The sequence below is a fragment of the Vanellus vanellus genome (assembly GCF_965231255.1).
Source record: "Vanellus vanellus genome assembly, chromosome: 6".
NCBI classification, from domain to species: Eukaryota; Metazoa; Chordata; class Aves; order Charadriiformes; family Charadriidae; genus Vanellus; species Vanellus vanellus.
The window spans coordinates 65,709,891-65,765,893 of record NC_138911.1 but is presented as its reverse complement, the minus strand read 5'-3'; the positions used below and the strand labels follow the sequence as shown (position 1 = coordinate 65,765,893).

The 56,003-nt window shown below is 40.3% G+C and overlaps 1 protein-coding gene across 2 annotated transcripts; it reads right to left on the bottom strand.

Annotated features, from left to right (window-relative positions):
- Positions 1–1,464: 1,464 nt before the first annotated feature.
- On the bottom strand, positions 1,465–34,087 carry BTBD7 (BTB domain containing 7). Of its 2 annotated transcripts, XM_082485719.1 has the most exons (11): positions 33,906–34,087; positions 26,998–28,077; positions 15,892–16,100; positions 14,419–14,494; positions 11,986–12,146; positions 11,560–11,703; positions 11,213–11,326; positions 9,542–9,731; positions 5,639–5,817; positions 4,477–4,905; positions 1,465–2,766 (listed from the first exon to the last, which is right to left on the bottom strand). In XM_082485719.1, the coding sequence occupies exons 1-11, from the start codon at positions 33,985–33,987 to the stop codon at positions 1,951–1,953; spliced, it is 3,480 nt and encodes a 1,159-aa protein (XP_082341845.1). In that variant the 5' UTR covers positions 33,988–34,087; the 3' UTR covers positions 1,465–1,950. The 2 variants fall into 2 exon arrangements, with proteins under 2 accessions (XP_082341845.1, XP_082341846.1); XM_082485720.1 differs by lacking the exon at positions 11,213–11,326.
- Positions 34,088–56,003: the final 21,916 nt, after the last annotated feature.

Genomic DNA, 56,003 nt, shown 5'->3' with positions numbered 1-56,003 from the left:
AGTTTAGCTAAGTTTCTCCTCCAATCCTCCACCACACCTTCCACAGCTGCACCTCGAAAGGAACGTCTGCAGAGCTTTCACAGAAGCAGGAGGCCTGCGGATGTGTATGCAGGAGACACGAGGATTTTTCGGTTCAAACACCCATATCTTCATTTATGTAGAAGCTATTAGGTAGTTTGGAAATGCAGTATTCAATGTATTTCAATACCATTGCGGTGGTGTTACCAGGCTGTGCACACTTTAAGGAAAGTTAGGTTAGGTACGAATCTGCCACCAGCTAAAACTAAAAGTAAAGTTGCCACGAGAATTCTGTTTAAATAGCGTTAAGCATTTTGAACTGGAGGAAACAACCCAACCTAACCTTGACGTAGTACTTAGGTCACACTTGGGATTAAAGTTTTCTACTACAGGGCAATTCTTCATTCTAGGAACTGCATTTAAACAAAAAAAAAAGACCTAAACAGGCCTTTACCAGTAGTCACTACACTGCAGTGACATCAGGATCCCTGTCCCAAATGCGATGAATCTGTGGTAAAAACCACATGGGAAGTATTAAGGATGCACTTCCTAACTATAACCATTACAGTCAGCGCATTGCTTAACTCCACCCCGCTGGCAGGGAGCCAGCCCGGATCACTACAATTCCCGCTTCGTAGCATGGTAACGGACAAATCTCATTTCTGGGCTTTATAAAAAAGGAAAGTTGGGAAACAGAAGGGCGATTTAAGAGTGCTAAAGCTTCGCGTGTTTCACGATGCTAGCGCAGTTACGCTTCACTTTGACTTTGTTCACAGAACAGCTGCAATTATAGAAGTCAGCAACACTTCAGATCAGGTAAGGAACACTGAACGACGTCACTAAGAGTGAAGCCCTTTTGTAATCACAGGCAGGAGAAAGCAAGGCGATGAGCGGTCACCTCAGCACCTCTGTTGGAGAGGGAACCCTCTCAAGCGGAGGGTCACCATTCAGGCAACAGCAAAGATACTCTGCCTTGTCTTCCTGACACTCCAGGATTTAGCAGGAATCCTCAGCTCCAGTCTTCACTTACCCCCACGTACGGGTAGCTGGAAGAACAAGTTATTACTTTTTTTACAGTATTTCTAGATTTATTTCTGCATGGGCAAATGAACAACTCTAGTCTGTCTAGTAAGTGCTTCTGGGTGATCATGGACTTCTCCATAGTCACAGCTGAACCAGAAAGCACACAGAATCAGACTGTCAGATCCCAGTGAAATTCACTGGAATCTGAACTCCTAAATATCCCCCTGGACTCTTAAAACCCCAAATACAACTCTTGAATTGGGTTTGCTATATAAGGGTAAGACCAGCTGCCAGAACTTCTCAAACAAAACATTAGACTGGATTCTTGCCGTAGTCATAAAAATCAGGAAGATTTCAGATCTAAACAAACAAAAAAAATTTAACTGAAAATGTAGTATTTTGATGTGCTGTTCTTTGGAATTCCTATAATTAAAAAATAAACGCATTGTTACTATCTCATAAGAAAATACATTTCATAATGTGCAACCCAATGCACATAGGGAATTGGCAGGTGAAAGGGAAAATGCAAAAGTATGAAAATACAGTCCTTTAAATGTGACAATAAAGTTTAACATATTAGTACAAAACTAATACACTAAAATAGATGTACAGGTGCAAAAGGCTACCAGGTTGTAGAAAAAAGGTACCAGCTTTTTTTTTTTTTTCTTTTTTAAAAGGCTTAATTAAATTTGCTCCAAAAAAATTTCCCACAAAATAAAACCAGAAGCAGCATTAAAACCAAACTGATAACATGCCATCTCTAATAAAGCAATGTATGTACAAAAGAAGTGAGCAAAGTTGAATTTATCTGCTGGCATGAATGGATTTGCCCAACTGAAGTCAGGCCAGAAGTTGCAGAGAATGGGATGTTTCCAACTCTTAGGCACAGAGAAATAGTGGAGGTTGCTTTCATAGGGCAGATTTTTTATAGAGGAAGTCTGGTTTGTTTGGAGACCTCCTTCCTCTGCTTACTGCATCTTCCCTTTCCAAATCCGCGTTTCTCTGTGCTCCGTGTTCCAACGGCTCATCATCTGCCAGTCTCCTGCCAGGTCTCTCTTCTTGCATTTCAGAGGCGTACGCGGAGAGCGAAGGTCTGTTGGAGGTTAGCCCATAGGTTAAATCGGTTTCCATTTTTGTTCTTCCCCTGATGTGAACCGCACCATTACCAGTGTTTTCCTGGGTAGCCAATGCCAAGTCCAGGCGCTGGGGAGGTTGTTCTAAGACATCGAGGTGTATTGGCTCATTCTTTTGTCTGTGTTGATGCCCGTCTTGGGAGAGCAGGTATTCCCGCCTAGAGTCCTCTTGCTTTTTAGGAGATATCTGGGAAGGTAGATAGGCTGACTTTAAGCCACTTGGTGATGCCTTGTTGTGGCTATACAGATCTGGTCCAAAATATATGCCTTGTGAAGGTGAAGGGCTGTGCCTGTTGGGTGCTGGAGTAGAAGGTCTGCATGCAGCATTAGAGAAGTCATAGAAGTCAGGGTACTCCTGCTGATTTTCACGAGCATCTATTTTTTGCTCTATTGCATGTTTCTTTCGAGAAGTGGGCATGTGTCTGTTCTGAATACATGAAATGTGCTGGGGCGGACCGGGCCCTACCTCTGTAACCGTCTGGCTTAATTCTGTGTCGACCGTGAGCTCTGGCAACCTTCTGTCTTTTAAGGACATTGCTGACACACCCATTGCGATATCTGGCATCAGTTCATTTAGCAAGGGCTGAGTACACTGGAAAAGAAAAGAAATTCATCCATGGAAAAAAAAGCAAAAGCTAAACACGCTCGGTATTTCAGACTGTTTCTGTAATTCAAAACGGCATTTTCCTAATCTACCTTCGCCGAGACCAACCTCAGCCTGCAAATTTCCTACACTGTTTAAAGAACACGCGTATCCCCCAACGTTCACCTTCCCGCTAGCCTAAGACAACATCTTTCCTTTGTGAAACTGTTGCGCCACAATAATAGTTCCTTCTTAAACACATCTTGTCTTGAATATGCACTAAATGTACTGTTAAACTCTCAAAGGGTAATCCTGCTTTAAGCCACTTGCAATTATCAAGCTAAACAAGGTACTCAGTGCAGAACTTAAACTGTTTGTTATAGCATAGAGTTCCAGTGCAGGGAAGCCACGAAACATGTCTTTTGTCACTACAGACGCAACCCTTCTGCTTGCATTTCATATTTTAAAGTTAATTGCAGGCAGACATGTCTGCATGAGAGCCTCGGGGCTTGGGGCGGGAGCAGCAGTTACAGGGCTGACTGTATCCACAAAGCGCACGGAAGTTGTTGCACGGCATTTTTCTCCCCTACACCTATAGGCAATCCCACGAGACGAGCATACTACAGTCTTCCAGAGTTAAACTTTCTACTTGTATTTATCGCTTCAAATGAACGCAATTTTAGTAACTGTCAACTACCAGAACTCACAAAATGCAGAAAGAGTACATAACAAAAATGTCACCCACATTAAGACTATGCTTCTTGTATTTTTTATAGAGACACTCTAGCAGAAACATTTCCAATGTTAAAAACAACACTATATGGTTTCCTTAGCGAAGTCACTACTGATTAAGAGAGACATGCTATAACCCCTGCCTTGAACAAACAATGGCAAACAATTCTCATTTGAAGTGAAATATTTTAACCTAAAATATAAAAAGGAGTGCAATGTATTTAGGACAACTGCTAAAGGAAAAAAAAAAAAAATTAAAATCCCTGTTTCCATTCAGAACTCCAGATCAAATCTGCATCTAAAGAGCATGTTTTCAGCATGACACAACTGTGCAACGAAACAGTTTTTTGCACTGAAGAAATAAATGACCAAATTATTTATTTAGCATTTCATGTACTTCACAAAGCTATGTCTTTGCCTAGCGTGCTCTAGTCCATTGCTTTCATTGCACCATATTGGAGTTCAGCAACTATAATGATTGTCTTTAGATGCTAGAACAAACCCTTTTGTATCTGCAATTACCAGATTTTGCCGGCCTATTCATTTTAAAATCTTTTCCACAGCCGTAAGACCTTCGCATTCTCCACAAGTTCCCTTCATACACACCCGTTTACTTCAGGGCTACCTACCTGTGAATAGCCAAAATATCATCACTATTTCCACCCATGAGTTACAGTATGCAGCCCACTACTGAAGTTGACTTATGCCTTGTTCTAACATAGAGAAAACTACATTATTTCAGAAGATTGGCGAGTCCCACTTGACCATCCGAAACACTCCTGGCCCTGGAACATTCATTCTCCCAGGGATTCTGGCATGCCTTTGGGATGCAAAACGCTGACAGCCAGTTTGGCAGAAAATTCTTCCCCTAGCCAGTGAAGATGGTCTTTTTATTTAACAAAGCCAAGTTACTTCATCATAAGAATTCTCTCTAAGCTACTCTGAGCGGCCAGAGATAGGGAGAAGAAGAGAAATCTTAACACTTACTACTTGCTTCTCAGCTGCCATCACTGCCGCTGCTGCAGCCACCGTCTGTCTCCCCAGACCTGTAGTGTTAGTGCAATCAGGAGGTGCTGCTTTAACACTGGGCAAGTAGACAGGCGGCGCAGCTTTGGGAGCCGTTCGGGAGTGGAATAGCGAGTGATTACACGGGTAAGAAAAGGAACGGGAGGGATGTTGACTTGGCACCCTTTGTTTCCAGCCCACTTTGAACTGGTTATGAATAGGAGTTGCTGGTGGGTGGTATGGAGGTGGAGGAGGGGGCAATGGTGGATGGAAGGCCACAAAAGAGTCTAGTTCTGTAAACATGGTTTCTGCAGTGGGAGTGCTGTTAACACGACATCGTCCAGACTGTCTCATTGTCAGGAGTGGGCTTTCGTCTCCAAATCGCTCATCAGGGAAGAATTTGTGAGGATTCTGCAAAGGAAAAACCCAGCATATAACATAGCAAAACAAGAAGACATCTAGAAAAAACCCTCAAACTAACACACATTGGAACTAGAAATCTGCTAGTACTGTAACCGGCTAGTTGTGCCACCTAAAGCCTCACCAACACTTGAGGTGATTACAGCTACCATGGAATAAAGATTATTTAAAAAAAACAAACAAACAAACAAACAAAAAAACAAGACAAGAAGCATCAGATTCACTGTGTGAATAAGTTGACCAACAAACGCATTTGCTCTAACAGCACTGTACAAACAGAAGTGGGATTTCCAGTTTCCTAGTCCTGACATGTACTGTGCAAACCTACTGCATTAATTAGGACTTGTACTCCTCTCCAATCCAAGAATAAATCGTAATCTAGATTTCTAGTTATGGTTTGACTATTCTCATCAACTGCCTCTTTGGCATATTTTTTTTGTCCCCAAAGTCTGTGGCAGTGAGAGCACCCTGAACAGCAACAGCTCTTGAGAAGAATATTTATACATTGCACTTCCACGTTTATAAAATCACATACATCAAATGCAACAGTCTCATTGTAATTTGCACTTGGACACTTCTAAAGTTATACAGGCGTTTCAAAGCATTTGTGCACCTGCATGTGCACACACAAAGTAGTTCTCTTATTGCGGATTACACATTCAAGTCAATTCATAAGCAGAACAGAATCAAAGCATTTGGGGCCTTATACAGCGATTTTTCATACCTGCAAAAGTTCAGCAGCAGCATCAGAAAGTCCAAATTCCCGCAGCACACGAATCTGAATCTCGTAACTGACTGTGGCGCCTTCTCCACAATTGAGAGCATACGCTCTTTGCACCTGCTCGGTGTGACGCAGCTCCTGCAGCCGTTTGATCATCTCTTTTACAACGAGGAGATTGGGAACTGGAGGGGTAATAAAGAACGGAATGGGGATAGTATAGATTACTTTTTGAACTGTGAGACAGTAAGTTTGATTGCAACGGTTAGATTTAACTCTAAAGGAAAAATCTAGCGTCAGGCTGACTTGGCTTTTTATTTTTTTAAGAAGCTTTTTGCCAAGAACAGTTCAACTTCCATGTTCCTTGAAGCATCATTAAGGCACATGGGATAACACACATATACAAATGGTAAAGACATATACCATTTTTCCAGCTTCTGCTAGAGTGAGCCACAAATACAGTCTTCTTTGTAAACCCCTATGATGCAGGAATTTTATGATTTGAGGTAGGGGCAGGATATCTTAAATAGCAACTGAATGTTCCCTCATGAATTCTACAGGCTGAGAACTCATTGATTTTTTTTTTTTTGGCATACACTTCATACTTCTAGTGGAATTCTGTAATCACAAGACCATAATACCAGCATGTAACTACAGAAAGAGCATTCTAAAAAAATTACAGAAACTGTAAGCCAACATAAACCTGTTAAAATTTTATTGTTTTGTGCAACCATATTGAAATAATTTAAAAACAAAAAAAAAACCCACACAAAAACCACCTTTCCAAAGGAATTGTTCAGAAAAGTCCTAGTTTAGCAGCCAGATGTTTAGGTATAACCAGCATTTCACTAACACTGAAAAAGGAGGATTTTAGAGAAGTTTAAAGCAGTTCTCCAAACTAGTAGGAATAAAAATAATCTAAGTTTTTCATTAAAAAGTGCTATCTTCTCAAACCCAGGTTTGTGGGGTTTTTTTACTATTATCCATGTGAAACACATGGAAGAGGGATCAAATATATAAAAAATACAATTCTCTCAAGACAGTTGCAGGATTTCTAGTTCAAACAAACTGGAAAATACCTAAAGAAGCCTGCAGAACACTGTAGCCTCGAAGTAGAACAGGCTTCAGCAGAGGTTGAACTCATTTCATAGTAGTTTTGTAAGAAGAGCAGCAAGACATGCTGCCGATAGCATTTATGCAAATACAGTCCATGGGCAGTGGGTACAGGGAAGACACAAGCGACAGATGGAGAATACCTAAGCTGTAAAGAACCCCCTGTTCCAAGAGCCCGGCCTAAGGGGCACGGAGGCGATGCTGCCTAGCTCTCCTTCTGGCAGTTCCTGTGCTCCATCTATGCTCTGGGATGGATTCCTGTACAAGCTACAGGTTTGGTGCATGCCTGAATCTCCTCAAATTAATTTGGCTTGATCTACCCTTCCTAGCACAAGGCACTGGCAAAACAATCAATTCTTTTGCTTAATTACAGAACTAAGCAAGGCAGGCAGTTACAGGACACAATACCTGTGCTCCAGCTACTGGCCAGGCTGGGAGCTCACATCCACGCTCAAATCAAAGCGCTGGCAATAATTCCTACATATTAAACTGTACAGAATCAAGCTGTCTCATGCGTGCCAACAGAGACAGATTTTTTCAGAACATAAGAACTTTTGCAAAACATTGGAGACTTCTGAGAACCTGTTTTATTTCTCAACTTCTTTGGAAACTAAGATTGAGCAAAGTGTATTTCATCATAAGATACAACTCTGATAACTTTAGATTCAATTCATGGTGGGTATTTTCATGCTTTTCTGTAAAGCGGGAAAGAACTCTGAGAACTCTAATGTACTGCTGAGATGCCACAGCTGTAAGTTTCTAACCAAACAGGTAGCAGCACTCCTATCAAATTACAGAAGTTTTCAGAAGCTCCTTGTAGGCTTTATCAAGTCTCTTCCTGAATCACAAGAAACAAGTAGACCAAAACCATTCCACAAACCGTTCTAAAAAACTTGCCACAGTGTTTAACTGAACAGTGTTTCAAATCTTCCTAACACCTCAACTTAAATTCTCTTGCAGCAATTGAAACCTACTATTTTTGTTCTGGCTCTAACATCTGTAAGAATAATTTATCTACTTCCTTTCAACATAGTTGATTGAAGGGAGACATAATTGATATACAGAGAGCTTATAAAATGGGGAATGGGGAGTGGTGGAGGGAAGAAGATGACCATTTTCTTGGTGGCATGTTATCTTTATTCTTTTCTACAGACTCCCAAACTGATCCATACCTACTGAAACGTGATACTTTGATCTAAAAATGGAGACCAAAAGTTTATGTAAGTTTAACGAAAGACTGCATAAGGTCATGGATTAAAAATGCATTTAAAATTACTAATTACACAGAAACACTATCCACTACAGGACATCTGCAAGTGGCTGAAGAGCTCACAGAGTTTTACAGGGAATTATTTTGTGATTTTTCTGCTATACTTTCCTTATACACTCACTTCTGGTGACTGCTGGAATAAGCATACCAGGCGAGACAGACAAATTCTTGACCTGACCCAGTATGGCCATTTAAAGGGCTAAACACAACGCTCCATCTGAGACCAAACTACTTCACGTGTCTTGTGGTATATTTGTTTTTGTATTTTAGCATGAGGGTTACTCTTTATGGAATTGAACAACACTGACTTTCAGGCTTTTTTCCATAGAGCTTCCCTCACCCATCCTGTACGCACACAGCTGGCTACACCTACAGAAGCACAACGTTTCCCACTTTCTTCACCAAATTTAAATTATCTTGGTCATTTAGCTATCTAATCCTGCCTTCCAAAACATCCACTGACCCTCCCAACTTGTCATCAGCTGCAGGTTCTGCCAGTGTGTTCTCTATGCACACTGAGTATTAATGGGGCAGGGGAAAAGTGGGAAGAGCTAGACGGTTTGGGAATCCCACCAGATACATTCTTCCAGTTTCATACCAAAAGATCAAATGCATAAGTGACAAAGTATACTGCAGTAGTTTTATGACTATATTTCCCTGGCTTGCCTATGGGGTACGTCACACAAGTATCCTGAAGTCAAGAGAGGCCAGATCTACTTCCACCCTACTCCGCCACACAAGGAATGAAGTTGGTTTGACTTCAAAGCTAAAGTGGATTTGGCAAACTGAAATAAAGAGCATCTTTTGAGTGCCTACTTCCAATATTTTTCTGGCAAACTGAGTTAAGCTGACTGCCCTACAAGGCTGGCCTGGAGCCAGGCTCTTCTCAATGGTTCCCAGTGACAGGACAAGGGGCAATGGGCACAAGTTAGAACATAGGAAGTTCCGTTCAAATACACGGAAACACTTCCTTACGGTGAGGGTGACAGCACTGGAACAGGCTGCCCAGGGAGGTGGTGGAGTCCCCTTCTCTGGAGATTTTCAAGACCCGCCTGGATGCAGTCCTGAGTAATGTGCTCTGGGCAATCCTGCTTTAGCAGGGGAGTTGGGCTAGATGATCTCTAGAGGTCCCTTCCAACTCCGAAACTCCGTGATTCCGTGAAGACGACTGGTTGTAGAAAACTGAGAACCACTTTGGGAACAGAGAGCCAGGCTCCAGCAAGTGTTTTACGGTAAGTTTAACCAGTCCAAGGTTTTTCAAATTGCTCAGCTGAAGCAGGTTAAAACACTACCCCCTCCAGTAGCTTACTTCTAACTACTTATTATGGCATCCAAAAGTAGTTAATGTCTTCAGAGTAGACCAAAACAAAAGGGCCTACCACTGGGTGGGAAGAAGCCCAAATAGTGCAGTACCACCCTCGGAGGAAGTCATAATATTCAACGATTCACATTCACTCTCCCCGACCCCAAGCCCCCATCCACTCACAGGAGATCAATCAGCGTTGCAAATGATCTAGCAGCCTTACCTGGGATTTCATTGGCTATAACTGAAGGAGGACTGGACTGGTTAGTGCTAACTTGCTGGTGGGTAATCATATGACAACACTGCGGCACCGCGTTGTTTACCATGTAAAGGGTGTCGGGCACATTGGACATTCGAACCATCCGCAAACGAACGAGATCGGTTTGTTCCACCATCATCTCATCCAGTACTGACTGCAACGACAGCCATTAGAGCCCTCATGAAGGCACTGCACACATATACCCACCGGGACCTGCTGCAAACACAGTCCCGAGGCCACAGGTCTAGCAACATCTAAACCATAACTTTTCCAGGTCCCAAACAGTATTTGGCTTTTCCACAGCATTTTCTATTTCATTTTCCAGTCATGATCAGAGTTGAGTTTCAGAGCTATGACCAGGCAAGTGAGTAAAGTTTGGGAAGGTTGCTTTGTTTATTTTGTACCTGTTAGATTCGAAGTAACCTTCTTGAGGCCAGACCCTCTGGACTCTGTCTCAGACAATTACTGCCTATAGGTCTCAACTCTCTGTGCCATTGAGTAGAAGGCACTAGTCAAAAAATGAAACGTTTCCCTCAGATGTCTTAAAGAATAGAAAGGAGGTTATGTATACCCTTTTAAGCCTCTCATTTAACATTAAATAGATTTAATTAAAAAAATGGGAGGCTAAAAGGGGAGTAAAAAACAAAATACAAAGTCACTCACAATTTTTGCATTTCACAATAATTAAACAATGAATAGTAACCTATCTAAGGTTAAACAGCTAACGATGCTTTAAAAATATTGACAGCATAATATGAAACTAATAGAAACAAGTAGGATTCCCAACAGTGGAAAAAAAATTTAGAATGTACTTTTTACTTTAAGATTACTACAAAAGCACTCCCATACCATATACCTGAAAACTAAGAGAGTCAAAGGCTTTATCACATGTTCTTTAACACGTTTTTGTTAGTTTTAACAATCCAAGATAGAGGGATAAAATTTTAACTGGCTAGTCTTCCTTTGCTGCTTTAGTGCCACCTGATGCTCTCTAATCTTTGTGCCCAAAACACAAAGCAGTTTTACTTCTCCCCTCAAAGAGGATGTCAACAACAACTCACACTTGTAGAAAATGTTTTCTTTCTTAAGCACAGGGCAAAAGCTCTGAATTCACCAGAGCAGTGCTCAGAGTTTGTAGGCGATGCAGATGTGCACAGCTTCACCTAATCCTTTTGTCCTTCAGTCACCTGAACTGTTGGGGCTCATGAGCTCTTGACCTGAGTCAGAGGTGCCTTAAGCAGTGGCATTAGCTAGTGACCTACAGGTGTCCCAATTCTGTCAAACAGCATATGGCATGTTTCCGCCCCACACAGAGCCACTGTCACGAAACGCAACCAGAGATGCTACAAGATCCTCAGTTTGACAGTCCTCATGCAAGATATTAAATAGGGAAGCTACTGCTTGAGCGGGACACGAAGGACTTCAGTCAAATTGGACACAAGATATTTATTCCATTTTGCGGAGGATCAAAAGAATTTTGGATAAGTTCCGATTCAAACAAGAAGATGAAATATCAGAGTCCTCTGCTGAGTGGAATAGTAGTTCTCCACCCAGCTCTGGTGGGAGCTGGGGAGCCTGAAAGACCTGGCACCAAGGTTGCTGACTAGCTGCAAACTGGGACTCTCAGGCTCTCACCTTGCCATCCGCCTGCCAGGAGGGCTGCCGAGGAGCTGGGCCGGCAAACTGGCTGGAAACCAGGGAGGTTTCCCTCAGAACGCTGCTTTGTTTCCGGTGGAATTTCATCAAGATCTGTCTCGCAAACATTTCAATTTCGACAAAAAAAAATTTTGTTGAAATTTTTCTGACCAGTTCTAGAGACTTGAGCCTGATGATCAATCTTGTAAGTCTTGTTAAATTGAAAATGTTAGTATTTCAGGCCAGTACATGCAAAGAGAGACAAAACACACTAAAACCTTTCCCTGTTACAGAACCCCCTGATGACACCAATTTAACAACAGTCAGGTGTTGTTAATGATTATTACCTTAGCCTCCTCCACATAGGGCGAGAACAGTCTTGGCCGCACATATATTCCAGCATTTTTTTGCCGCAGCCAGGCATTTGACTTTCCACCTTCTGATGTTGGTAGCATGTCTGAAGGAGGAGTACTAATCAGGCCTCTCTTCATCTTTAAGAATCAAGAAAGAGTTTTATGTTTTTTTAAATATGCTTATGGGGAAAAACTTGCAAGAAGTGTATTTCTTACACCGAATCCTTACACAACTGATTTTTCTTTAGCCTTCTGATAGATTTAAAGAACAGGAAGTTTAACCAGAAAGAGTTACACACGTATTACTCTAAGCGATAACATTTTAGGAGCTAATCCTTAAAAAGGAAATTAACCTGAACATTGTAGAATCTGAGGTACAAAGAACCCAGAGACAGTATTTGTATGAGACTACAGACTTACTGCATCACTCAGTACTTCACTATTCATGGGTAAGATGTGCTCGATGCGGACAAAAGGTAAAAGTGGAGACAGGATCTCTCTCAGCTCCTCAATGTCAAGGTCTCTCCTCTTCACACCTCTTTTGTTCACACTGTGAGCGGTACCGCTGAGTAAATTAGGCTCTGTAGGAAGGATCAAGAAATACTAAGTTTACATCAAAAAGTTCAAATAGAAAAGCAGGAGTTGGAGGGCTTATAGGAAGTTATAGAAAAGGAAAAAAAAAATCTAATTTTATATCAACAGTGCTTATCAGCATTGTTCCACAAAACTGTTTCATGCCTTAAAATCTTATACGAAGCATCCATAGAGACAGGTTCAGTCTATACGAGCACGGGTCATTTGCACAGCTGTCAGTTTCAAAGTGTAACCAGGCAGAAAATACAAAAATATAGTGTTTGGTGTAAGCATTTATTACAAAGTTCTACCAAGAGCTATGCTATGAAAACATCTGTACCTGCCTGCTAGCAGTTCCTCCAGTGACTCCCTCCTGCAGCTCCTCTCCCTTTCCCCAGCAGTTTTCAGAGACTTATTTTCTACAAATTAAAGCCTGAAGAGTCCGCTGGGATAAATTACTCCAGCCTCCTTGTGTAACCCACCTTCTTTAACGATTGCGTTAAGCCCATTCAAATTGCTCTCATGGTCACAGGATACCTGTTTGTGCCAAAAATGGGTATCTTCCTAGAGATTGCGGGATGACAACATATGACACACTCAGGTCATTCCCCCTCCCCAGTTAACTACCTTCACCTGTATTTTAGGTATTGTGCCCAACCTGAATTTGACTAACTTCATTCATTAAGGAAACCTGTCAAACTTACCCATCCTCCCTCCAGTACAGGCAGCTCAAGTTTTGGCCACAGCGCATTACAATTTGTAATGCTTTCTGATATTTGACACCACTACATATTCAGAGCTGTGAAGTCAGGAGCATACTGAGGAATTTAGACTAAACTATTAGACTAAGTTTAGCCCTAATCTGACAGAACTTGGTATAGCTCTTATTTCTGCTTTGGCCTATCATGTTACCTGATGATCCCAGGTAAGATAAATAAGCCGTTAACTTAATGAACACCACAGACCAGGAAGCTGCACGGTTACTCCAAATGAGCAGCTTCTCCCCCAGCCCAGGGCTGTGACTCTTTAACTGACTCCATTCCATTCCAACTTGCCTTAAGACAAACACTTAGAAAATCTTGTTTTGAAAATAGAAGGTTAATACTTACTCAGGTCACCAAAAGCACATATTTTAACTGACTTTTTGTTGCATTTCATACAACATGTCCATGACAAAGCAGTTGCATCACAAGCAGTAACAGTGGATTACAAAACCATGGTCAGCCCTCCAAAGACAGTAGCCATACCTGCACCACTCCGTTTTCACACAGGCAGGTTCTTCCCTTTCTGTTCCTCTTGTTGTACTATGATTGACACTTTGTGGGCAGGGAGAAACTACAAGCTACTTGCATTTGTTATTTGGAAAAATATATATTTAACCTACTTCCCACATCCAACGCATGTGAGATTGCCCTTGAAGTTACCGCTGTAGCAATAATATGCATCTGAGCTAATAAAAATACATTTACATCTACTTTAGGAAGAACACTGATGACACTTGATGGCTTGTTTCTCACTATCACAGATTTTTGTGGGAGAAAAGTAAGCAAACTGAAGCGAAAGGTTGACACTGTAAACTAAGAATAAGTGCTGCGAGAAGCCTGCATGAGCACAGAAAAGTAAAAGATGGTACAGCTTTTTTTTTTTATTTGATTAATCAGTTACAAGAAAAATAATTCTGAGACAACAGGAAATCAACCAGACTTAAAAAAAATCAGACAAATCGTGCTCATGCAGGTTGAAAGGATCTCCAGAACTCTGGTCCAACTACAACCACCACCCTCTCCCCACACCTCCCCAAGCAGAGCAGAGCAGGTTGCCCACGACTATGTCCAGTCAGGTCTTAAACATCTCTGAGGACGAAGACCCCATAACTACCCTGGGCAACCTGTCAGACCATTTTCATGGTTTCTTGTGTTTAAACAGAATTTCCTGTATTTCATTTAATGCCTCATTGCCTCTCATCCTGTCCTGGGTGCCAAAAGAAGAGTGTGGCTTTATTTTCTTTGCTTCCTGCCATTAGATATTTATAGACTTTGCTAAAATCCCCCATAAGCCTATTCTTCTTGAGGCTAAGCAATCCCAGCTCCCTCAGAATGCCTGCATTTGCTTTATTAGAGAACAAAAGCGCTTTTTTTAAAAAAAAAAGTGGATTTGTTTAGTTTTGTCCATACTACAAAGTAGATTAGATTTTCTTAAGTTACAGATTACCCACAAAAAAGAACGGCCATGCTTTTTGTTTTAATTGGTTTAGTACTGTGGGGTTTAAAAGATCCTTACCTCGATCTGCTATTCTCTTCATCAACTGGTGTTCTCCCCATTTAATCAGATATTTAAGAATATCTTGTTCACTTGCCTGATAGAAATAGAAAGTCAGCAATCTGTACATGCCCAGTTTACAGTCACACATACACAGGTCTTTTACAGCTATAAAGAAACCACTGTACCAAGAGTGAAGCAAGTACTTGTAGTTTATGATCTCCTATACCACTTGCTCCAAATATTTTAAGGTAGTACTACCGGTATATCACCACTGTGACTTCTAGATTCGTGTCACTTACTGAATCCCTAGCAAGAAGAAAACAAACATTTTTCCTTCTGTAGAAAAAATTACCTATCATGAAAACTTACAGGTATTAAAATTTGAAAGAAAGTTAATTAAAAGGGGCAGTTCCAACACTAGACCTTTGGATTGCTTGTTTAACATTACAAATTCAGCACCTGCGCAGGCTGGAAAGCTATGAAAATAATCAAACCAAATAAATTACAATATAGGTAAAGAGAAAGATTGTCAGTAATACTATTAACAAAACCAACTTTACTTTGTTGGTATCTACGTACATATGCTAACCACTCAACATTTTTAGAGGAAAAAATCATGTACTGAAAAATTTAAATTCATCTACCTAATTTCTTAACTAGGGTATGAAATTCAGTCATAATACATACTCTCATGGAAGATCAACAGCACTGTTACTGTAATTCCTGAAGTGTTTAAAGTAAAAAAAAAAAAACCCTTGTTTTAAAAAACACTTTAAATAATTTCTAACACTTTATACTTTAAAAAAAAAAAAAGTAAGATCGGGATGGAAACAATTTAAAAAAACTAACCCAATCATCTTTAAGCTATAAAAGGCTGGTAATCATTACAAAGATATCTCCCCTGAAGAGAAATAGAAGCAAAAATCCACAAGCTTTCTATTAGCCAGTATGGTTTCCTCTCCCTAAAACCACACAACCACTGAAGGAAAGTCACAAAAAAAAAAAAAAAAAAAGAGAGAAATTCTGCAATACTTGTCAGAAAAGGTATTTTTATGTCGCCCCCCCCCAAAATAAATAATCCTTCTGAACAATTACTAGTTTATTAGCTCCCACGGCCCCTAATTAGGATGTATGTCGTTACAGCAAAACTGCTACCACCACATAACTTTTATAAAACACTTAACATGCAAGGCAAATGCTAGGTTCAGAAATGCTTCATATAAAATAATTTGCAGCTGTTTCTAAGCTATTATTAGGCTTCTAAGCAATAGCATATACCACCAGTTTGGCTTGCGTTACAAGCCAGGAACAAAATAGTTTTCTTAATCACTACTTCAATTTCAGTTTTTACATATTATAAAGGAATGCTCAGTGTGCCTACAAACCCACTCTTGCCTACAGTTTAAAATGAGCTACTCCCAAGCACTTTTAGTAATGGTATAATTTATCCCGCTTCAAGCGGGACCAGCTGTATTCTGCATTGCAGGTTACCTGTAAATAGTCCGACTGAATAGCTGTGAGCAGGTGGTCCTTGCTGAGTTCATAGAAGACATCTGAAGTCATGACCTGGGTAAACTCCTCACAGAGGAAATGTAGCGCTTGACGGTGTACCCACTTGGAACCGTATGGCTGAGAGCTCCACTTCAGAATGGCAATTAAGGTGTCTAGTGAGATGCTCTCAGCAATAATATCTTCACAGCCTAGGGACCAAAAGCAAAAATCAGTGATGTTACAGAGGTACTTTGATCCTGAAGGAGTAATACATATGGCTAAATCTGTAATACAGAGGGTTATAGGACTCCCAGTGAGAGTGAAAACAGAAGTGCCCTACAGACCAAGATTGCAAATGGAGTCAAATTCTGACTAAAAGTATGATCATTCTAACTGCATTTTAGGATTCCAGCTATACAGTTGTTTTATCTTTTAAAGGCACATGAAACACCATGTCTGCTGGCATGTCTGGATGAACAACTGGAAAGCTAGTTCAGTCCTACTAGAACCTCCATTGGTTAATATACACTATCTGTTTAATATATTTTAAAGTTGAAGATTTGAATTTGAGTTATTGTTTAGAGCAGATCCACAGAAGCCTATAAATCGTAACAGGGGCGGGACTTTCATCTGTATCGCTTTGCATGCAAGACCCTCCTGAAACAGACCACGAAGAGGAGCGGAAACAAAAGCTGTGACATACTCTTGGTACTCAGCACAGGATGAGGGCAGCAAAGCATCACTTTATGTCTCACAGCGAAGACAGGAAGCAGCGGCTGGTTGCTCTAAGGCCACCACCCCTGGCATCCCTACCAAGCAAGGCACAGAGGATGGCTGGACAGAGATCACCTTCTCCCATACAGGAGCAGAAAGCGAAGCATCCAAGAGGCAGGTGGTCTGACTCGCGGTGAGCCTGCTACAGTTGCTTTGTACCCACTGCTGCGCTTGGATTTACTTTTTTACAGAGTACGTGTCTTTTGAAGAAGAGACAGGGGATATTTAAGTCTCCTGAAGGGAGACAGAACAGATTTGGAAGAAATGAGGGGAGACATACTGGGTAAGGGCTGAAAACATGGGTACTTGGGGTTACTGAGTTAAGACAGACGGTACCACAGCGTTGGTAACTCCAGGTCTCCAATAACACTTTGCTGATTTCATTTGTACATCTGGTTTACATATACACAGAATACTGTTTCTATTTGTACTATGAAGATAGCAATTTAAAGGAAAAAAAAAATATCTTATTCTAGAATTATACATTCCAGTCTCAACCCACTTCAGCCACAAAATTACAGCTATGCTTATGCCCACAAGAAGTCCCTGGACAGTTCAGATCAGCATGCTTACACCGCAATGATTTCATTTTGTATACATCACCATTTTTCTCTCAGTTTCAAGGATATTTAGAAACTAAACTTTGACAGTTGTTTAGAGAACTGTATCTCTACATGTTTATCACAGTAAACTTAATGTTTGTCAAGACAAAGATCAAAGAGGGTCTCCTGATGCTACGTATTTTTGAACTGGTTGCATACATGTAAGACACACTAGCGGCAATTAAAAGAAAAGAAAATTACTTTTCCACAGAGGCCAGCATACAGAATATAAGCATTGACTCCACTTCTGTTGCAACTAATAATTTCAAGGATAAGTTATTAAGGAGTACATAGTAACAAGTGAACATGCTACTTTAAGTAGAAGGATATCTGTCAAAGGAACTACTTACTTAGGAGCAAAGTCACTGAAAAGGGAAACTTAAAGAGTAAGGTAAAGGAGGTGGTACTAAGAAGCAACAGTTTAAACACGAGGCACGTTATAAATTCACCTGTCTTATTAAACACGTTAATACTGTTAAAAGCCAGCATGTGAATTATGAGAACAATATCCTGCCATTACAATTTTCTAAACTTAACTATAAAAAAAAATTACAATGCCTATAATAAATACAGTCAGTGCTTAATGAGAATGTTTACAGCAAATTCCAGGAATATGTCTGAATGTATATGTAATTTTGGAAATAATTTTTATTTATTTTCTAAAGGAATTTATGCCTGTCACCCCCAACAGCGATAAATTCCGTACCAGTTCATGCTTAAGACAAACATTCCTCAAGAAGCACTTGTATGACTTGTTTTTCACGTGCCCGATTCACCTGGGAAAAGGAAGGCCATGTATCAATGCAGCCACTGACAGAAGGGCTAGCAAAAGCATACACATTTCTGAATGATGCATTAAAGGCAGCATTACGCTATTCGTCCCATGTTAGACTCTCCATTTGCTGTTGGCAAAGGGTAAGTGTTGAGCCACGTTTCAACGCACCTGCTTTGTCCTTTAGCATTACTGAAGTAATACAGCACTTCCCAGAGCTACCTACTACCCTTAGGTTGCATATTATTATTACTATTACAAGTAAGAACAGATGCCTTACCATAGATGCTGACCTCTAACCTGCATGGTGAGGACTAGCCGAAATGTGAGCAGTGAACGTACCACAAAAATTGATTGGAGGTAATTGGAACAATCAGCCCAATCATCACTGGTACAGATGAGACCAGAGAATGAGAACAGCTCTGAAACTACAGAGTTTCTCTGTAATTTCACTCTCTACACTCTACACTCTCTACAGCTCTACACTCCTTGGGTTTTGGTACAAGTTAGAGAAACTGACCCCTCTGGATGGTGGAATTCCCCAGATGCCTAAAAGACACTCACTCTGAAGTCTTAAAAAATGTTGGTCAAGAATCTGAAAACCAGTGTTTAAAAAACAAACAAACAAACAAAACCACACAAACCAATCACCAAACAACCCCAAACCTACCTTACAAAAAGCTCAAAATACTCCAGCATATGTCAGAAATACAAGTAAATGAGGTCTGACACTTTCCATCTCAAGATCAATTTTTACTTACAATTTTCCTTATATTTTTACTTACATAGTTAATGGATGACACTGTATTTAACTTTGTCATAAGAGTCCCTCGTATCTTCGCTTTTGGGGCTCAAAAAAGGAAAGTGTTAAGTTAGCAGCAAACCTGGCATGGCAAACGAAAGCTAATCGTGAATAGTTGCAGTATGCTTAAAAGAGGAGTTTGCTTTCGTGAATAAGAAAAACAGCTGTTCAAAACAATTCTTGAAGGTCATCTGTTGTGTTGCACTAAGTCTTGCCCTGCTAAACCCTAACACAACTTTTTGCATGCAATTACTGTTTGCGTGCAAGCTGACTTCAGCAGATGATTACATCCCCCTGAAGTCTGAAGATCACACATAAGGACTGTTCCACTTCAAAGGCAGTATGTAAACCCACTCACTGAAATCCATCACGAGGAAACTTAAACTGTAAGAGTGAAGAGACTTATCTCAAAGTGAATGCCATTCACAGTATTTCATCTGATATCTGTTTTTGAAACAGTAAGGGTACCTGCCCCCTGCAAAGATAGAAAACTACATTTCTGTGAGAACTGCAGTTCCAAAGACCAGAGCAACACTGATTTATAAAAACAGAGCACCAGCTCAGTCTCAGTTATTCTGTCAAGTCCAATTATTGTACAACTACTACTAATATGACATCATCAGGTGAAAAGCTCATTTAGGATGCCTAGCAAATGAAACAGTACCTTTCCCAAGTAATTTTAGCAATGTGTTAGAACTGTGGGATTATTAAAAGTATTTCTTCCGAAATAAGCATGAGGTAACAATTGAAGTGTTTTCTGAACATCTAAATAAATTGGGTCAACCCAATTCTAGCTATGGAAGGAATCCAATTTCTTGTCTTCTTTGGCAGAAGGTTTTTTTGCTTTACCAACCAGCCATTTGGAAAAAAAAAAAGCAGTCATCTAACAGCCACAATATTGCTCTTCACAGTGGAATAGAGCATTTTTCTCCTACGAGTACTGTTTCATAATACTCAGGCAGCAACAGCCTTTCCAAGATCCATTTGCAGTGTCCCAAAATGCTCTACCAATGCTCTTTTGTGACCGTTAGTATCTTTCAGAGATTCAACTTGGAGTCTAAAGAAATGGAAGATGATTATCACATTTTGGACAAATGAGGCTATTCCATGCACTCCTTTTGCCGCATACCAATAGGTTCTGCCTACGAACAAGTCCTTTCTGCTTCCCCAGTTCTCTCTCAAATGCAGTTCCACAGCTCTTCCAAACAAAAATACCTTGAGCCCATGTTTAGCTTGCTAGCTAGTAGCTTGGGATCTTAGCAAGACAGTTGACAGTCCTACTAAAGACAAATTAAATGCCTTCAACAGTTAGCAAAAGTGTTTTAAGCAATTTTTTTACTAAAAATTGTTAGCTTGACAATTCATTCTGTGATAGAGACCTTTCCACTAAACCTATGCAAACCAGTGGAGGCAAGAAAAAAAAAGTAACAAGAATTCATCTTGACACTGAACTGGAATCTAGAAGCTATTCAATGTTTTGTCGCATTAGGAGAGACTGTGCTGGCAATCAGGAACCATACTTTTTGAATTTGCTGACATGTAGAGAACAGTCAGAGGCATGACCTGTAGCTAGTCTGGACTGCAATATGTTTGGAAGTTCCAGCGATGCTTGTCTTACCCATCCATGAGCACCCTGGCTGTTTTCAACCAAGCTTCTGACGGGAAGAGAAAGGAAAAGAAGACAACATCTGTTCAGCCTCTTTCCGATGTCTTACAGACCCAAAGATGCAAAAGCGTCTTTTACTTGCTAAGGATTCTTTAGAAGGCAGCCCACACTCACAGGCTGTGGGAGCAGCCATGGAAGTAGTCAAGCACTGTTAAAGTCTATTGGTAAGTTCAGTACTTCTTTTGAGCTAATTTTAATCCCTTTGCTGATTTTTCTAAGCACAAAAATTTAAAACATTCATGTACTCCCATCCTCAAAAGGCAGAATTCAAAGTATATCTATTATGGCACTGTTATAAGTATATAGTGTTATATTTTTACTTTGTTCAAATACAAAGCTGATGACCTTATAGCACTTCAGATTAACTGTTAAAGCAAAAATAAAATATGATCTGAAGGTTAGGTCAAGCAGCACTTTGTGTTATGCTAATCATCCCTCCACAGTGAAAACTCAGCAAGTTATGTCAAACCCAATACAGCATATTATCCAACATTTGCAATATTAAATTTGGGAGCAGATGAGAACAATGCAACTTGTGTAATTTAAAAATATTTTCATTTATGATATAGCAGTTATAAAGCTGTTAAACATTCTAAGATACTAACAGATGGTTTTTTGAAGTTGTAAGTTTAGCCAGAAATGTAAGGTAATTGTTACATGCTTAAAGGATTCAATATTTGTGGCAAAAACTCTTTAATGTTTTTCTCTCCCAAACAATGAAAATGAATTTATTCTTCCGCTCCTGCCACATGCAAAATGCAAGAATTTAGGAAGCCTGAAATCCTCATCTACATCTTTGGCTTTCTGCAGCCATCAGTTGATAATGGCCCTCAACTGTGCTTCAGCATTCCTTAAGAAGCGCAGGCAGCAGCGGCGGCAGGCAGCGTAACTGAACCAGCTTAAACAGAAAACAATCCTGGGTCATGAACAAAAAGCTGCCAGCTCAACCATAGCAAACCAGAGGGCAGAACTTAACATGGGAACAATGAAGGGCTGAGGAAGTGCTGATGTTCAGAGAGACCACCACCAGCCACCACTGCTCAGTATTTAAGCCTCATACTTCCTAGAACAGAGGTGGCTGAAAGAAAAACCTGAAAAGAATGACCAGGTCTGTTTCTCTGCAAAAAATTTGTTTGCAATGTCATAGTTATGTGCCTAGTTGCACAACTCGGTCAAATTCTTTATCCTTGCATATAACCCTGGAACGTAACTGCTCTAAGGAAGATCCTTTCCACTCCCCGCCTTCTCCAACCTTCATCTTCATAATACAAACCCTAAGCAATAAATTCAGACTTGAGTGCAAGTGAAGCATTGTAAAGAGATAATAGGTCAGATTTATGTTAACTTTTACTTAATAACTCCAAAATAAATTGGGTATGATAAGTGCCAGACTAGTTCCTTTGAGCGTTCCTACTGCACTGCTATATAACTGACGCACTTGCTCTAATCTTCCCACAATACACTTGCGTGTATTTAATACTGCTGCTGAGCACTTCCTGGCATTTCAGTATTTCAGTCCTGCTGAGATCAAGGGTACTTTTGATGTCAGGCGATATCTGCCTCTAGATCAAAGGCTGTGCTACTGAATATGGCTTTAAAATAAAGTTTCTTACTTCTTATTCTTGTCAAGGGTAAAGTCAACACCTAAAAATAAAAGGAAAGAAAAAGGTCTGAAATTAAGCTATTTTTTGTCAATTTTACTTTAGAAAGCTTCTTGGAATCAGCAGACAGAAAAGATTCCCAGGCAAAACTATTTCATAGGGTCCCAGTATACAAAAACCCGCAACTGAAAGACACACTGTACCACCACCTCAGTGTGATTATTCTTGACAGTAGGCAACAGGGCCAAGATGCAGGAGAAGATTCATTTAACATAGCTATCTAATAAAATTAAGATACCTGAGGTCAAACTTCTCTGCAACAGCAGCGGATGTGGTATCACAGTAAGACCGGAAGAGGGCATTATTTTAACAATGCATAATGAACAGCACTGATCTGGTTTTAATAACGGTGCTACAGAAGAGGGAAAGATAAGTGATTTTAAACCTGATCTTTGAGAGTCAATGTATTAAAACGATCTCACCAGTACAACTGACAGAGAGCAGCAAGGTAGCACGAAGTCGCAAAAGCAGGAGTAGAGCGTAGAAATAAGCAGGCAGAGCACAGAAATGCTTCACTAAGGGATATGGTTGACCTCCTGGAGAGGGCTCTAATCCTCACAGCCTCTGTGAAAGCAGTGAAGAGCTTCACTTTTTGATAGTTAACAAATACTGCAGCACCCATAACAGCAGTCTCTGTCCTATTAGGTACAAATGGGTTTCAGTATGAGCCGCTCTATAGATGAGATATGCTTGCTGATTAGTTCATTTATTCAAATTAGTTCATTCAAAGATCCCATTCAGTTTCTCTTGGAAGAGGTGACAATTATCAGCTGAAAGAAATGAAGCTGAAGCCAGGGTAAATTCTAAAGTAGTCTTGCTTTACTCGAGCAGTAAAGATTCATAGTACATACCCATACTACCACTGACTTCATCACAGGGAAACCATTTAATAAAATACAATAGTCCGAAAAAAAGAGTATTACTGTGTTAGGAATGGGAAGATTTCCACGGAAAGAGTCAAAGCTGAATCATCTGCTGAAATTGAAGAAAAATTACAACATCTGGATACTTAGGGAAGTCCCTGGAGATAAATCAAACTAAAATCTGTTGAAAATAAAAACAGTTGATCAGAAGCTTTAAAATACATCAACTTCACTTGACACTCAGTTACAAATACCCAGCCAAAAATGAGTAAAAGTAAGCAAAATGAGTTGGAAAGAGTATCCAGACTTACATATAATGAGCCCAAAATATTTTCCAGGAAACCAAGGATACAAGATTTAGCAAGTTTGCAATTGGCTAGCATGTGTGAACCAAATAAAATCTTGAGGCAGGGGGTGTGGAAATCCAGAGAAGAAACTTAAGACATTAGCTACTGCAAAAGCCAATTGATAGGACTGGTCAGAACTTGGGCAAAACTGGACACCTGCAGCACAACGGAGCAGAAAAGTGCTGTCAGAGGACCAAGCTAAGAGATTTCATGAGAACTGCCTGCTCAGTGGTCTCCAACACCCGTGCAATGCTGTCTCTTCTCGCATCGCTCTGCATAATATCTAGAAGTCAGATGTTTGAGTGACAGCTTCCAGGACAGAAGTCTGCCAGCTACAAAATCAGGGAACAGGAGGGACACTACTGAAACAAAGATGTCTCATGTACTTCAGGTTAAGCATTACGATAAAAGAGGACAAGGTGCTACGGTTAAGTGCTGAAACAAGAACACTGGTCACTACTAAAGCGCATACTTTATTCAGTGATCTGTTAGTCATCTAGTTTTGCCTGATCAAATAAGTTTCCTTTTAATTTTAAGATTATACCAGAACAATTCTTCAGTAGCTGCACAGTACCAAGGACCTAAACAGGAACTCAGCAAATTAAGTATGAAGCTATTAGATACTGACTTCACTGGCATATACAGATTTTCTACGGACTGCTTACTGCTTCCTCCTATAGCTAGGGAACACAGCACTGATTTGTAAAACCCCTATTAGTTCAAGTTAACATCTAGAATTTCAGTATCTGAAGGGGTGCCAAATTTACATTTGCTAGTATTGGATAATATAATAAATTTCAACCCTTGCCTGATTTTACTGCATTTCTGTCTTATGTTTAACAATCTCCCCACCCCCCAGCTCACCACTTTTGTGGTCATTCACAGATTTGCCAGGGAAAGAAGGAAAGACCTCCAAAGGCCACTGCACCTCTCTACCTCCTCCCAATGACCACTCCCAAAACACTACAGCTCTCATTCATCCAGAGGGCCACCAAGACTGAGCCTGCACTGCTGCACTTGCTGGTTCCAGCTAGCCCAGCGTGATGCCAGCCCAGCGCAGCTCCTGCTGCTGCCTTTGTTTTTCCTCCCCTAGAGGTAGTGTTGGTGGAAAACCTCCAGGGAAAAGCTAAGATCTTGTTACCGCTGACTCATAGAATCCATATTCTAGAGCAGCACTGGTCTTGTAGTGCATTACTGAAAAGAGTGCCAGTTTAAGACAGGCTGATCCAAGCACGTTCAACTTACAGCATGCAGAAATAATGCAACTCAGCATCAAATAAAACATCAGCTCTGTTTTTCAGCATTTACTAACATCTAAAAAATAAAAGCCATTGTCCTATCTATAAGTTTGCCTAAATTTCTCTTAGAAGTCCTCCATCTATTATTGCTTATCTGCTTTGATATAACTTACGCTGCTTCATCAGAGCACCTCCAGATCACATTTTTTCCACTTTAGGTTTCCAATCAGAGGGAAAGAATTACACCCTGTTCATTTATGCAACAGTGCATAATTATTCTGTGTTTTACTGAGGGCTTCATTCACAGTTTAATTCCCTAATTAGTATTCCCTGCACACGCTAAATCCTCTTAGCACTTGTATATGTGCATGCACCAAAACTGAGAAACTGTACACTTGTATCACCTTTTTAATTTCAGCTTGTTTTTCTTTCTTGCTCTCAGGTGATCTACTGAGTTCTCCAGTTCTCAAGTACTATTAACTTGCAGATCTTGTACAGGAATGAATTTAACACCATACTTCAACTACAGTAAAACTTTTTGCCACTTCTGCATTCCATTCAATATTAAGCTTCCAGGTGTACTTCAAGGGGAACAACAACAAAAATAAGAACAATGCAAGTAGACCAGAGAAGGTCTGAAGAAGTGCCACAAAGATGATCAGAGGGTTGAAGAACCTGCCTTACGAGGAAAGGCTAAAGGAGGTAGGTCTTTTCTCCCTGGGAAAGAGAAGGCTCGGGGGGACCTCATCACAGTATTCTAGTACCTACAGAGCAGCTACAAAGAGGTCAGAGACTCTCTCTTCACAAGGAGCCACATGGAGAGAAAAAAAAAAGAGCGACAGGTACATGTTGCACTGGGAGACATGTCGATATAAGACATTTTTTACAGTGAGAACAATCATTCACTGGAACATCCTCCCCAGGGACACGGTATAGTCCCCATCACAGGAGGTTTTCAAGATGTGATTGGACAGGCTGCTAGATAATCTCATCTAGGCTGCCTTTCCCATGAAAGGTTGGACTAGATAATCTTTCTAGGCCCCTTCCAACCCAGGCTGTTTCACGATTCGATGACTCTGAGTCTTAGAACACCTTATTTGCATTCCTGTAGCGGCATTTCCCAGAAAACTCACGTCCTTTGTTTTCTGCCAGTTTTACTGCAGTAAGATTATTACAACTTTCAGCATCATCTGAAAAATTTCCTAATATCAACCTCTACAGAAGATACAAAAGCTCTGATTAGTTTCCTATATCTTTATCACTCACAGATAACTATTAGGAGAACGCATTATATGGCTGATCTCTTCCGGCAGTGCTTACACCTGCTTTTTTCTGCTCACTCCTTACGAAGTTTCCTATGTTACTGAAGTCTATTTGATAGTTTATATTACAAAGATTTCTATCCTGTCAAATTTTATTAGACAGCTAGAAGTTACGGATGTACAGATCTACTGTAAAAAGTTATTTTCTTAAAAAATTAAACTATCTTAAACAAATCACATTGATATCTCAGTGAATTCCATTTTCCATTTCTCAGCTCAAAAGTAAAATTCTCATCCCCCACCAGCAAGGCCTGAAGAAATTGCAATATCCCATTATGTATAATATGGCCACTGAACAGCTCAAACACCAACAGATGAAATGGCAAACAAAGCTCCTGCCACCACAAGAGGTATTATTAGTTCACCGGTCAGTGCTCTGACACCTCATCTGGGATTGCAATAACCCTGGCCAGCCTCCGTGCGCAGGAAGTATGGCATCAAGATTTGAGTGATCTTCAAGAATAAAGGACAGAAGTGAAACTTTCTAAACTTTAAGTCTGAAAATACTGACTGTTCCTGCCTTCAGTTCCGTACAACAACATATAGATACTAAAGACCTAAGACTAGTACAACTAAGCTGTTTAAATTTACCTTCCAACAGCAAGATTGCGGGCTTGGTGTAACCCCTTTGATAGAAACTACAGAAATAATCATTCAAGTTTACAGCATTGTTAACATATAGGGACGCTTCATAACAAGTCTAAGTATTTCCTCCCCTCAACAAGGATCTCTTGTATCCTCCCCCTGTCATTTACACCCCCAAAAAATGGACTATAGATAAAGATCAGAAATATCAAGACCAGTTACACATATTTGACATAAATAGCATGCTTCAATGATGACATGCAATACAGTTAAAAGCTCTCACATGGCCTTTCTTCTGTCGCTAGAAAACACAGCTGCATTATCTACAACTTACAGATGGAAAATAAATTCCTTTTCTGAAAAGAATTGTCAGCCACTGATAGCAAGACTCAACAGGCATACTTACACTGCCAAATAGCTAAAGAACTGTTCTAATAAGGTCATATATTCTACAGCAAGGACAGTATTACATACCTTGTGCAAGCATGTTAAACTCCAAGAACAGTGCTATGTGATAAAGCTCCATAGCTTCTTCAGCCCTAGTCATGTTTAGTTTTCCTGCTACAAGAGCCTGAACTTCACTTAAACTGCCCACTGAAGGGCTGGAGTGCAAAACTGAGAGGTCCACCACATCTGTATACATACAGTTCAAAATGACCTTAGCATATTTTTTTGGTATGATAGATTCATCCAATATAATTCTAGTTGGAGTTCGTAGAGTTCGGTCTGTGATTTCTTCACCAGTTCGTATCCTCCTTTGCAGCAAGTGACGAAAAAACGGAGATCGTGATGAAATAATCGCTTTGTGAGCTCTGAGCTCTTCATCTAGACAGTTCTGACTTCCACCAAAAGTTTCAACTAAGTCAGAGTTGGATGAAAAGCTAAGAACCACATCGTAATAGCACATGTAATCGAACAGTGCGCGCATGTCAACATCTAAGGAATTTGGTGTTCCAAATTCCTCACTAAGCTGCACAAGGATATCAACGTTTTGGAATCTTGAATCTTCCATTCCAAACTCGCCCGTATAAAGGTAGTGTAACAAAGCAGAAAACATAGGCATATCTATGCCAGCTGTGTTAATATCCATTATTATTTCTGCCCCATACTCTGGTGAGGAAGAAAGCAGCGTCTTAAAAAATGGACATCTTGCCGCCAATATCGCACGATGCACAGGAAAACAAGTTTCTTGAAATATTAAGTCTACATCGGTACAGTATTTGTACTGATAAAGTTCAGCCATGTCTTTTTGTAGCGTCCTGGCTTCTGGTCTTGCCAAATTAGCTTGTAGATAAAGTTCCTTTAAGGCTGACGTCCCTTCATATTCTTCTACTAATGCGTTAACGTCTCTGACATCCCAGCCTGAGAGGAGTTCGCGCATCTGCTTGGCATGATCGGCAGATCGACTAGACTTCCGACGCTTAATGAATTTCTTTTTGAGGGTGGCAAGGCCAGAGGTTTTCTTTTTCTTGTCTTGAGGTTTCTCATGGCCATGGTCAAGGCTATATAGCTTTGATTCACAGCCATAACCTTGATGAGAGTAGGATGATGTCCCTGAAGGCAAAAAGGAAAATTGAACACATTTATTCTTTAAATTTAAAAGGAAGAACCATAACACCCAAACAGTTCATCAGCGTCTCTGCAAGTTACACAGTTTTTCCTTCTCCTCAGATCAGGTAATTCAACAAGTTGGAAACCTGACTGAAGCCTTTTTCTGGAGATTAAGAACAAAAATACTTTTTTTTTTTTCACTACAAAGTTTATACCTTTTTTTTTTTTTTAAATTTACTCAATTTTAAGAACCAAAGTACTGCCAGTCCATATAGCTTTGTAGCACGACGCATTTGTCTAAGCAGAAAGAGAACACTGTGGTCATAATGTTACAAGTATAATTGTATTAACTGTAGGAGGTGAAAAATACAGCCTTTTAAAAACTTGTATGATCTCAGTGAAACAGTAGCACCTCCTCCTTCAGTGTGTTTTTCAAATTCTGCTGTTCTAGCATTAAGTATCATTTCAACAAGAAAAGCATACTTAGCATCAGATAGTTATCACAGTCACAAGAAAAAAGGAAGAAAAGAGAACACAGTGCCAAAACATTTAGGGAAATTGAGGACAATGAATTAATTTTCAATGCAAATTAAACAAGAAAGTAAAAATCCTGTCATATGATAATCAAGTAATGCTGAAAGTCAAACACATAAAATAGGCTCCTTTCCACAGAACCATAGATACTAATTTGTGAATATACCCCATTTAAAAGAATATGCAGAACGTAACTTTTACTGTATTATTAAAGATGTCCTTTCAACACAGCATTATTCACTTAAACTATACATATCATTATTTTTCCCCTAAAAAAATCATTTATATGGAAATTATGTTATGAACCAAACATGTCATAAAATAAAAAATAGATTCCCCTAACATTATTTGTTACATACCTGACCTGTTCCACTAAACAAACCTTTGCTGACTGTCAGTTTGAGGCGAGCTGCATATACAGTGACACTGATAGCAACTTAGTAAGAAAAAGAGGATCTGCATTTCTGGCATACAAGTATCTAAAGGGTGGGTTGAAGGAGGATGGAGCCAGGCTCTTGTCAATGGTTCCCAGTGACAGGACGAGGGGCAATGGGCACAAGTTAGAACACAGGAAGTTCCGTTCAAATACACGGAAACACTTCTTTACGGTTCAGGTGACAGAGCAGTGGCACAGGCTGCCCAGGGAGGTGGTGGAGTCCCCTTCCCTGGAGATTTTCAAGACCCGCCTGGATGCAGTCCTGAGGAATGTGCTCTGGGCAATCCTGCTTTAGCAGGGGAGTTGGACTAGATGATCTCTAGGGGTCCCTTCCAACTCTGATAATTCTGTGATTCTAGAAGTAACAGAAAACTAAAGAAATGTTTCAGTTAAAAAAGTAGTTAAAAACTACAGTTTAAACAGAAGCAACCAGAACCATGACTCACAGTTAAATTAGAAAATAACCTTTTAATGTGAATTTACAGAATTTTCACTCTAAGCCAGATGGTGAAAAACCTCAGACATAACATGGGGGAAAAAAAAAAAAAAAAACAAAGTGCACAAATCCAACTACTAGTCCCAGGCAAAAGAAGCAGCCCAGAAGAAAACATTTGCAAATGGTATATGGATTTATAACAATCACAGGCTCATCTGAAATAGTATTGGTCCACTTTCTGTTGGGAATAGTTATCACGTTTCCCTGGGTACACTTGTGTAGCTTCACTATTTGTTGCCTTTTTTGGATCTTTAAGTTCAAAGCACATCCAACCACTAGAGTTTTTGGGACATTTTATAAGTCGTTCTATCATTGCTCTCTCACAGTTCCATTTGTTTCAGGTGAATTTGACGTGTTACTATTTTCCTATGCTATTTTGACAGTGATGTTATGGGCTAGTCTCTCAAAACAATGTGCTTTTAGTTACCACGTTACTTCAGGTAAGTATTTCTTGAAATTTGAAAGACACAGGAGCAATTCAAATTTATATTTCAGAGCATGGTAACTGTAGCAATCTCAGATTTCTGTAAATTTTATTATTATTTAAGCCTCAATAATTCTAAGTAACCTTATACACTGGCTTTTATGCCAAGCTAATTAAAACTCCCCCAAATGATGCAACGCAACGGTTTTGCAATTCCTCTATTAGTGAAAACTTTGGGAAGGAACTTTGCCGTCTTTGAGGAAATACGCTTTACCATTTTATCCATGCTACATTAAATTTTCCTTGATCAGGCAACATGTTATTAATCATATTTGAATTTCAGGACATTAAAAAAAAAATCAATTTAAATGAAGAGAACAGCAGTAACTCAAGACAACTTCGACAGAGAGGCTGTGCTGCAAAATCCACCATAAAAATTCCTTCCACATACTATATGAGATATTACAATAGGAGAATAGAGATTCGGTCTCCTGCTGATAGAGACAAGCCTAGAATTTCTGCTCCATTTAAAGAGTATCGATTACATTTCGCAATAAAAATATAACTATACTTTGGTCACTCTATAACGATAGATTTTGCTCCAAGAGAACATGCCAGCTCATTTCTATTTTGGATTCTAATGGCAAATTTGAGTATGCAGAATATTCTCTTACATTTCACTGAAGAAAAACTAGGACAGCAGAAGTCTCAATTTCTTTCTTCCCTGAAGGCTGCCATGAGGTATTACTTGCACACGAATCACCACAAGATACTAAAACACCATTCAAACATCTGTGTAGCCTGAGGTACTTGTAAGATTTAACTTCAGAAGTACTGCAAACAGTACTATTAACCCTTACAATAAAACACTGCTATGAGTGCCATTGCACAACTGCTTTTCGCCAAAGGCAGAAGTAGAGATGTACCAGCATAGGCTCTCCGGGTTCACAACAGCTAGTGGCTCTGTACCTCTCAAAGAAATAATTTTGAAGAGTCCTTTTGACCTGCCTTTATTCTTTCACAAGGCAGCAGCATTGGAAGTAGGAAACGGAAATTTATTCCCCACTTCTACACTGAAAGGCACCAATCTATTAAACGCTGTTAAAAAGCAATAGCTACTTCAGACCCCTAAACCATATCTAGCTTTGAACAGATAAATATTTACAAGAAACAGATGACTACCAAGAGAAACTACTTGGGCACTTGACAATGAATAATGGTATCTGTCTAGTCCTCTGCATGCCTACACATTTTAAAATCTAATTATAGAGCTCTATTTAAAAATAAACATCTTGAGCAGATGTACCACCCTAGAAAATGGCATGAAATCCTCCTGAATGCTGTAGACAAAACAGCCAGAGATGACTAGTTAAGCCTTTGCTTAAACAAAAGTATTTTTTACTGGAAGACCATTGCATTATTTTTACTGATTTCTCTCCTCTTCATAACCAGGAAGCAAATTCAGCATTAAGTCCACTAATACGGGAGCTCATTCTGTGAAACTACTGTGCTTTCCCAGATCAGTTCTCAGCTTTTACTATTCATTCTACAGTTTACGTTGTAACATGGTGTAGCGCTTTAATGACTAAGCAGCAGGTCTAAAACAAACCCACAGGCCTGAACCCAGTTTCCAAGAACAAGGAAGGTAATACATACTATGCAGCTATTATAGCTCTAGTCTCCATATTTCCAGTTCTACTCTGGGGTAGTAAATAGATCTAATACCGTCTACATTAAAAAAAAATAATCTGTAGAAATTGATTTAACATTAAAACATTATTATTCTGGCAAGTGATGAAAACTTCAGCTATGCTATCAATTTTAGGATACCTCTATTTTCTACTGAGACAACTACAGAAACCAATCATCCAAACAAAGAGTCAAGATGAGAAAGAGCCACACTCCACAAAGTGGGAAGAAGAGATGTATGCCTCTGTTGTAGATAACACACTGACTCTACCAGCACACTTATATGTGCCACCACAGTATCAGAAGACTTCAGCAAGAATTTTAACTGGAATGTCATTTGCCTCGCCTAAGATGAGACAGCTGCACACTTTTAGACCTTCCTCAAAAAGGTCTCAACCACAATTTTCGATAGGTAATGGGGATCAGTACATTTATGACATACTACGTAATGGGTTTCTATTTTGAACTTAGTAATGCAGAGCATCAATAAAACCTTCCACATACCAAGTACAAAGTTTCTGGGGAATTTAATGAAGCCTCTGGAACTCCTCCCTCTTCAAATCTGCTTAAAAGGTGTTTCAGCATGCAGATCTGCCTCTTTTCAGGTCTGTAAGAGTTTCTCTTCATTCAATATAGAGACAGGTAAGAAACACCAAGACGTACAATAAAAACATTTTGGCTGTCATTTCAGAAAGCATATATACAATGGGGGCAAACCTGTTCCTACTGTTAGTTATGATAGACTTAAAATACATAAAGCCTTAAGGGGGACTTTACAGCATGGATATCCAAAATATTAGTACTAAAAGCTCTTCCTTGACATAGTACGACAGCACACGCAAAATTTTTCGCCCAGAGCACAGGTCTTTACATGTAACAGTTTGAGGGCTGTCCTCTACTCAGGTCTCCAGAAGTTAGGAGTGTCACAAAAGCAGAGACAGAAGAGAAAAATTACAAAGCAAATCAATTTTTCCTCTGCTAAGGAAAAGCAGAGGAAAGCACCACTGTGCTTTCAGTGGTGATTAAGAGAAGTAACACTGAATATCAATAACTACTTATTCAGTGTTGCAAGCTGAGACATAAAGGAGAAAAGTGTTTATAAAGTATTTATATTATTTACTGCTAAGATTATTCTTCAGGCTGTCAGGGTTGGAATTTTTTTGAGCAATATTTATCTTCTCAAAAAGCGCCTTCATTTAGATTCATCGCATAACTATTTATTATTTATAGTGTGACAGTACTGATCTTACACTGAGGTCTTTTTGTACTAGACTGAAAAGCACATAAAAGTAATACCTGCCCCAGTTATGACTAGGATGAGAAGATAAATTCTTAAGAGCACTTCAACTCATGTTTCCAGTTAAGCAAGGTCCTTGTTTGTAAATAATGCTGTTAGGACAATAAGTACCCCCATTAACAGGAAGAGGGCAGGAGAAAAGCTGTCTTCAAGACTGCTTGTTACAGGGTTATTATCAGATATCCCTTCTACATCTCTGATAAGAGGCACCTCCAGGAAAGCTGGAAAGGGACTTCTTGCAAGGGCATGTAGTGATAGGACGAGGGGGAATGGCTTCAAATTCAAAGAGGGGAGATTTAGATTAGCTATTAGGAAGAATTTTTTCACTACGAAGGTGGTGAGACACTGGAACAAATCACCCAGGGAAGTTGCAGAGGCTCCATACCTGGAGGTGTCCAAGGCCAGGCTGGACAGGGCTTTGAGCAACCTGTTCTAGTGGGAGGTGTCCCTGCCTATGGCAACAGGGTTGGAACTTGATGATCTTTAAGGACCCTTCCAATCTAACCCATTCTATGATTCTAGCAATAAGGAAGTAATTCACTCATATTAGACAAAAGCAAATTATACAACGAATACTTATGGTCAAGGGAATTATATGTTCTAAGTTTCACAGAAAATCTGAGGAAGAGGAGTAAAAAATTATTAACAGATAGCAACTGCTCTTGAACTTGGAAAACTAGCATGCATGGTTTAATTAGCAAAAAACTCCACTTTATTTTATTTAAATAACCTGGCATCTGTTTACTAGCAAACGGCAGATCAACTTATTGCATACATAGGCCAAACAGATACTGGACAGTACCAAATTTCATGCACGATTGAGCTTGAATGGATTCAAACTGGTGACCTAGAAAATAAAAGCTCTGCATAACATTACTGCAAGCAAATCAAATCCAGTGCATACACAACCCAGCAAGTCATTTATGTAAGCGACAAGATAACTGAAAGGAGTTACCTATGAATGTTTGTTGTGCCTGTGAATTTCCCCCTACCCTTGGGGAACACGAGTGAGGGTAGTTAGATGCATTAGCGCCCATTTTCTTCAGTCACTCAGGCATTCCGCCTGCTGGCTCTTCAATGTATAATCCCATAATCCTTTATAAATCTTCAATCCCAGGTCCAGCATTCTGTTCCTCCATTTCTGAAGAACAAAAATACCATTAAGTTACTTCATATTTTTTTTTAGCAGGTATTATGTGATTTAGATGAAATAAACTCAGCCTCTAGCATATTGTATTTTCATAAAGTAAAACCTCAAACATTTCCAAGATAGCTTTTTATTTGAAGGATTAAATCAACATCAAGAATTACATTTTTTTTTCCCAAAAATAATTCATAATTTTCCAAACCATTCACAAGTCAGTATGATAAACTGCAACAAGTAACAGGATGGCTGTCAAACTTTTAGCTAAGAAATCATCAAGTAAGAGTTGGTCTAAACTAGATGTGCTCCTTTAACTACCGAGAAAGACTCTTCATACATACTGACGTTTACACATTGGCTTATTTTACTTTCTCAGTATAATTCAATTTGAGATTTTTATAACAATCTCGTTGGCATTATACCATCATCACTACTTCCAGCTGCATTTTGATTTCATATCATTTACATAGTTCTCATTCAGTCCTACTTTTCAAGTTTAGACTAGTATCTAGAAGTAGGTTTATAATAGTAAAAATAACACATTTAAGCATTCATCTACTGTTTTGTTAGGCATTTAGGAAGTAAATTCTAAGGAACGTGAAGAAGGATTCATTGCTAAAGATATAACGAGCACATTGTAATTTATTCCTATATTAGCATTGTTACAATATTAATACTGTAAAATAAAAGTTACCATAATGAAGAGCTGCCTATTGTAAACAGAACAACTGTGCCCCCGTCCAAAACACAAAAGCGCAGGTAAGAGAGTGATACAAAGGTAAAGTCTACACTAAGAATATTTTAGACTCCATTCAATATTGTGAAGATGTAGGTAAATTCTACTGTGTTGTCACAGGTGTACCTATATTTGTTCTATGTTCCCCAACTTTATTTCCTTTCTCAACACACCTCTGGCATGTTAAATCTGACAAGTGCTTGCCATGCAAGAACATGCGATTCAAGGAAGCTGCAGCACCCTCCTAGTCTCTTCTCCCTGGTTTAATAATCTGTTTATTCCTGGCATGAGGAGTTCTGAGGAGGGAGTTACTGTGACACTGGGGAGGTGAGATATGATTCAAAGTGTGGAGAGGCATACCCAGCCACCCCATCACAAATGCAGTCTGCAAAGCAGAGCCTGGGGAGCAGAATGTGAGAGACAGGCCAGGAAGAAGGCAGCTGCAAATTGCTGTAGACACAGGGGTGAAGGGAACAAATGTCCCAGGATTCAAGGGCTGGCTGCATGAGGAAGAAGAGTTGAGAAGGGTTTGGAAACCTATCTTATAGACGTGGGTATATGAAAAGGTAAGACAGAGGCATGGGGCTGAAGTACTGAGGAAGCATGAGAGAGTGTATGAATTGCAACCATCTGATGTCTTAGAACAAGGTTGCTAAAATCAGGCCTTTTGGCGTTTGCGGTCTATGACATCAGATGTTTTCAAAAAGGAACCACAGCACCTCATGCTAGACACAAGGCAGAATCGCTGCCCTGGAGAGCGCATAGCCCAGGACTGCCTCACAGACCTGCAGCCTGCTGATCGCTAGCCGAATTCTGCCAAGGCAGGGGACACAACCATAGCACCACAGCACCTTGGCTGGTATTATACAAGCCCGATTAAGCCAATCTATAGGCCTGCAAATGCAGAAAGGGGAGCTCCCAGACCTGCCCTCCCTAGCTAGGTGACCATGTCTCCTCAACTGCATATAACCCGATGCTTTTCTTGAACTTGTTTAAACAGGTTCAGCTTGCTACGCATCAGGAGACAGAAAAATAAAATACCTTCCTGCACGAATACTGGGCCTGCTCAGGATGAAGTTAGAACCACAGCACACACAAAATGCACATCATCACACCAGCACAGACCAGTAAGTCCTCTCAGCAAACACAAGCTGTTGGATCAGATCGGTCTTAGCCAATGCATGTACTCATTTTCTTCCTTGTGCAGAAATAAGCTGGCTATCTTAAGACAATCAAATCCATATGGATGCAGACATCCTCTCCATACAAAAGAGGCTCCACTGATTTAAGAAAAAAACTACTTAGAAAATAATCCCATGAAAACAGTAAGACTCCAAGTGATTTGTGTACCCACGCAGAATATGTTGCTTAAACATGCCATCCATTTCCAGATGGAATTAGTTTCATTCCATACAAGCTTTGTGGAGGTAAAAGTCATGTTCCAGTCTGAATCCAAACTCTCTCACAAATAAAGGCCAGCATCCTGCACAGCTATCCCAACAACTTCCCTTTTCTCAGCTATAATTGGACTTGGTTCATTTGGACAGAGTCCTGGAATAATGCCATTGCTATTCCACTCTCCTCTTCCGCACTCAGCAGTAATGATGCTTTGTCTGTTAGGTGTCTACTAATACTTTTCAGTTCTTCCTGACGCAGGAAAGAGCCCAGGAGCTAAAGAGAAGTGGGGGAAGTGCCTTTTTTTTTTTTCCTAGCAAGCACCAGATATTCACTACCAAGTCTCAGGTTTGAAGTTAATACCTACCACCTCCTTCCACTTGGCCACAAGCATATCCCAGAAGACAGAAGGAATATGATCAAGGAATATATGCAACTGTTCGATACCATTATTATTCAGTGCTTGAATTTGCAAAACAACAGGATTTAAATTAACTGAGAAACATAAACACTATAAAAAGTTCCTAAAATATCCAACATATAAAATAATTTTATACAAAGGCTTACCACAAGAGCTCTGTTACACATTAAGCCCAAGTGAATATCGTGCAGAATTAATTCACTCACTAAATTTTAAATATGTAACTTAAGCAATATAGGACAGTGTGAAAACAGTGTCATATTAAAGCTATATGCATAAATATATTCATTTATATAAACTATATACATATATTATATAAATTTATATATGTAAAACCAAACATGCCAGGTTCCAGTGAAGGAAGAATTCAATGCAGAATAGGCACTGTGCTCAGCCATTTACAGATGCCAAAACTTCCAGTACCTCCTTTCAAATTTAACCATGCACTGCTTGGCCATGCTGGCTGACTTCTTGAGTATTTTGTATCTTGAATTCAAACACATTACACTTCCTAACAAAGTGTAGTGCCCCATGGCTCGAAATTGATCATAGCTTTAATCCCACTACTGTCCTTAAAGTCATGTATCAACTGAAAGTACAATCTTTGTATTTTTTATTACATCACTAAATTTTACAATATAATATTGTATAACCCATGTTGTATTTCCCAAACAATTTAAGCTGGCAGCAGCTATGAACCCTGTCCTGGAGGAAGCCATGCCTGTGTTTGTTCTGGCTCAAATATTCTGTGAACCAGGTAAATTGACTCACATTAAAACCAACCTAGAGAAAAGTTTAAACAGTATCAGTTACTCCATTGGTTTGTTATGGCATCACATGGAATACTTGCGCCAGCAGAGGTGGAAAAAAGAAAGAGGACCATGGGAACAAACTCCTAGAGCTAGGACCGCATCTTTTGACAGCAAGGATCAGATGAACCACTTGAACCACTCCAGGATTTAATTTAGGTGCTTTTCTTTTTGTTAGGTTTGTTTTGCTAGTGTCCGCTCCAGTCTCTACACTAAACCTAGCCTACCTGCACAGAAGTCAATCTGCTGCATCTAGTACAAATGTAAGTACATCTCAGTTACCACATAAAATGCCAAATCAAGAATGCTGTTTCCCATGGTAAGAGACAGCTGTAGGAGAGGAACATAAAAATGAGGAAACAACCCCAAGCCATAAACAATTAGATTTCTAGTTGCAAAACGAAAGAAAGATTTCACCTTTCCTTGCAGAAGTTAGGAAACCTTTCAGTATGCAGCCTATTTCGGCTTAGCCGAAGAATTTTTTTAATTTAATTTTACTCTTAGAATACAATCATGGAATTTGGTTTGTTTTAAAAACCTACCATCAGGTGAACAACTTCTTGCCTTTCTGTTAAGAGTTTATATGCATCCACATAAGCGTTAGCAAAAGGAAACTAAATTCAACATCTGCTGAAACAGGATCTCTTGTTGAGTGCAGTGACGCACACATAGATGTGCGTTATGTATGTATACATGTGCACAGAAAAAAGTTAAACTATGTCAAAGCTTATTTAAAAGAAGCCTGCACTGCAGAAATAGTATAAAGTGTGTTATATGAAACCAGGAAGCTTCAGAAGCCAAAATTGCCATCCCAAACACTACAAAAAGCATAGAAGTGACTTTCAGATTGTACTGATACTTAGAGCAGAATAAAGTTTTAAATAAACACAAATCTAGTTAACGTTTCAGTACCTGAAATAAGTTTCTCAGTCTTCTCAATACTTGTCACAGTGAGCCTAAAATCCTAAGAACCTAAGACGACTTGCATCTGAGGTATCTGGGCTGACAGCCAGGAATTCCTGGATTGGGAATTCTGATTTAACAAAACGTCTGTGTACAGAGTGCACTTTGGGTAACAGCGACATTTTGTTTATAGTCATCACTCAATACAAAGGTTTCATAAAATGTTCTGGTCTCCACTGGGATCCAATTAACATAAAGGGCAAGGTGGGGAGTGTTACAACATGTTTTACAACCTAAAACATTTGACTTTTTCCCTTCTAAAATTTCAAGAACTTTTTGTATTTCTTCTGGAGTTGTTGCCATAGGATTATGAAATAGCATAATACTAAGACCAAAGTAGGAAATCATATCAAGTACATGTGTGCTTGTACCAACGTGATTTTTCAGGTTTTACATTTTACTTAACGCATTTTAAATTTACTCCAAGTAAATGACAACACAAGTATCACAAGCACACCTTATTCATATTTGCTTAGATTTTTATCTAGACCAAAACTGCTATGCTATTTTTCCCCGACAGTTCCTTTCAAGTAACAAGGAAGTGGAACTGTAAAGCAAGATGAGATGGCAACATCTAGCAGTAAATTGGTACATTTGGGGGGGGGGGGGGGGGGGGGGAGAACAAAACCAACAACAAAATATCAACTTTTAAAAGGGATAACCCCAGTATGGAAATACTTCAATTAAATTTTAGCAAGGAAAAACCTCTTTTCATAGTGATTAGGTAGATAAATAACTAAAAGAGGAAGAACTTGTGAGAACCGGTACCTGCCATTGTCGGCAAAGTACATCCCACCAGCTTGCTTTAACCTGAACCTTCCTCCAGTCTGGTGACCAATACAGAGCTTTGAGCCATCACAAAGGAATTCAGGGACAATCCCACATTCAGAAGAACAGTTCTACAGCTCCCATCCACTGGGCAGTCTCTAAAGCCACTCCTGGCCATGCTGGTTGTTATGCAGTATCATTACTGGAATTACCAGCCAGAAACACCCGAAGGGACAAGCACTTAAAAATGAAGAGAAAGTTGCTTGTGGTTGGACTTCCAACTGTTCAGATGTGCATTTACCATCTATCTCATTATCTTACTATCCTGCTGGGGGATGGAGGAGCTCCAAGGAAGAGAAGCTGACAGGAACTGAGTATTACCTGTCCTGACCCTCCTCTTATTGCACAGAAGAGGCACTCAAGGGAGGTACTGGCATACTCACAGATTTCGCTAAAGCTGGAAGTCTCCAGTCTCGCAAGCATACACGCTAAAGGACTGAATGCATATGGGGGCAGCGTATCTTTAAAATCATGCAATTGATAAGCAATTCTCTGTTCAAAGGAAGCGACTGAAATTTTGAAGAACCAGCTGATTATATACCCTCACACACATGCAAATCCATGCAAAGCCTATTTTGACTTTTTTTTTTTTAAATCCAGTCAAGCAATTGACCTTTAACTTTATTCAAAACTATCTGGATGATACAATAGTAAGATGTCACTGATACAGCTGAAAGGTTCTGGTTTGGATTAGGCCTGTACAAAAATGAGGAACAGAATGTTTTTCATGATTTGGGTTTATGAATCTGTGTTGTTTCATGATTTACTATATTGGAAAGAAAATCCAATAAGAAAGATACTAGAACTTAAGCCACATCAGCAGTTACCGGCACAAGAGGGCAAGAAAAAGCAGATATAACTAGATTACGAAAGTGACGGCATTGCTTAGCGCTTTGCTGAGAATCATGTGTTCCAGCTATCACAAAGAACCCTTTCTTAAAGTTAAGCATGAATTTTAAAGCACTTTCTTTTTCATGAAGCAGTACACTTCTCCATTAAGAAGTTCTTTTAAAATGGAGGTGGCAAAAACCCCATAGTAGTCCTGACTTTTTATTTCTAGACTTGTTGAGAATCATAGGACTGAGTTTAAGGAGAACAACAACAAAAAAATAACATGTACCAATTTTCAGCATGTCCCCTGAGGAAGCAAAGTGGAATTTAAAAGAACTATGTTCAAATAGAGTATAAAGGTGTGTAGTCTTGAAGAAGTCACTTCAGAAAGTGAAAACACTGAGAAGTGTTATGGCAGTTGAAAAGCCACAGAATGTATAGAAAAAACAACCCTCTTTTCAATGCTGTCTTTACAAATAGTATTCACAGTAGGATTTCTGAAGATCAGCAAAGCAATTCAGAATATGATGTGAATGTGTCACATCCTAGAAGCAATTAAGTAATGTCATCAGCAGGGAGCGGCACACCAAATCACTAACAGCACTGCAGAGACATGGGACATCAATGCATTTATATTGCCCTAAGTACAAAAAAAAAAAAAAAAAATTCCAGCACATAAAAAAACCAAACACACAAAGCACATGCAGACTTAATTAATTATAATAGTACAATCCTGCACAGAATAGGAAGCTCCTCCCAAGCAACTTACATGTTTTTATATACTGGCAAATGAACCTTTAACTCTGTATATCACTGATCCTTCCAGCTGGTTGCAAGCACCCACTAATTTACCAGAAGTCTATTCTGATTGATGATACTCACATGAAAGACTTAACTAATGTTCATGAAGTTGAATTCAAAACACTTTTTAGTAAAATCAGCAAGAACTCACTTATTGCCATCCAGGACTCTCTTGAAGTAAAATGACAGCATGTATTCTTCAATGACTCTCCATTTTTTTGAAGCTCACTTGAAAAGGAATATTATCTGATTCAGACACAAGATATATCATTAAATCTACTTTGTAAGAAAATCAGATAAATCCTATCCACAAAATCTTTATCATTATCACTGGACAGAGTAATTAGGAATGAACATATCCATTTACAGGGAAAATGGGGATATTCATTTTAGCCAATCTAGAATAACTGCAAGATATTCTGACATATTCTGATACATTTTGAGGGGTCTAAATTTTTTCAAAAGGCCTCTTCTGAGCAAACAAAAACATGCTTTTGTAAGACAGACAAATCCTTTTTGGTATAATAAATATATGAACACATCAGTTGGCTAAGATAGAAAAAGGAATCTCCAAGTTACGTGAAAAGTACCTCCAAAAAAGGATCAGACTTTAAAAACAAACAAACAAACAAACAAACAAAAAAAACTCAAAACAAAACCCTAGCCTGCTTTTCTCTTTCCATCAAACTCCTGGCCAACACTCAATTGTCTTGTCAGGCAGCAACTTAACTCAGTTGAATTTCAGCTAAATTCAGCTTCAGATACTGGAATCTAATACCAGTCTGGTAAGAGCACTCATCTTCTTCTCCCTCTCTCCCAACACCGCCTGTCCTTTATTGCTGCAGTATTCTCAGTCATCTGTTCCTTTCTTCATCCACAGAAAAAGCAGGAGTGGAGTAAAAGTAAGAATTCTCCACATGAAATTGTCCCACCTTTATACAGTGCATTTCATGGGCTTCCTATTCAAGTACCTCTTATATGTCAACAGGATCATTGCTTTTAGTGGAGCAGGGCAGGTAGTCTTTCCTCTCTGCAGTTTTCACAACTCATGTGATTTTATTCTATTTTCTTTGAAAGTGCCCCTCAAATATCCCCGTTTCATTGAGACAGTGAATTCCTCCTGTTGCTCAAGCTGTGACCCAATCACAACACAAGATGCTGTTTTCAATTAACAAGTCTACTAAGACAAGGAAATCTTGGCTCAAACCCAAACCATATGGAAGATCTGTCTCTGGATTTTAGTGCTGCTGCCTTCTCACATCAAGTGCCACCTCAGTGGGGTATACCCTACAGTCTCCTTGTTCTGCAGACATTTTCCCTTTTCTCCAGGCTCAATTATTTCACAGAAAGCCATTTACTCTGAATGAGGATCTAGGAGCTTCCTGTACACAGGAATTCCCTGCACAGTTGTGTTCACCACAGTTCCTCTCAGAAAGTGTTTCTTCCAAGAGCATATTAAAGCCGCTAATAAGGCAGTCCCAGACACTATGCTATGTGCCTACATTAAGTAAGCAGCAACTGTCCTTACAACTTGCTATTTTTCAATTCACCTTCAGAAAACATCCTTTTGATCACAAAGTTTTAGTTCCCTTATTAACTTCCACAGCCTTAAGAGGAACAGTAGTAGTCTTTGGTGATGACGCTGCTTGGGGTTTTCCCAACAATAGGTCCAGCACCCCAATGTCAAAGCAGACTAAAAATCTTGGACCCACACACTGATCAGCCTTCCCATATGGGTGAACTCTGTTCATAAATCAGTGTACTGACTGCCTCTATCATCTTATTTTGGCTGCAGTCAACCCCTCATCCTGCCAGCCAGTCATTTTATCAGTAACAACGTCATCTTGTGGTATTCCTGTTGCCTGGAACCATTACTGACAACATTCCTCATTACCTCAGTGTTTCTGCATAATATTCTTCCTTTCTGCACAAGCTTCTGAGATGCTTGGTGACAGAACAATACACATCTCATCTACTTTCACTCAAAACCTCTGCCTGCAGCTAAGAAAAAAAAAAAACTATTACCAATATTGCCATACATGGAAACAGTTTTCTCTACACCCCCCTCCTCCATATACTACCATTCTTTTTGTTTTGTACACCATCCTCTCCACAAATCCTTTTGTCATCACACAACAGCACATTTCACCCATGCAGTTTTTTCTCTTCAACATAACAAAAGTTTGAAGTATCAGTTCCTAGCATCATCTCTTATATGTTTAAGACCAATGGATTCGTCTATTTACAACAGAAAAACTGGAAGGTGGAACATGGAAAGGCATGGTAAAGAACTCAAAAGGTAATCTAGTCCAGTCTATTTCATGGGACATATCATAAATTTTATTAAAGAAACATCGATAACGTGCTCTAGGCAATCCTGCTTTAGCAGGGGAGTTGGACTAGATGATCTCTAGAGGTCCCTTCCAACTCTGAAAATTCTGTGATTCTGTGTGTGATTTTCCTCATTCAAGAAAGCATTAAGTAACAGCCATAAACCCAACACAATTCAGCTACAGTTAAAACACATTTTTTACTATAATAGTCACAAGCCATGACAAGTCTTGGATCCAAACAAAACACAGTTCCAATCCGGATTCAAAATGCATTGGTGTATGGGAAATCAAGTTGGTTCACCGACACTGGTTCCATGCATATTTCCTCAGCAGCAGCACTCACCTCTGCTACTATTACCATCTTCCCAAAGCTCCACCATTGTGTCAGCAACCAAATCAGGGTATTTTCTTCTGCAGTATTTTTCTCTCCAGTGTAATTGGCTCATTGCACCAGTTTACCAGATGACCCAAGGAATGTCATCACCAGATGAAGGTAGAAGAGCAAAAAAAAAAAAAAAGGCTGCTTGCTCCCCACAGTCAAGTGTAACACACAGTTTGAGTAATACTCAGTTGGCACAGCCTTCAAAAAAAAAAAAACAACAAACAAACAAAAAAAAAAAACATTCCCAGTCCCATGCACCCATTCCTACAGCAGAGCTATCCCCTTTCATTCTAGCAGACACTTGGGGAGCCACATAGTCCTACCAGGGATCTGACTGGACTTAATGTTAGCAGGTAAGCTTTTAAGACCATTCTTGCAATACAGTATTTCTCCTACATAGCTCTTAAAAATTAACAGTAGGAAATTGTCTGCAAAGCAAGGGCAGCCCTAGCAGAAACAGGCGATTTCCACAGCAGTAATTTCCACTAGGATTCACCACGGCATTGCACAGTGCATCTAGTTAGCTGAACTGCTGTTTCTTCTTTGGCCTGTACTTCTTTTGCTCTGTATCGGTGCAGTCTGTTCCTCCTGTCAGCTAGGTCTTGGTTAACAACTCTCCAGATAGCAGCCATTACTACTAAAGAGGTCTATGGGGGTTGTTGCTTTTTTGAAGGCTTGAAAGTTTTTAAAGTTGCTGTGACAGAATACATGCATCTAGGTATTAGTCATATGGGGAAAAATACAAAGCCAAGCCTATGTGTATTTTAATATATTCCCCTCAATCCAGTAGATTCCTCTACCGTTAGGGAGAGGCTAACTGTGCATGCAGGACCCCCTGCCTGTCAGCTCTTCACAGGTACATCAGGGTGATCCGACACCACCACTGAAGTCAAACTAACAGGGAGCTGTACCTTCCCCTCACCCCGCTGCTCCAGCCAGGGGGTCTTCCTGCTTCCCTTCCCACTGCGTACAGAGATTACAGGATCACAAAACAAGCCATTTCAGATGGCAGATCCATCACCCCACTGCCGGAGGGGGTGACAGGTAACAGACAGGAAAAAGAGAATTCTTGCAGGTTTCTCCGAGTCAGCTACAACTGGAACAGGAACTCACAGCTGCCGATAGGAAGAGAGCAGACTGTTGCTATTAAACTGCCTCATGACTCCAAAAAAGTCTTCGCAGTCATCCTTTTCGCTCTCTCCAAGCTTCAGCCCAGCCTCAACAAGCCACTCTCACCTGCCCCGAGCACACAGGCAGAGTCCTCCCTTGCAGCCGCTGTTTCTGAGGTTCAGCTTTCAGTGTTGTTAGGAGACCAGGGGAAAAGGCAGAGCAACAACATCCACAGTCACTTCCAGCCCTGCTCTGCTCACTGAAGCACGCAGCAATACAAAAAAAAAAAAAAACAAAACAAAAACACACACACCAACCCAAACTGGAAAATTCATTGTGCATGGTATTTATACACCAATTGACTCATTCGAGAGCTTGTGAACTGGTTATGGACTGCTGCCACCCTGAGCAAGTCTGAAATTCCTGGTCAAACCCACAGGCTGTTTTCCTTTTATTTAGATGTTTTTAACACACAAAAAACACAACTAACACGGTGATCTCACACCTGTTTGTATAAATCGGTTTATATTAAGATTTTAACAGTTATTTAAAAGTTTGCACATTTAAAAGATTTCTCCTTTGGTTGGGCTTTTCTATGTGGTCAATTTAAATCCATTAACTTCAGCAGAAAATTTTAAGAGCCTCACTGATTTCAACAAGTAACATTTATATCATAACATCTGATGCCAAGAAATCTTTCTATGCCACACACTTCAAAGATATCAGCTGTTTTAAAGATGGATATTCTAGTACATGCACATGAGAGCATGTACAGTAGCAAAATACACCAGTACTGCAATGATTCCCCTCACAGGCAAACTTCAGATACCTCCACTAACTGTAAGAACCCTCAAAAGTTACACCAGTAACTTTAGCTTCAGTAGGTACCTCCAGTAATACCTACATTTACATTCCATGCAAGTGTACTGAGAACTAAATGCTCAAACTTTGACATGCGTCCTCCCAAAACCCACACAAATCCATTTCAAATGAAAGAGAAAAATGCACTTTCTCATTGATAAAAGCAATCAATTAAGGAAGGAATAGCTTAGTCAGGAAGCCACTCTAGTATTAGTCTACAATTAAGTTGGAGCTTTGTTTACATTTTCCCCTTGGCAAGAAAAGGAAGTTATGTCTTCCAGATTTCCTGCAACAAGCTCTCTCCACATTTCTAAAGCATTCATTTTTGTCCTGTAACATGAACACGCAAGTTTTACAGAACAGTCAAAGGAGTGTTCACATGTTGACATAACATGTTGTTCCTAAAAACGGATGCACCAATCATTTATATATTAAATTTCATTAATTCAGCAGTATCTACACATACTTCACGTACGCAGACTTTAAGATTGCACAGTTACGAGACCCTGTGGGCTGGTTTTTTGTTTAAATATTTGCTAAAGCAAATCTGCCCTTTGAGCAGACTGATGATATGCCTTAACTATTCCCTCTCCCTCCACAAGATTTGAAGCTTTTCAGCTGCCCCAGAACATCTGAAAAAAAAAATAGATTTTTCAAAGAAGTCAAAGAAAAGTTTCAGAAGGATAGCCTGTTATACTATACTAATTAGAGGAGATACTCTATTAAAGCAACCCATTGCTCTCAATCTCATTTTAGACTGAACTTTGTTCATCTTTCTCTTATCCACAACTATCCTTGATACTACTACTCTTTCACACTCAAAGCAAGTGCAAAAGGCAGAAAGGGAAGCCTTTGCCAGTGTGTGTTATACTTCTACTTCTCAATTAATGGAAGAATCAACGGAGGTTGATTGGAGGGATTGGAGGGGGATTGGACTAGATGATCTTTTGAGGTCCCTTCCAATCCCTAGCATACTGTGTGATACTGTGTGTGATACTGTGTGAGGTTTGGTAATTTCATCAATATATGGAAAAAAGTCAACATTGCCACCACAAAAAGCAATCTCACTTCCCTCTCTACCGAGATGATCACTCCCGCACAACTCTCCATTCTCTACTAGCACATTCATATTCAATGAACCAGAACAGTTTTTAGCTGGATCAGTTTTCAGATTAACAAAAATAGAAGGTTCACTTTAACTTAAAGGAAAAGAGTTAATCTTCTATATGTGGGAAAAAAAAAAAAAAGGCAAGTTCCATTTTCTTCCCAGTTTAAAACAAGGATGAAACGCAGATTCAAGAGATGTTTAAATAAGCATTCTCATTAGCTTTGAAGATTGCTAGTGCTTAATACAATTCAACCCTGATGCAGGTAATGCCATTCACAAAATGTGATATTTTAAAATTTAATTCTTCATAAAAATAAGTTGGTAGCTAAAAACAGAATGAAGGGAGATGGGAAGAAGAGCCCTAAGATGGTGGTGGGGAAATATCTAGATCCGCACAAGCCTCTTAATCCAAACTGGCAAGTTTTGAGCCAACAATCAACTGAGGAACTATGCACTAATGAAATTACTTTAGATATTCTCAGCAGAGAGAAACTAAAATGTCTTGAGAAACTTACAGGAAGATAAAACAAATTTTTTTTCCTTAACATGGAAAAGCCCCTGAGTAGCATGGACAGATCTATTGGAAAGTTTGCTTTAGAACCATACTTCCAAGTAACATCATTTTCACAAGCCTTGTAATTTAAGCCTGAAAACCAATTTTAAATAGTAGATGTCCAGGTTACAGTGTCGAAGTTCTTGGTTAAACGCAGTTAAAAGACACGCAGCTTTGATTATACATAGAAGAGTCACTTTACCACAGGTTACCAAGCCTTCAGGATTAGAACTATGAAGTACTATTAGAGAGGGAATAATCTTATACTGTATGACAGCCTTACTATGCTAGAAGGATATTTTGACATTTCAACCCCAAACGCACATTTTCAAGAGTGTTTAATAAAGGGCTAAACCCTACAGAGATTTTAATGACCAAGTAAGAAGCAGGAGGTACTTTCTGATCTAAATAATGGATTTTTGGGGGAGTTTGTGGCTGTTTGTTTTTTTTTTTTTTTTTTAAATAAAAAGATAAAGAGACAGAAAATTATTCTCTTAAATATTTATCTTTGGCTATACAAAAAAAAAAAAAAGTCAGCCAAGTTGGGACATGAGAATCTGAAGCAGTAAATACACATTATCTAAAATCTAGATAAGTTAAATCCCCAAATCACTTATGAAAATAAACTGCAGAGGAGACGTAGACACTTGGTACGTCGGGAGGCTGGGGGGGACTCACAGAGACACTGACCAGCAACTCCTCAGGCTGTTTTATATACATTCCTTTGTAGAAATTATGGTACTTGCATCTAGCTCACTGGTAACAACTGTTGCCTCTTAGGAGCTGAAAAGTACTGACACAGCTTAGATTCTTCTTCATTCAGTATCAAGGCCATCACTGCACTGAATGATGCAAAACTTCCTGTCTTGAGTGTGCGTTCTGTCAACTCAGCATTCCTCTACCAAACGACTGTCTGAAGTACAACAAACAATGCATTTCAAAAACTTCCTAGAAGAACCTCATTACAGACCAACAAAGGTACCTTCAACTTAAAATGTCAGTATAAGCAATTTGATTGTTTCAGTGAGCTGTACTCACTGCTAGAATGGCTTTAAAGAAATCCATGAACCCATTAACATTACCTTCTCTGCCTGCATTCTAGAGATTTTATATGCACTTCATTTCACTTTTTGAGACACTTGAAATTGACATGCCCATTACAGGATAAGCCAAGACAAAGGATATCAACCTTTAATATACTCCCACACTCGATCAATTTTTTTTATTTTTTTTTTATGTGGTAACACAAAATTCTGCTGTGTATATGCCTACATTCCTCCCTTCTCCAAGATGAAATCTCCTGGTCATTCAGTTAAATACCACAAGCAGCTTCAGAAGTAGTTAACCCTCTATGTATTTTAAGAAACAGACATCTGGGTACATGAGAGAAAACCTGTAAATGCCTCTGCTTGTACAAAGTACTTCAGCAGACCCTCATACTAAATGCTACAGGATTTACATGGATGAGCACTATAATTATCACAGCAGCAGCAGAAAGCCTTCATGCAAGGACATGCATCTTCCTTGATGAAGTCAAAGATCACCAAATCCACAGCAAACCCAGTTTCTCAGTTCCAACAGTCAAGGAACTACTTCCCCCCACCACTCCCTTTACACTGAATCACCATAAGAACAAAGCTAAGGCTTAAAAAAAAAAAAAAAAAAAAAAAAAAAAAGCTGAAAGACTAACACAGCAAAAGGCAGAAGATATTGTCTCATTGCATTCTGATTGGATTTGTTATTTTAGAAGGCTTTTTAGTCAGCTCTCAAGGAACATTTTCAATATTGGAGTCAGGAGAAAGAATATGAAAAGGAACTTTTGTCACCCATACTGATAATTTTTTAAAGCAACTAGAATAACCTACCCATCACAGAAGTGTTTTAAATACTTCATTGCAGCACAGAGACATGGGGTAGCAGATGATGATAAACAAAGAAGCATTCCAATTTCTCACTAATGCAATGTGATCTACCTGGTCACTCAAAAAATACTTTAATTTGCATATAAATAGGTATAATTTTACTAAGGTTTGACACCTTCACAAGACTTCGGTATTATTGCTCTCTGTATTCCAAACCTTGATTCAAATCTCAGTGCTGGACTATAAGAAAGAACAATCCTCTCTGACACAAACTGAAGTCTAAAACACACACAAATACATTCTGCAGCTCTACTGATCACACAGAGCTTCTGCAAGTACCGGGTCACAAAACATGCCCAACTAAAAGACTAAACAGCAGTCATTTATTACATGGCTGTTTCAATCAACTCCTTTGAGTTTAGCCATCGCTACCATCTGTAGAAGTGACAAATCACTTGACAATTATCCTGAAACAGAATTTTATCAAACCTTGAACAAGGCTTCCAAATTAGAGAGAAGTCTTGGATACCATTAACTAGCTTGATCTACCTCTAAAGCACTTCCCACTAGATAACACTGAAGATTTGAAGTGATGAAGAATGCCAGACAGAAGAAATTAACCTTAAAAGCTGCAAGTTAGCATACTGAAATAATCCTATATCAAAGAGGACAGAGCAGAAACAAAAAGTCTCTTTAAAAAGATGGGGAATGGCACTAACAGCAGCATTAGAAAGTGATTCTTTAAGAGAGATATAAAAAAAAAAAAAAAAAATCTTATCCTTTACAATTTACTATAGCAGACTAGAAACAGGATATGACAGATAAGAAACGCAAAGACCAACAGAAAAAAATATCCAGTCTTTCTAATACAGGAAGAACTGAACATACAATTAAGTTTGTCATACAGAACATACAGTATGACCACTTAATTCAGGCAAGATTTGAGGACAGTGATCAAATGGGATTTACAAAACGGTCAGACATTTATACAGATAACAGCTAGTGCTAGAATGTCAAGTTGGAAAAATAAAGCAAGACCTCCAGAAGATACTTCTGAAACTTAGAAACTGATTTAGGAAGATGTTACCCCCACACCTTACAGAAAGTTTCTTTTTCTTCTTCTTAATCAGTTTTGACTGCCGTTAATTTTTTTTTGCATGTTTTATTACTCTGGAATAACACAGTAATTGCTAGTTTTCATTTAGAAAAATAGTTTAAACCCAGTGATGACAGAAAATTCCCAACAGGCTGAACACATGTCTGCAAGCCCACCAGTTGTTAAAGGACACATTCAGCAGCGTTTGGTGTAACCTTGCACAACACATACCCAATGGAGCAATCAAATCAGATTTAAATTTAACTAAGTATATAGTTATGTATGTACTTCAATCCAACACACTTTAGGCAATACAGTCCCACACCCAGATCCCCTTTACCTACCTGACCTTGCCTCTACATTCTGCCAGCAAACAAACTTTCCACAGCAATGTGATGACCCAGATCAGGGACCTGATCTGAAGTTATTTTGCGTTTTAGCAGTTTATTTTTCAGACAGATTAGTTTCCTGCAATACTTCAGAATGAAGCCATGCAAACAGCTCTACCAACACAGCTGAGAGAACCGCGCAATTAGCAGGAAAAAGACTGCAAGTGCTTAAGCCAATCCCACCACTAAGCCTCTATCAAGAACCTCAAGGCCATCGTTACACAGCAAGAAAGCTATCTGCCATAGTCCCAAGGACAGAGAAATAAAAGACTTCAGAACCCCTTTAGTTTCAAGTGAACTTCTGCCATCATCCGATACAGAAGGCACCATTACACTTGGCATCCTTCTTGGGAGACATGCAGGACACACTGGACAGGCACAAAACACAAGACTAGCATCAGACTTTGTATCTGCAGTCCCTTCTTGTTATAGTTCAGGCATACTGGTAAACCAACACATAAAAGAGCATTCTAAAAATCCACAATAGCTGCTGTCCAAAGATTTAAAGATACATTGACAAGCCTTATTCATGAAAGAACCTGGGTAATGAAATAGATCAATAACTACATGACTCACTGGAATCTCATCTAACCCTTCCATCTGAAGTAGGATTCCCAGCCCCCACCACATGCACAATAAAGTTTGTGCATCAATTTTCCAGACTTGCATGAAAAAATGGTACAAGCCATTGATCTGGTAACAGAAATCAAAATTCATGCAAATATGTTCAAGAAAAAAAAAAACAAAACCAAAAGAAAACTTAGAGTTAAGAATGAAACTAGCAGTTTTATACCAGAATTTGCCATAAGAGCAGTCAGATTCTCATTGGTATTAAGAACATGATTTTTTTCCTCTTAAGAGCAATCTCACATTTTATATATAGATCTTATGTTTGATTGATGCAAACTACATGCAGTCCACTCAAGAAGTCCATAGGATGTTTTGAGTCACCTTCTTGTCTCTGAAAGGCCATCAGCCACAACTACCTTGGTCACCACTGTACAGCCAAGACTTCAGAATACACTCCCCTTTTCTATCATGTGATCTGATATATCAAGACCAAACTAGCATCAGGGTGGCAGGAGGGGCAGGACTAGCATCACACCTCCTCCTACAGCCATGTGCAGGACCACAAGATACCTCAACATCAATGCAGCCTACAAAGCAGGACAGAGGAAGACGGTCCAAGCCTAGAATTCACCTCCTACAAGCCTCTAGGTTGTCATCAGTGACAGCTGTAAACCTGACATCATGTATGCAGCAACTTGAAAGGCCGCTTTTAAAACGAAGACTCAATATTTTGTTAGTCTATTCATCAAGCTGTGACAGCCCCACTGAATTAAATTCAAACAACTGGCTGCAAAGACAGCATATTCTACAGTAATTTAAGAATGAGTTAAATACTTTCACAACACAAAGTTTTGAGTTTCTGAGACAGACTTGTAAAACAAGTGCAGAGAAAAAAAAAAATTAAAAATCACCATGACAAGTCCATGCAAGTCTTCCAGGAGAGCTTATAAGAATAATTCTATTCTTTTATGTATGACTCTTTGCAAATTGGTCAATGCCAGCTATAAGCATTACACCACTACTCTATCTATGACTCAGCACAGGAATCTGGACATAGGAAGAAAATTCACTTACATCATTAAGATGCAAGGATTTAAAGAGAAGCCAGCAATTACAACAATGCCACAGAAAGTGACCCATGACAACTTGTGTATGTTTAAACAAGCAAAATTAGATTAGAATGTCAAACCCATTTGGTATATTGGCTAAAGTTTGAAAGCAAGTAAAACAACGCTTAGTGCAGCTGAGCCGAAATACAAATGACTCAATAGCATTTTTCATCTCCAATGAACAGAAACAAACACTGGCTGTACATTCTACACAGAATACTGAACTCTATTTCCAAGACTACCTGTATGTAGTCCAATTATGCAAGTCTAACTTTAAATCTGAATGAAAAAACAGAGAGCAACCGGCAGCTCTGTGTTGTAACTTAAGATACAAGCTCTACTTACAGTCATCAGAGGTTTACATATAAACATGAACAGATAGCAATATTTACATAACATTATTTGATGCAGCAAAGTAGCAAGTTCTTAAATGGCTTGATTATGCTTTGGTCCATCAAGTAAGACTAGTTAGAATTAAATTATTCCAAGAAGGGACAAAACATCACAAGCCATGCTTTTCCAATACATTATCTTCACACAGAAATAAGCACACAGACCTTGCCTTTTAAACACCACAGTCCACAGAGTCTGCACGTTGCTAAATAAAATACACTTGTTCCACATCCTCAAAAATAATCTCTATAGAAATATTTTTGTAATGTTGACAGGGGTCAACAAGGGGTGAACGCGAGAAAGGAGGAAGAAATATTTTCATTGATTCCTTAAGCAAAAGGTTCAAATAGAGAGGGTTATAAACTCACTGGATCTAAAAAAGAATTCCTCTGCTGGCACCTCCCCATGTAAAGAAGCACACTAATACAGAACTAAGACGAAAGCGGGCCATGGTTTACATTTGAAACAATGAAGGAAAATCACTGAAATCAAATCCTCTTCCTTAACAGCTTTCAGACAAAGAGGATAAAGCTTTAACTCATCAAGTTTCTCAATGCCTCAAAAAAAAGTTATGAGCACTAAAAATTTTGTATCTAAGTTGGGTTTTTTTCCTTCCCTTTCTAAACGACAACAGAGCAAGCAATATGTGTAAGACCTGAGGTGACCACATCTCAGTGGTGTATCTGCCAAACATTTTAGATTCGTGCATTACGTTACACTGGTTTGGAACAAAGCCTCAAGGGATGCTACGTTCCCTAAGCAAAATTCTCATGCAAAGAAAGTATCATTGTATCAACACGTATTTTATTATCTTACCGTCATATTTTATGTTAGCACTTGACATGTGTGTCATCTTTCACCCAACGGCCTCAAATGGGATAGCAGGGGAGAGGCAAGTAGGAGCACGAACCAACACCAAAGCCCTATCCCACCGGCAGCAGGAATATTCCAGAGGCGCAAGCACATACACCCCATCTACAAAGCTCTCCAAGTTTCTCCAGGAACACGGCGGGAACACCTACACGGAGAGGAGCAAAGGCGAAACCCCCGCGTTCCAGGGCGGCAGCGACCCCGGGGCCCCGGCCACTGCCGGGGGACGGGCCGAACGGGAGCCCCGCAGCCCACGGCGAGCCAGGGCGGCCGCTTCTCGCACGGGCCGGACACCGGGGCAAGCACGGCAGCGGGAACACAAGCCCCGCACCGGCTCCTGCGTGAGGCGACTCCAGCAAACACCCCCAACCCACCCCCCCGAGGGCTCGGCGGGGAGCGGCTCCCGGAGGGCCACACCGCCCCGGGCAGGGGAGGGGGCGTTAAGGCAGGACCCGACGGCGAAAAGAGGAAGAGGCAGAGGCGAGGCCACCGCCGGTGCTCCGGAGCGGGGACCGCAGCGGGCTGGGCCCGCTCGCCCCCGGGAGCGGCGTGAGAAGGGCCGCTCCCCGCGGCGGGAGGCCTTGTGGGGCGGGCGGGGGCCCGCACCCCACCGGCGGAGCTGCGGGCTGGGAGTGACGAGGCGGGAGCGGGGACGAGCCTGACCCGCAGCCGGCTCCGGGCACTGCCGGCCCGGCGGGGCGGGCACCTGGCCCCAGCTCAGGGAACCCCGCCGCGGGGGGCGTCGGCGGTCTTCACGCCCTCCCTTCTGCGGCCGTGACTAGGAGCCCGGCCCCTCTCCCAGCCCACCCTCACCGCGCGACTCTCCGTGGCGCCTCACCTCTGGCAGCCGCTCGCCGCCGCCATCGTCCCGACTCAGCACCGCCCGCTCCCTCCCGGTCTCGCTCCGGCCGCCGCCATTTTGATCCAGAGCCCCAGGCTCGGCCGGGCAGGGGGGAGCGGGCACAGCGCCTGCGCAGTGGCGCTGCGGCGCCCGGGCCACGTGGTCCGCGGGGGGAGGGACGCGGAGGGGAGGGGCGGGGCGGGGCGCGAGGGTCCCGCCCGCAGGGGGCGGGGCAGGGCGGGGGCGGGCTGTGACTGAGGGGGCGCGCGACATGGCGGGTGGGTGATGGGTCTCTTGTCACGGCCGAGCAGGGGAGGGGGTGGCCGCGACGTGTGGTGGCACCCGTGGCAAAGGGGAGGTCACGCCTCGGGGGAGCCCTCGGCAAAGGGAGCAGAAGGCGTTACTCTGCGAGCCTTCACGGTCTCCCGTCAGCCCGCGCTGCGGGGAGCCTCACCCGCCGAGCGGCAAAATGGAGGAGGGTGGGCAGGACAGGCGGGCAGGGGACCGCGGGGCTGCCCGAGCCTGGAGAGGCGCCGGGCCGCCCGCAGGCCTGGTGTCATGAGGGAGAGCTGGCACCCCAGGCCAGGTGTGGCACTGCCACTGGCCCGCTCGTGTGTGTTCCACTTGCTTCGCGTGAGAGATCTTACGGGTTTGTTACAGCCAGGTACAGAGGTGTCTGCAATGCAAGTGGTTTGTCAGTACGCACTCTTTGTCCTTGAGACTTCCTTAAGCTGCTTATATTAAGCATATGTTTAGCTCCTTGCTTTGCCAAACTGCTACAAGCATGTTACAAACAGGCCGCAGTCAGATTCCAGTTCTATTGTTCGTGCTAGGAATATATACTGTTCACCTGGAAATAAACTCCCACCTCCTTCACCATTTCCGATAACCTCTCAGCACAGAAATTATTATTTGACACACCTAGGTGAAAGTATGTGCCAGCAGTTAAAATGCCTGGAGCTTTTCCCACTGTTGCTGGTACCACTCCCACATTTCCTTCAAATAAAGGTGCACGTAGATACAGTCAGGATCAGAACATACCAGCCACCATGTCTGTAAGATCACTGTTTTCTAAATTGGAGAAAGTGACCAAAAATACACCTCAAAGCTTTATGAGAAGAATAAAACTACTGAAGTAAACCAAACTACTTGTGTTCTCTAACAAAACTAAGCACCGTGCATCTATGTATGAGAAGCTCTGAGAAAAGGGTTTCATGCATAGGCCAGAAGTCTGATGAATTCAGACGGCAGAAAATATTCAGGAAGCTGAAATCCACATCTGTGATCATTCTTGGTTGGTAAAAGCGAGCTATGGCTGATTATATCCCCTCCTGACTTTGCTGACAGTCCATTTCTGGAGGGAAGCCTCCCTCCCACTTGGCATCGCACTGTCCTCCAACCATCTCTGTAATTAACTTGCCTGAATGCAGCAGCCCTCCCTAACTACCTCCTGGCATAACATCCCATGATGATGAGCAGCTTACCAAGAAGCTAGGAAAAAAACAACCTCTAATATATTTGTCCACGCTGTAGGCTGTTTTCTAAGTGGTTTCAGCCTAAAGATGGAGGATAAAGACAGCGAGTTGGGCTGATGGATAGTATTTTGTATTACTTGTGAGTTTAAACGTCTTAGTTATTTATATGGTCT

Coding starts and splice junctions, on each gene's coding strand:
- BTBD7 (XM_082485719.1), bottom strand. CDS start 33,987: ATGGGCGCTAATGCATCTAACTACCCTCACTCGTGTTCCCCAAGGGTA. Junction 11,327..11,559: donor CCTATGTGGAGGAGGCTAAG/GTAATAATCATT, acceptor TTTGCGAGACAG/ATCTTGATGAAATTCCACCG. Junction 9,732..11,212: donor CCTGGCAGGCGGATGGCAAG/GTGAGAGCCTGA, acceptor CTGTCGTTGCAG/TCAGTACTGGATGAGATGAT.